The sequence below is a fragment of the Hordeum vulgare genome, chromosome 6H, assembly GCF_904849725.1.
Source record: "Hordeum vulgare subsp. vulgare chromosome 6H, MorexV3_pseudomolecules_assembly, whole genome shotgun sequence".
Classification (NCBI taxonomy): domain Eukaryota; kingdom Viridiplantae; phylum Streptophyta; class Magnoliopsida; order Poales; family Poaceae; genus Hordeum; species Hordeum vulgare.
Genome location: NC_058523.1, coordinates 458,500,058 through 458,572,146, shown reverse-complemented (window position 1 = coordinate 458,572,146; position 72,089 = coordinate 458,500,058). Strand labels below are relative to the sequence as shown.

The window sequence follows — 72,089 nt, the reverse complement described above, 5'->3', positions numbered from 1 at the left end:
AAGAGAAAAAAAAGAGGTCCAAGAGCCCAAATGAAAAAAATAAAAGAGAGAAAAAGAGAGAAGGGACAATGCTACTATCTTTTTTCCACACTTATGCTTCATGCTAGCACCATGTTCTTCATGATTGAGAGCTTCTTGCTTTGTCACTACCATATGCTAGTGGGAATCTTCATTTTATAACTTGGCTTGTATATTCCAATGATGGGCTTCCTCAAAATTGCCCTAGGTCTTTGTGAGCAAGCAAGTCGGATGCACACCCACTAGTTTTCCTTTTGAGCTTTCACATACTTATAGCTCTAGTGCATCTCTTGTATGGCAATCCCTACTCATTCACATTGATATCTATTAATGGGCATCTCCACAGCCTATTGATACACCGAGTCAGTGTGACCATCTCCTCCTTGTTTGTCTCACAACCGCCACCACACTCTATTCCACCTATAGTTCTATATCCATGGCTCCCGCTCATGTATTGCGTGTTAGTTATAAAAAGTTTGAGAAAGTAAGAGTGCGAAAACAATTACTTGGCCAATTCCGGGGTTGTGCATGATTTACATTAGTTGTGTGAGGATGATGGAGCATAGCCAGATTATATGCTTTTGTAGGGATAACTTTCTTTGGCCTTGTTATTTTGAAAGTTCGTGATTACTTTGCTAGTTTGCTTGAAGTATTACTGTTTTCATGTCAATAGCAAACTATTGTTTTGAATCATACGGATCTGAACATTCATGTCACGTGAAATAAGTTGCAAAGGACAACTATGCTAGGTAGCGTTCCACATCAAAAATTCATTCTTTATCACTTCCCTACTCGAGGACGAGCAGGAGTTAAGCTTGGGGATGCTTGATACGTCTCCAATGTATCTATAATTTTTGATGGTTTCATGCTATTATCTTGTCAAACTTTGGATGTTTTGCATGCCTTTTATTTATTTTTTGGGACTAACTTATTAACTCAGTGCCAAGTGCCAGTTCCTGTTTTTCCCATGTTTTTGACCCCTTTCAGAGGAGATTTTGAAACGGGGTCGAAATGGAAGAAAATCCCCGAAAAGATTTTTTCTGGAACGGAAGAAGATCGGGGAGCTTGGGAGCCAAGGCAGGGGAGCCCCAGGGGCGCCACAAGCCCCCACCCCGCTGTCAGGGGGGAGGCCGCGCCATCTAGGCTTGTGGGCCCCCTAAGCGTCCCCTGACCTAGGGGTTGCACCTATATATTCCCTAAGATTCCCAAAAAAATCAGGAGATCATCAAAAGTTCTTTTCCGCCGCCGCAAGCTTATGTCTCCGCAAGATCCCATCTGGGGCACGTTTTGGTGCCCTGCCCAAGGGGGAATTCGGACAAGGAGGGCTTCTTCATCAACACCAAGACTTCTCCGATGATGCGTGAGTAGTTCACCATAAACCTACGGGTCCATAGCTAGTAACTAGATGGCTTCTTCAATTTCTTGGATCTTCAATACAAAGTTCTCCATGATCTTCATGGAGATCTATCCGATGTAATCTTCTTTTGCGGTGTGTTTGTCGAGATCCGATGAATTGTGGATTTATGATCAAATTATCTATGAATCTTATTTGAGTTTCTTCTGATCTCTCTTATGCATGATCTCATATCCTTGTAATTCTCTTCGAGTTGTGGGTTTTGTCTGGCCAACTAGATCGATGATTCTTGCAATGGGAGAAGTGCTTGGTTTTGGGTTCATACCGTGCGGTGACCTCACCCAGTGACAGAAGGGGTAGCAAGGCACGCATCGTGTTGTTGCCATCAAGGGTAAAAAGATGGGGTTTTCATCATTGGTTTGAGATTTCCCTCTACATCATGTCATCTTGCTTAAAGTGTTACCATGTTCGTCATTAACTCAATACACTAGATGCATGCTGGATAGCGGTCGATGTGTGGAGTAATAGTAGTAGATGTAGAAAGTATCGGTCTACTTGTCTCAGACGTGATGCCTATATGTATGATCATTGCCTTAGATATCGTCATGACTTTGCGCGGTTCTATCAATTGCTCGACAATAATTTGTTCACCCACCGTAATACTTGCTATTTTGAGAGAAGCCTCTAGTGAACACTATGCCCCCAGGGTCTACTCCACACTATATTTTCAGCGTTACACTTTTTACTTCATTGCTCTTTGCGCCTTCAGATCTCACTTTGCAAACAATCTTGAAGGGATTGACAACCCCTTTGAAGCGTTGGGTGCAAGCTTGTTTGTGTTTGCGCAGGTACTTTGGACTTGACGAGGGCCTCCTTCTGGATCGATATCTTGGTTCTCAAACTGAGGGAAATACTTACTGCTCCTGTGCTGCATCACCCTTTCCTCTTCAAGGGAAAAACCGACGCAAACCAGAGAAGTAACAAGAAGAATTCCTAAGCGCCAGGGAAGGACTTTTGTTGCCACAACAGCGTCCTCGTCATGGAACCGGATGAAGACATGCCTACAAAAAAATAGGAACTTGTTAGCAAAATACAAAAACAATACTGAGGCCATTGTGATTGGTCTAAGAAAGGGTGAAACCGAGGCACCCATGTCAACCTAGTAGCTTCCACATGGAACTCTTGCATCCGCACAGTTTTTCCAGCGCAAACTGATATGTTTGCCGCCTTAGCCGTTGTTATAAAATGTGAACATGGCCAATGATACTTACTGGGCCTCTCGCACTGGCACCATCGTGTCTGGAGGTGCACCTCAAATGCGGCACAACCATATGAATGACCGTCTCATGTTGTGCCAACTGGCTCGTCGATTTGATATTTCATTTCATACTTGTCGAATGTGATAATTTGTTGTTGCAAAGACTTGGTTGCTTGTAACTGAAGCCATTCATCAACCTTCACCGGGTAATCCATTTTCCCACCTATCCAGGAGGCAGTCTCCTCTGAATGACTCTGAAAGTACTCATTAAGCTTGAAGAAGGTATACTCCACTATTGTTGTCACCGGTAATGAACGGGCACCCTTGAGCGCGTTGTTGAAACATTCAACCAAGTTGCTCGTCATGTCGCCATACCGCCTTCCTCCATCATCATGAGCACGTGCCCACTTGTGCTTCTCGCTGAAATTCCTGGTTAAGAATTCTTTCCCCCCGGCGTTCACCGCTGCAAAGAGTTTGTTGTACCGAGCATCGAAAGCTTTTGTGGTGAAGGCCACACATACATGGGTAAGGTCTTTACTGAACTCCTTGCTCTTACATTCCCGGTAAAAGTTGGCCACGAAGTGCCTCATGCACCATCTATGGTGAAGCTTTGGACAGCCTGGAATAACAATGTACACTGCCTTGAGTATGCCATGGTGCCGGTCCGATATGATGCATACCTCCCTATCAACAATCACCTTGTGGCTCACATGACCCATGAACCACTCCCAATTGTCTTGGTGCTCCGAAGGCACCAAAGCAAATGCAACTGGCAACACATTACCGTTCAATGAGTTGGCCATTGCTACCATTAGTGTGCCCTTGTATCTATCGGTCAAGAAGGTGCCATCTATAGACAAGACCGGATGACAATGCTTAAATTCTTGCACACATTGTCTATAACACCAGAAAGCACGGTGGAACACTCCGTGCTTATCTTCGACGACATGATACATGCCCGGGTTCCTATGTGCAATCGCTCCCAAAAATCTGGTGAGTCGGTTGTATGATTCTTCGTAACCACCATACAACATCCGAATAGCATTTTCCTTGGCCATCCATGCCTTCCCATACTTGACTGCATAACCATACAGTTTTTTCGCCGTCCTCGACAAACCTCACTTTGACAGTGGGATCAACATCTATGTCTCTCATAAATTTGTATCCCAGGTAATCAGACGTGAGCTGAGGGTGTGTCTTGCGATCATGTTTCTTTGGTCGTCTCCATAAATGAGTGGGAACACAACTTCTTAACACACATTCTCTGGTTTCTTCTAACTTTCTGGCACGAACCTTCCATATGCATCCTTTGTCTGCTTTCACACACTTCACAGTGAACCGCAAATTTATGTCGGAGTTCTCAACATAAAATGGCATGTGGTTACGAATGGCATAGTCAGACAACCAAACCTTCATGGCAGGCAAAAAGGGGAACTTCAATCCTTTCTTCAAATAAGCATTCTCGTCCTCATTCTCATCCCTTGGTTCACCTAGATCAGGTCAAGGTGTTGGCTGAATCGCCGTCTTCCTCATGCCACCATCAACTACGGTTTTATGGGCAAGGTTGAGATCTCGAAACAAGTGAGTTCTTTTTTCCAAGCCGGTCAACTCAAAGTGAATTTGGTTTTCCTCCTTCGTGAATCCATCCTCGTCCAATTCTTCCTAAGGACTTTCGTCATCTGAGTCATACCCATATGGATGCCTAAAAGGTAACTCACGATCCATCTCCTTTTGTGCTATGTATGCATCCAAGTCACCAATATCAATACCCTGAAACCCTTCCTCTACCTCATCGAAATCACCATCAACGTCAACATCCTTTAGAATTACTTCCTCATTAGCAATCACATCAACTTCATTTGCTTGTTTTGTTGGTGGTGGGCGAATAGCATTAGGAGCATGAAATTCAACCTCACTTTCTGGTTGGCTATAAGCATTGGAGGCACCAATCATAATACTTTGTTCAACAGAAGGCACACTTGTCCTATCGGTCATTGGGGAAGAGACAAGCATGTTCAAGTCAATTTCAGCCCAAGGTGGTTCAACCTTCATGGCAAACAATTCAATTGACTTGTCATCTGATTTTTCAACTTGTTCCTTGTACACGTCCCAATGCAAGTCAAAGGTGATAGGCATACTTTTCAAACGAGATTTGACTCCAACTCCAACATCATACCTTCCTATTAACTTAACACCATCATTGGGGTCCATCCAATTTAAGACATGTCTCACTTTTGCAACAAGTTCATCATAGCTAGGGCTTCTATCAAATACAATGGCTTCCTCATCCCCATCCGCATTGTTAGTCAAAAATGCCTCCTTGTCCATATAATGAACATTAACAAGTCTCCCCATCTAAAAACAACAATAATACATTAAGCACATCAATGACAAAATTTGGTTGCCTAAAATCAATCCATTATGCCCACATCATATGATACACTAAATTATTAAATAAAATCTACAACACATCATATTAGGCCAAAATAACATACCAACATATTGAAGAAACCTATCTAATCAAACAACCACAAAGAAATCCCTAAAACTAACAAGTAACCTATTTATCTAACATAACCTAATATTCAAAAATACTCTCAAAATAAGATGTTGAAACAAAAAAAATTGGAGGGACCGGGGGAGATTACCGCAAGGAAGCTTGGGGGGCTCGGATCTAAGGATTTTGATGGAGGAGGGAGTAGATCAAGGGGGTGGGGTGTGAGGGGGGAGAGGGGGCCGAGAGAGATGTGAGTTCTCTGTTAGGTGGTGGGGTGAGGAAGAAGATGGGTGGGTGGGTTGGGCCCGAGGCAGGTAAGTGACTCAAGGCACATGCTAGGGTGCCTGGCGTTTGGGGTCTGGGGCCCACACGCCATGGCATGTGGCGTATGGCCCCTTTGCCACGTCAGCCGGTCAACGGAGGGGGGTTGGGCGGGCCCGAGCCAGGCGCCGGGGAGCGTGGCGTCTCCTTTGCAAACCGAACGCCAGGGTTGATGACGTCACGCAAAAAGGTTCGTTTTGAACGTATTTTTAAACTAGGGTCAGATCTGCGTTTTCTTTGTGCTTTAGGTTAGAACAAAAAATTAGCCACCGCTAGATCATCCCACCCAATGTCAGATGTGAGACAGATCCTGCCTCGGGTGCTCCATAGCCGAGCGTGCAATGAGTCCCATCGTTTCCTTATGCTCCTTGTTAATTTGCAGGGCCATTGTAACAGGAGATTTTTCTTCAATGCAGGGTAATATTTTTCCTTTTTTTTCTTATACAAGAGGACTCATCTAACTTATTGGTGCTAAGTAAGTGGATTACAAAGGTATACCCCATGATTCGTGTTTAAATGTGGCTCAAGCCAAAATTATGTTCTTTGCAAATGTAGTTGGCTGTTAACATATATGGATTCTAGTGCAGCAGATTCCACTAGATTTTGCAGAAATATGCTAATACTGTCACTACTTCTTCACTTTATTATATCTTGCTATTCTAGTGAATTTTGGAGAAATATGCCAATTTTGCTCTTTAGATTTGTCTTCTGTGCCATCCTATTGAATCTTTTGGCTATACATGGTAACCCATGGCTTGTGACTTGATAGGTGGCGCACAGACGTAAAGTGAATTTAAAAAGAAGAAGTTGAGTGTTGAGGATGCTCTAATGCAATGGAGGTGAGTTAATCGATGTTGTGTTACTAATAAAACTAGTTGAGTGTCCGTGCGTTGCCACAGGTTAATAATAAATGTTAACGATCAAAGAATTATTTTGTTTCAAAAACATGTGTTAAACATGATAACATTTAGTTTGTATTCATATATGGCAGCAGTTGTCTCTCTCACACGTATCCTCCTTACACCTCCTTCCCCTCAATCTTCATTCTCATCGTCGTGTTTAATCTCTCCTCTCAAATTATTATTTTTCAATAGTGTATATTTTTCTACTCTTTTTTTTTGCAAACAATCAATTGAATAAATATAGAGGAATAACTTCCCCTCAACCTTGATTCTCATCATCGTGTTTAATGTTTCCCTTCAAATTCTTATTTTTCAACCGTGTATTTTTTTATCAACTCAAAAGATTCTTCTAATGTCTTTTTTCGCGAACAATCAATTGAATAAATAGAGAGGAACAATTTCATTGTCAGTATTTTCATTTTTAGTAATACACGTAAAGTTTAGAACTGACTTGGTACAAATTTGATCTAAACAATTTTACCAATAAGTATCAATAAGTTATGATTCAACTGCTGCCTTGAGTTCCTGTTTGAGCCCATCGATGAAATGAGTTAGAACGCTAGGTCTGCATGTTGATCTCATACCTGCTCAGTGATCGCCACCTTAGGTGAGCACCATGATGATGTGCATCAGCCACTCCCACATGCTTTCCATGGGTACAACAAGAATCCTATTATGAATAGTGGATTTGAATGGAGTTTGTCACAGCCTTCCTCCAAATCAAGCAAAAGTGGATCAGTGTCTTGCACCAAATCAACCCCAAAGAGGATTAGCTACCTTATCAATTTTCCATGTCTCTTCCTCATGTGAACAAGAGTAGTGAAAGTGCGATTCCAACCAAAATAAAGTTTTGATACCAACTTTTGAACCAACCTATTGTTTGGGAGGATCAGAACACGCATGTGAATGACAAGAAATTTGGAAGGGAAGAATGGAATTAGAGTTCATATATGTGGCGGGTGGGATTCAAAATTCTATTCATCATCAACGCCTCACCTTCCAATAGTAGCGCATCAAATAACCCACAGACTCCACAAGCACACATACAATGCTCACGCAAGCAAACATACAACGCTCACGCCAGTCTGATTCTAACATCGGAAACACATTGTGCTACCCCATCTGCTCCATTGAAGAAATGGCGCCGACAGTGTTGAGGTGGCCGAGGGCATCGGTCATCGACATGGTTGCTGCAGTCAGAAACAGCTGAGATGGTGAGCTAGAAGACTAATATAGACATACTTTAGAGTGTACATTCACTCATTTTGTCCGTATGTAGTCCCCTAATGAAATCTCTAAAAAGACTTATATTTAGGAACGGAGGGAGTAGTTGATACCTATGACTACTCTATCTATTCTTGATCTTTGATAGAAGGACAAGAGATACGGCCACAATCCTCTAGGATTATGCTATTCTTGTAACATACAACAACTTTGAAAATCTTAATGGTAAATCAAATGGTTCACATTTTTAGAGTTGAGTTTAGTATCCCAATATCATATGATAAGTAGAATAACATCTCCAATGCAAAAATAACCAAGAGATTTTGTTCTTACTAAATATATAAGGTGATAAGCTCTCCATCTAGCTCCAGAAGGTGACTGACTGTCTCTGCCCAAGCCAGCCTCATTCCCGGATCAAGTGCATAAAAGAACATGTGTGAATTAATAAAGATGATCTAAACTGCCTCCAGAACAACAAATAAGCAAGACAAGTTGACACATACATATAATCGAAAGATGTCAAATGGTTCACTTGATCTCCACTTGAAGAAATCAGCAACCAGTAAAGTAAAAAAAACTGCATTTGGCAAAGATGATGACCACTACAGCGCCTACGCCTGGAAATTTCGTCCTTATTCCAATAGTGAGCAACAACTGTGGAGATCTGTGTTGGCTCTTGATTCGTTCTCATCCTTATTCTGCTGGATGAATTACTGACAGCAACCAGGGTGGTATATATCTTCAGCAGCACCATCTACGCAGTGAGAAGAAAGAAGATGGTGAATTGGCTATTAGAACGAAACAAGGGACTGTTAAGCAGATGCATGTAAACACTTCCAAAGAATAAGACGACATGTGCATCGATGTAGAATCAAGACTATAGAAGTAATTGAAATGTAATTCCCCCTCGCAACTAATAAAAGTACAGTTGCAAAGATGTAGAATAAGATGTGCTGGTGTGGCGTGAATAAATGAAGAAATGTATTTTCATTTAGAAATCTTACTTTGATTGGCTTGGCAGCTGGGAACGTGCTCCTCTCTTTTTCTTACACTCGGCACTATTAACATGAGTCGTCAACAGCCCTGGCCCTTGTGCACCTTAGTATTGAACTCTCTTTTTACAGTGTCTACATTCTACCTGCATAGTCTTTCCATTATCATCTTTTATGTCTTCAAAACCATCCCACGCCTTGGACCCTTTTTTTGTCACGACTGCTTCTCGGCGGTATATTATTAACCCCACTCGATGTGCCATGATCTACTCCCTCTGCTTCATGCATGCCTTCATGCTCGTGCAAAGGAACTGCACCAAAAGAAGAACGCTATTAGTGTGGTGATCAGTCCTGATGGTAATACTATCGAAGGCGTAGCGATAGGACATGTTGGACAAAGAAGGTAGAGGGTGTTGGCCTGTTGGGAGATGGACATGTTGTGACTGAAACAGAGCTAATTTGATGCTTGATATGATCAACCATGTCAAGGACTTGTGTTCGACAACCCAATTTTTTTGAATTCTAAGGGCAACTCTAGTCGACATCAATAAGTTACTATACTAAAGGGGTAAGTGTTTGCTTTTTCTTGTTTATTTGACTTTTTTTTATCATCCTGTGAAATTTACCGCTTAAGACCACATAAATATTTCCAGCTGGGTACAGTACTCACCGCTGATATTTTCTCTTCTTCATCCCTTCTGGAAGAGATAACAAGAGAGAATCACAAGGAGAGTTGGCTGTTCGTCTGTGTCAATCCATCCCTACCATGCCACCCCCATTGTTGACCGCTGCGGTTCGTCACAGGCCATCGCCGATGCATCTCCCTGGCCGCGCTTCCACCGCCACCCACCATGCTATCTTTCCATTCTAGAGGGTCGCAGAAATCACTGTTGTTGATGGCATTCTATTTGGCTTTCTTCAGTAAATAAAGGTGATATTATCTAAGGCTTACGTCCCTTTTATCCTATTTAATTTATTAATTGATATCCGGATGTGTTGCCGGGAAGACTGCTCTAAATGGAATATATATTTTCAAAGCTTCAGTGCTCTGTCTTGACTTTCTTTCTTTTGGACAAGCCCCATTGCTTGGTGCTTGCTGCACAGATATACTATGTATGATATGCATGTCGTTAGAATGTAATTACTACCATCTCTTTGTTGATATGTCCAGTTTACAAGATATGTTATCTCTCTAATAAACTTTGGTTTTAGGTTCGTGACAGAGGTTTTGACTGAAGATTTTACAGTTTGGTCATCAAGTTAAGTCCATCAGTCACATTATTCACACAAAATTTTAGATAATGATCAGTTGCTCTACTACCTATGATGTCTTCATTAGTTCCTGTGTTTAGGTTTTTTATTCTAGTTAGATGTAAAAAAGATATATCAAACAATGGCTAGCGTGCACACTTTACCCAGTGATATTGGTCAGATGATTCATGCCTTCTCAACTGGAATTTCATGCTCCATCTCATTCTCACTTACTTTCTCAACTGGAAGCAAACCTAAGAAAATGAAAATACAGATCAACAAGAGAAATATTTGTACTTCGTTTCAACTAAAAAGAAGAAAATAAATTCATTATACAAAATAAATTAGACTTAAACCTTATATTGCAGTGTCCACAACGGGCTTACGCAAAGTACGAACGGCCTCCGCCACAGGCGTGGCATACCGTCGTGCTTCTTTGGCGCTAGTAAATGTCTAATTCCACAAAAAAAAATGTTGTTTCAAGGCTTTAACCCACTCTAATTGACCGACTGTCACGATGACTGGTGGCAATGAATGGTCACATCGAGGTGTTGTCATCAAGTAAGCATGTCGATCCCACCAGTGGGTCATGTCAATGAACAATGCTCTCCCGATCTGAACTAATTTATTCCCAGGTGGCCTCTGCAGAACCAACAGCTTAGAATCATTAATCAGACGGAATCCAGGAGAGGGGAGATGGAAATGGAAGAAGCAAGCAGAGAGGTGGGAGGTGGGTGTACCGAAGGCGAGTTGGGATGGCTTGGCCCTGACGGTGTTGCGGGCGAGGAGGCGGCAGAAGGTCAGGGTGCGGTCGCCCTCCAGCCATGTCCCCAGCAGCTTAACCCCTTCCTGTAAACCTGAAGAGCAAATGAAAAAAAGGAAATTAGCAATGATAGTAAAACATAAAGCAACAGCTAATAATGTGAGGGAAGATCAACCATACCAGTCTACGTAAACCACGGCCAGAATTTGGGACATAAGCATTCACCACGTAAAAGTTCTCAAACTCCAAAGTAATAACCCTGTCCTCCTGATCATGTTCAGCTATGCCAATTCCTTATTGGACAGAGATTGGTTTTACCTGTGAGGGCAATGCAAGGCACAAATCAAAACCAAATGATATGCTATGTCTATTAAGTATGCAGAGTGAAATGAGTCTTGAGCATTAACCAAAAGAAATACCATACCCTTGAAATTACTCCAGTCCCTGAATAGTCAAGCCTCGCGACACTGCATGGCCAATAGTTATACTCATACCCTGGTATCAGGTTCTTGAATTGAAATCTTTAACATCACCCTCCTGAAAACAGAACGAAAACACATTCATCACACTGGAATACCTGCAATCCACCATGTCAGGTGGCATAACCCAGGATCTACCAAAAGATGAAGCTAGGGAACGCTGTAAGCTAAAAGTGAACTGGTAGAAACAAGAAAACTTGCCTTCAAATGTGTCTCTTGAAGACACAACACATCAAAATTCTCCCTCTGAGCCAACGCAGTAGAGAAACCTCCTGACTGTACAATATTGCTCAGCCCATTGACATTCCAGGATAGAATCTTCATCTGCTTGGTGTCGCCGCTCAATGGTGGAGGCCTCATGGTCTTTGGATTGTACGCCACCCATCCTGGTAACTTCTTACTGTGGGAAAGTCGAGTCCAGGGCTCCTGCCTGCTCGTCATGTTTGCCTGATTCCAAAAACTGTGTATGCAGCCATCAGTACAAAGAAGGACTTCTGAACAACATAAGAATATTGTATTCGCTAAATTGCCATTCCAAGACTAAAGCAAATTCTGTTTGCAACGTTATGATTCTTGCAGAAGTTATGCAGGAACAAAGATGACATTTGATCACAAAAGCAATGTTTCGTCAGAAATCAAGCTACAGTCATGTGTAACAACTATATTTCCTTAAACAAGATCTTCTACCGTACAAGAATCTGAACCAAAAGCATTATCAGAGAATAAGCGAACTAATCCAGGGTAAATAAACTAAATAAGAAAACAAGAGAACTTATCAGAAACATGATTTCCTACCTAGTATACACCAAAAGTATTCAGCTGCTTTCAGTTCCAAATAAGAACACGGATTGATCGAAACTATCCCTTCGGGGGGTAGGCTTCGCGCGAGGACGTGCGGGCCAGCGCCGCCGAGACAAGCTCCTGCGGCAGGCGCGCGATCTTGCAGGCCACCCACATCGGTTCCTCCGCCCGTAGGCCGGCCGGAAGCGGAGAGAGAGATGGGATCGGGAGCGACGAGGTGGGGTGCAGGAGATGAGGAGGTCGGGTGCGTCGGGGACGTGTGTTCGTGGGTAGTTGATTCTTGGGTGGGATCGCGATTACGTGGGAGGTGGGATCGCTTGCCCATTTTTTCTTTAAGTGGGAGGTGGGATCTCTCGGAGGTCGAACCATCCAGCTGGTTGAACGATCATGATGTTTGATCCTGCTTTAATAATAGAGATGTCTGAGATCTTAGTTTTCTCTTACCTTGAATCAAACCAAAGAGGAGACACACATTATTTCAGTATCATCTTCTCTTGAAGAGTTTACGTTTCCTCTTCCTTTGAGATTAATCATTAGTTTAAGATAAATTTGAGATTATTCACATGACTTACCATGGGGGAGGTGCAGATTTGTTGGTACTCACAAGTGAAGAACTATAAAAGAACCTCCCCATGTCATGTGTTTCTTTTTCTCTCCCTAATAATAAAGCAAGGATCGCTTCTGTCTTCGGTCGTCGGCACTTTTGCATAAAAGTCTCTCCGGTCCTAGGTATTCAACCCGTAGTCCTGTTTGAAGTGGATACTTTGAGAAAAAACATTTCATTCTTACACAAAACCCTCTGTAGTTTTGCCTACTCAACCCGCGATCCTTTTTTTACCCGAATCTGGATCGGGTCAACGCGGCGGCTCGAGCGGCTGGGGCGATGCGGCGGCTCGAGCTCCCCCTCCCCTCCCGATCCCAGCCGTCACCGGGCGAACGACGCCGGCAACGCTCGATCCGGTACTGCCACGGCCGGCGCCCTCGCCTCCCGATCCCAGCCGCCAAGAGGCGAACGAACCAGATGACCCTGGATCCGGCATTACGCGGGCCGCCAGTCGACGTGACGGCAGGCGGTGGAGCAACCTCGGCAACGGAGGGCGGCGCTGGTCAGTCCATTATCCTCTCCATGCTCTCACTCCTCCCTATCCCCCCTCCATGGCTCCATGTGCGGCACCCCTCATCCTCATTCTCCGTTCATTACTTTCAGTCCTGTACTGACATCCAAAAATTTCTTAAGTGCAGTGAGGATTGTTTGCTTCCAAGAGAGAGAGAGAGAGCTATCCATCCATCCATCCATGGCGTCTCTTCTTCTTCCTCATCAGTTCGCCTGCTCCTTGCCTTATTACTGCATCAGGTAATCTCCCCCTCTTCCTTCCCCCAGTAGCCAGTAGCTTTCGATTCGACAGCGACGTATTATTCCATCAGGGAGCAGGGGAGACTATTATTTTTCCTTCTGATGAATCTGAATATGCGGTGGTTTCACTTTAATTCGGTCATCCATGGAAGTGGCGAATCGGAGAAACATTGATGTTACAAATTTCCGTTATTCTTGCTCTGCATCGATACTTGACTAAAAGCATTTCTTGCATATATGGTGCTTCACCGGGAGACTGGGATTACTGCCCAACTTGCCGTTGCATTTTCGGTGTATATCTTCTCCATTCCCATGGTCAGCCAGTTACTACTAGAAAAATTATCGACATGTGTGATATGTCAATCAGCACTCATATCCAACACTGCCTAATGTGAAAAGTCAAGTCATTCTCGACCATGTCCGTGTGACGACGTTATGTTTATACCATACCAACGTATTCATCCATTTCAACTGATAACTACTTACTCCCTTCAACCATGAACTTGCCTAATTTAACCGCTCATCACAGGGGTCAGTTACATTATAAGCCCACCATTTGGGGAAAAAACACGACAAAGACTAAAATGGGGTTGCTTCATCGAAATGTGAGTTTTGTGTCAAAGAAGAGTTCTCAAGATGTAGAAGAAGGCTCAAGTGGTGAAGACAGTGATGCTGGAACCCCAAAGACCAAGAAAAAACATGCGAAACGTGGAAGAAAGAAAGACACCATAGATACATCTGACGGGCACGGAAAAGAAGGCCAAAGTGACACTGAAGATGCGTCCCTTGAAGAACCTAAGATAGTTAAAATGAGAGGCCGGAAGAAAGGTAACTTGCAAATTTTGCATTCAAGAGTACTCTTCTTATTGTATATTGGACAATGGGCTTTACGATTTTGCTAGCTCACATCCCTTATCGATTCAACTTCTCTCCTGTGTCGCAGCTGCTACTACCGCATCCTGTGTTGAGGAGGCTGACAAACCAAAAGAACCAAAGAAGAGGGGCAGAAGAAAAGTTAAGACGGCTGAACAATTAAGTGACGATGAAGGAGAAGATCAGATCAAGGATGTGATGCCCTCTAACGAAATGGAACTTCACAGTTCAGCCAATGGTCTTGAAAGTAAAGTAGAGGCGTTATTATCACAAGATACTTGAGAGGTTGACAAATTAACACCTCTTGTCTGCTGCTTTGGACCAGCTAAGTACTCGTTTATTCATTCTGGAAGACCTGCTAATAGGATGGTAGATCGTGAGACTCATAGCAGAATGAAGGATATGTTTTGGTCTCCGGATGAATTTGTGAGGGCACCTGGAGGGTCATCATCCAATGTTGCCCTTGCTCTAGCAGCTCTTGGAGGCCGGATTGTGTTCATGGGAAAATTAGGTGATGATGAGTATGGCCAAAGTATGTTGTATCATTTAAATATGAACGGAGTTCAAAATCGAGCAGTTAGCTTGGATCGTTCAGCACCAACTGCCATGTTCTTGATGAAGGTGACCAGCAGAGGTAGCTTGAACACAAGCTATGTTAAATCATGTGCGGAGGATTATTTTCAGCAATCTGATATTAACCCAGATGTTCTAAAAGAGGTATAGAAAAGCCCATTAACTTATAGTTCCAATGACACCATATCCTACATTCTTGTTCATTACAGTAATTCCTGATTGATGCTTAGTTAATGATCTTAAGAATAGTTTGTGTCTACTTCCAGAGATACCATATCCTACAAGCTATATTAAACCATGTGCTCAGGATTGTTTTCAGCAATCTGATATCAACCCAGATGTTCTAAAAGAGGAAGTTTTCTTGCTTACTTTGTTTTTTAGACAGAGGATACAGAAATATTTGCAGTTTCCTGTTTTTCCACACAGACTTGTGCTATGACTTCTTTTTTTGACTTGATGAAATCACAATTGCATAAAGCCTACTCCCTCTGTACCTAAATACTTGTAGTTGGGGAGAACTAGACTCGTGTTTGCGATAGAGGTCGTTTGCTCCTTCCTTGGATGCCTAGGTACCCACACAAAACTCTCCACAATTTTGCGTTTTCCTTCCCCTTATTTAAATTACTATATGTGAAATACTACGGTTTAGTTAGATAGTTTAATTAGGGTGGACTAATTCCATCATATATCTCATGGGAATTATGTGATGGCATGATCCGCAAACACGAAATTTAGGTGATTCATCTGATCCTAAGACAAACGGTTTGTTTACTTGTTTCAGTTGCATCTACCATAGTTCCAGTTTTAGTCTCCTACCTCTTATTCGAGGTCCGCTTAAGATTCTAATCCGAATACTCTGGTGCATCCTTCTTTTAGGAAGGGGAGATGAAATGCTAAGGTGACTTAACTATTGAAATAGGCAAATATAGCTTGAGCTTTTTTTGCATGGATTCAGCTCCCTTGCTCAGTTCTAAGAGACTCTGGGAGTCTGATAACTCCCAGGATTCTCTACTGGTGTTCTTAACTGGAAGAACACCGATCAGTTACAATGGCCTGAGGAAAATAAATCCTTTGCTCAGGAATCATATTTAGGTTAGTAATGCCCAAGAGGAGTTTCTTCAGTGGTATGAAGAGACTGGAAAAGATAACCTTAACTTGCTTTATGCAACTGAGAGATGCGTTTCTGGCATCATGAAAGCTATCAGACACTTCAACCTCTGGTTCAGGTTCACTATTCATCAACTTTAGTGTTATGTATTGCTATTTGCATTTTAAAGTTAATGAATCGGAAAACTCCATTTTTTGTTAGGACAGAAGCCTCAGTTTGTTAGGAATCAGATACAATGATACATGATTATTCTTGGGCATCTTATTTCAAAATATATTTTTGGGGATTTTTTAAAGGTTTTGGATAACAAGCCGGTAAGAGCTGATGTTTCAGTTAGGAACTGCATTTTCTTGACCTATTACCCTGTTAGGTAAATTATCATGGTACTTTCCTGATGCAATTTAAAAAGTTTATCATTCTCGTGAGCCTATGAGACTGGAACAGTGGGTTCATGCTCAGGAATTAAATTGCTTGCTGATTAATTTGCCCATGCTATTCACCAGGGCCGTCTTCAGGAATTTGAGGGCCCGGGACGAAACACAGAATATGGTTCAGAATTTTTTTAAAATTCATATATGACTAAAAAAGTTTTCAAAGAATACCTCATATTGCGGGGGTCAAATAATACCCCATAGCTATCCATGAAAAACCTCATGCCAAAGCATACATAAATTTGCTGGACTCCACAATATATGTAGAACTGAAACTCAATGTTTAATGATCAAATCAAATAGATTAAAAATGAAAAAAGACAAATAATAATAAAAGATACAAAAGAAACCAAATCGAATAGTTTGATTCATCCACTCCTCCCATCTGTGTAGACATTATAAACTCCTGTGTTCCAGATCGCCAATGAAAAAATATATTTCTTCATCTTATTTTTCTGCAATAAGAAGTAAAATTGATATAAAAGTTAACTAATTCAGATTTAATCCATACATACACAGTTATTTTTCAGTTTAAAACCAGTTAACTGTTCAAATGCATCAATTTAGAAATCAACGCATACAACATGTGAGTTCAAAGTTAGAATACAACTCCTATTATTGTTTGCGTGTCCTTGTCTAAGTAATAAATAAATTACCTATATTGGCCGAGGAGACCAGAAGCATTTCTTGGCTTTGGGTGTTAATCATCGGTTTAGTGCCCAGTGGCCGGACGGAGGACGGGAATCACTTTCGGGCAAAATACGAGTGCTAGCAAGGAGCAACTACGAGGGGAGCTAGATTGGGGAGAGCGGCCGCTGGCGATGATCTGCAGAATACTAGCACTCACGGATTCACTCGGAGCATACCAGATAGCGAGAGGCGGCGCCCGCCTGCGAAGGCGAAGGACTGGGGAAAGCGGTCACGACGCTAGGGCTTACGCTGCAGATGGACAACACACACAATGTACCTTCACGATTTTTCTTCAACCGGGAGCCCCACGATTTTGGGGGCCCTGTGCGGTCGCCCACTTTGGCCTCCCTCGTCGATGGGCCTGCTATTCACATGAAACGGGATCAGTTATTTTATCAAATTCATTTGATTTTGTTGGAGGGCGGAGGTCAATAGCAAGATTTATGATTTCCCAAGTAAGATGACATACAACTGAGTGTTGTTCTGACTTTATGATACGAGTGTTCTGCACAAATATTTTTGATGTTCAACTGATAATGATCATCTGCTCTATTTTGATATTGCATTAATCAATGTTTTGAACTAATGTATCTGAGGGTTTGATACCCTAAGATAAAATATTGAAGTTATGGCATGTTGATAGTTGGTTATCAGGCAAAGAGATAGATTCATAAAATTATCGCAAGAAGTCAGTCCATTTACTGATGGAGTAAGAAAGTGGGACAGACTGATTTTGTACATATACTAAATTTTCTTGCATGTTTTTATAGTCGTTTCCTCCATACGGAGGGGTGTGCGTGATCTCTTTTCTAAGGTCATGCAATATTTTTAGGTAGCTGCTCTTGTTAAGATCCCCGGCTTGCGTACTGTACTTCTATAGATCCCTTTTTGCATAAGGGGCTATACGCATGCTCTCTTTCCTTAGGTCCAGATTTGGTCAAGGTAGCTACTCCGTACGTTTGTTCTAGCCTATATATACGCATGTCCCAGAAATTTGGAAATTTGTATAACATGACACTAAGGTTGTATCATGACTTATGAGTCTGCCACAAAATGATCTTATCATGAAAATAAAACCATTTTATGATTCATATACGATTTTACGAAACTTATTCTCCTATCAGATTTAGATTGTGTAACACTTTTCCAATGATTATCTTGGATGTCATGTCTTCATCTTGTTTAAGGATTTTTACATCTGAAAGTTACGGCAATATAGATAGGGGAGATAGCCATCTGCTCCGACTTTTTGAGATAACCGCAAACGCCATACCCATCATCGATGGCAACTCTTTCTTTGCCCCCTTGAGATGGACCATGCCTTCTTTACTTAACACTGTCATCAATTCCCCATGGGCTGTCGAGCGGCATAGCGTGGGTGCTTCTCCAGATCTTAGAAACCTAGCTTCTTTGGACCTGTCAGCAAATTCCTCTTCTCTTGGCCTCTTTCTAGGTATCTCTTATGCATAATACATATATTAGATTGACAAATTACGTTGGCATGACACTTATGCTGGTGCTTGGCTGCTAGCAGTATCAACTTTGCATGCGATTATCAGGGTTATAATTCTACTTTCTATGATATACTTGTCAGATTCAACACCATAAGTTCCTTCATTGATTATTTGTTGTAGCTCCCACTTCATATAGCTTTGCTGAAGTAATTTTAAATAAGTGGGTTAAGAAAAACCCTACCAATAAGGAAAATAATCAGGATGGACAAGGTGAGGGGAATGCACCCCTCCACTATTACATTGCAATGAACACTCACCCAATTAGATGCATGCTCAGCAGAATTCCACATTTTTAGATGGCATTGAGTAACCGTAGAATTATCTTTTTGTTAGTGATACTGTAAAAAAAAAGGTCAGCCCGATGCATGTAGCTCTTGCTTGCGCAGGGTTTGGGAAAAGGTCCGACCACTTTAAGTCTATTGTACGCAGCCTTTTCCTACATTTATGCAAACCTATACAAATTAAGATTGGGCTTGCTAATCTTCTGTGTGTATATATAATGTATATTTGTCTACATGAACAGTAACATCAAGTCAGCATATAACATAATTTTTCTTCTATTTATTTATTGTCTGTAATATTTTAATATTGATTCTAATTTTAGTTGATATAGAAAACAATATTTTCAATTCCAGCGAGACCGAGCGACCTATATTATAAACACAGCATCCCGATTTAAAATATTGAGCTACAACCATTAGCTAGCTGCCGATTTAAAAAACAAATGCTATTGATAGTGACACTGTTTCAGCTACATTGCTCACTTGGACTACACCATAAACTGCACTGGGTAGGAGTCCTCCATGCAACTCCATTCTAAGTTTTTGATTCCACGGTATATGATGCAACTACAACTGCAATCCACATCATCCGCCCTCAATTATTGTTTTTTTATGATAAGGTTTCTCTGTACTTTTGCATGCCTAATTTGGCTATTTCTATGTGCAGTCTATCTGGAGTAGTACCGCTGTCATTGTTGGCAAGAACAAAAAGGAGGACAAGCGACGACGTGGGCGGGGTACCGTGTCAAAAAAGAGGACACATATCTGTGGGTTTTTGGAGTTATGCTTATTGGCTAAGGATGTGGGATATTATTATTTTCTTCCGTTGCAACGCACGGGCTTTTTTACTATCCTTATAAAGAACTTATTTCTTTTCTAGATTATGGTTATTAATTAAGGTCACTAGTGGTTGGGTCCCGTCGTTGCTGGCTGCTTGAGAGGAAGTTGTGTGCACCATATTTTCATCTCAAAATTTTAAAAAAATCTTATATCATGTGAACGTTACATCCATCTAAAAAACAAAAACAAAATCTATTTTTTCTTAAAAAGAAAAATAGTCTAACTTTTATTTTGAAAAAAATATAAATAATCAAAAACTTCCTCACTGCGACCAGCCCGCATGCGCCATGTGGCGTAGATAATTGGCTTTTGAAAAGAACTCTAAAAAATCAAAAACTTTCTCACTGCGACCAACCAGCATACGCCACATGGCGTAGCTGGTTGGCCACCATTTTAGTGATGCTTAATGTGTTTGATTTTTCAAGCAGTGATCTTTAGCTAATATACATGTTGACACTTGCAACCATACTCAGATTAAATTATGAATAAGAAGTATTTATATTGAAGACATGGTACCGTATCGTAGTTGCAGCTCATGACTTCAAGCAAGGTTATACAGCGCTGTATTGGGGTTTGGGAGGAGGGGAGAGAGGAGGGGAGTTGCCATGTACTCCCTCCGTTCCAAAACAAGTGACGTGGATTTAGTACTAATTTTGTACTCCATCCGTTCTAAAAATTTTGTCTTACATTTGTATAGAAATGGATGTATCTAAAGATTAACACATGACTGGATACATTCATATCTAAACAAATCAAAGACAAAAATTTCAAAACGGAAAGAGTACAAGTTGTATACTAGATCAAGGACACTTATTTTGAGACAGAGGGAGTAGCTTTTTTGGTACGTAGTTCTGGGCATGCTATGCATTGAACTTGATTTTGGAATAATCATGGACTCATACATAATGGTCCTCGAGCCTTTACAGATGAACACGAAACATATTACTGATTTTGTATAAATTATTTTTTAAGGTTGACTGCTATCTATATCTGTTTCTACCATATAGTTATGCTGATTTATCCTGCTCATATTTATCAGTCACGACCTTTATTGCATTTCTACATTGTCTCTTTTCGGTTCCAAGTGAATCTTTTTAACAAACATTTGTTTTTGGAACCTTTTTGACTGTTCCAAACATCTATTTAGTTAGTTTACACTCTGCCGCTTTGGTTCCCAATGAATCTTTTCAATGGACATCTATCATGGAAGCGAGAGTGCAACAAGTGGATATTTTCATCTTGTTTCTTGAATTGGAGATTAGCCTGGTTCCTTGAGTGTGAGAGCAACTTCCATCGAACGACCATTTCATCCGAGACAGTCCGTTTAGGACGCCGTGGATAATAGTGGAAGCCCAACACGCGGACTCATTCCAAAACGCATCCGCCCCCCGTCCGCGCCGATCCAACTCATACCCAAATTTGGGGCTGAAATGCGTCGGCAGGGACGCGGAGCACGCCTTCTCATGTCCGCGTCCGTCCACACGTGATGTCCGATCAAAACTAGCGTCTTGTTTATTAGTGACTACCGTTCACCAGGGGTCCACGTGTCAGCGAATCCAAGGCGTCCTTTTTTAATCCAAGCCTGCGCGGTTGGGGGGCTCGCCCTCTTCCAGAAATCACCCCCATCCACATCTAGCCACATGTTGCTCCCTCGTCGGCGGCAAACTCTAGCCACCATAGGTTTTTTCTCCAGCAAAGACAAGGGCAAGTCCCCCACCTTGCTAGTGGTGGACCCAGCCTACTAGGCCTAGGTGGGCCAACAGTCCATACACTACTAAAAATATAGTTTTTATTCGATTTGTTTTGCTATAGTATAGGGCATGATTCTTAAATCCAAGGTGGGTCGTGGCCCACCCTATAGCTCTGTCACTGTTTGCCGCGTCTTATTGTCCGTCTCTGCAGTGGGTCAGCGTATGAGTGCATCAGGCGAGGTGGCACTGGGAGCACCACGTCTCCTCCCCTACCACAGTGTCACGCAGCCGCACAACACACATTTGGATGAACCGCCGCCTCGAGATGATCCAGTGCCGCGGACGGCACGGGCGCATGCGGATGAGGTGAGACGTTGGCAGCAGAAGCTCACACCAAAGCAGTGGCACAACCCCGTGAACGTTGCAGACTCTCCAAAATGGGAGGCCTGGTTTGCGTGAGAGCACGAGGAGCAGCTCCGGCGTTGCGTCCGTGACGTGGTGACTAAACCGCCGCCGCCCATCGTCGTGCACAAAGAAGACCAGGAGGATATACCAGAACACGTTGGCGGTCGTCCTGCGTGCAAGCAAAGAGGAGGCGCGCCTCAAGGAGGAGGAGGCGGCCTACCAAAAACAGATGGCGGAGGCCATGGTGCTCTCCGCTGTCGGCGACGCAGTCATGCTACCACTGGCTCGACCGCCTCCCACGAAGGCCGAGCCAGGGCCGCTGGTCCTCAGGCCCAAGCTGTATGCTCAGGACGGGGTGGTGCGCGAGTAGGTCAACGTGCCACCCGTCTGGTTGGGTGTGACGTCAGAGCAACATGCGGCCTACATGGAGCACTCATGGCAGCGACGGGTGACGGAGGAGGTGCAGAGGCCCCGCGGATCGAGCTGATGGAGCGCGAGGCGAAGCTGAGGAGGAGGAGCGACGTACTGTCCAGCAAGCGCCGGTGCAGCCACCAGGGAACGACGTCATCGCCACGTGGGAGATGGCCTTCCCCTGGCTGGCTTGGAGCCAATGCTCGTCGACCTCACCGGCCCCGGCGACGACGAAGAGGAGGACGCCTAGGGTAGCGCACCTCCTCGTTTTTTTGTTTATTAAATTTTCTATTTATTGTAACATGGACTCGTGTGGGACTATTGCCGGCCTTCCAGCATTAATGTTTAATTCATGGTTTTCATATTTCCAAAATATTCATTATGTTCTTTTCGTGCCGCCTAATAATGGGTCATGGTCCGTTTGGACGTAAGCACCGACTCAATTACAAAATTGGACACAGATGTCTACCGAACTGACCCAAACGGATAAGATGCAAACAAAATACCCATATGTTTGGGTCGCGCGGTTGAGTTGCTGTGACGGCAACAACTTAATCTTCCTAATGGATGAATGCATGAAAGGACTATACAATTGCTTACTTGTTCTTGCCATTCTTGCCCGTGTCTTTGAGGTTATGTATCTGCTTATTCTTGACCATGATTTGTGTGTTTATGCAGGGTATGGAGCAATGTACTGATCTATTTTGGCGTGCAAGGCTGAGCAATCAGAAAAGGTAACTGAAACTTACCTACTTCCCTTGAATGATTGTGCTACATGTCGTCCTACGCTAGATTAACATATAAGATTGCAATGCAAGGAAGGGGTTTCTTTTGTAATACACATTTTTGCACCCAGGTTGTCTTAATTTAGTAATGTATGTACTTTGTAATTTTGATTTAGAATATGTAAGCATCTTTCGTTGATGAAACACACTTGCACTCGCGAGTTGAATTATCAAATATCAAACCATACAGACTATCTATGATAAGATTTCCTCTCGATATAAATATTGTGCAAATTTGTTAGATCTAATTTTGCGGGCACATTCAAGAAATATCCTCTCAACGAGTACGTTGTTTCTTTTGTAAGATCCACCGCCACCAATTCTCAGAGAGGAGTTCATGTGTGTTATTAAGACAACATTTCTTTACAGAACCATGTAGTTATTTAGAATTTTGTGAGTAGTATAGACATATATATACATGCGATTTGTTAGTTATAGATATATTGTTCCGTTACCAATGCTGTAGCAACTCTGAATAGAAGTCATATAAATCTCTTTTGAATCAAAGGGCCCCGAGCGATATCTATGGAGTAATTTATTTGCAGTAACACACATCATCCCTTTGTTATTGTAAAACACACAACACTTTGGTAGGTCAATTAATTTTGTTGTAGCACGCCGCCCAAATATTATTTTTGAAATTTGTCTTCACATTCTTATATTTGATTGGGTCAGCATGCACATGCACCATTACTAGTTTAGATAAAAGGACGTTGACTGGCGTCCGCCACAGGCAGGAAAAAAAAGCAAGCGGTGCATGCATAGGAAACTAGCAATTTTTGTTTCCTTAGATAGATAAATGCATAGTTAAAAAATTGAACCGGAAATCGAATCGAAAAGGTTTTCGGTTCAGTCTTTTACCGTTCGAACCGACGGTTCACCCGTTCGATTTTCGGTTTTTAAGCAATAGAATAATAAATATTAAGTAATATATGTGCTAATATAGTGTAAAACAATGATTAAATAAAATTATTTTCATGTAATGAATAACAAAGTAGCTTAGCCAAGTTGGTTATTGTGTCGTGGGTAGGCCCTACGTACTGCTCACACGACCTGGGGTCCAACCCCACTTCTCCTAATTTTTATTAAAATATTTTCCTGGTTTTCACGGCTCAATGGCACGGGTCTTTCACCAGCTTACAAAAAACCGGTTGGTTTTGACTGGTTTTCTCCGATCTAATTGCGGAACGATCTTATTAGCTTAAAAACCCGATGAGGCCGCTAGTTCCATTTTTTCTGGTTCGACCGTTGGTCCGGTCCGATTTTTAAAACTAGGGATAAAAGTTGATTTAGCATATATGTAGGAGTTATCTTATATTTTTTTGAAACAAAGGCAAAAAATTTGCCTCATATATTAATTAAGAAGAGAAGAATTTGCATGAATTACAACATCTCTAAGCCAGGAAATCAACTACTCTCGCGGTATGATTGAACCCAACTTTTTTGCTCCGACAGCCACCCAAAGTGATGCATCCTTCTTTAGATTATATAGGAGAACCAAAGGCAATGCACTCTTTTGTGGAAAGCATTTCGCTCGTTCCAGATGGTCCAAGAGACAAATATGACAAGGAAAGTCATTGCTTTCCTATTAGGCACCGACATGTCGGATAGCCCAGTTGACCATTCCTCAATGGACCGAAAGTGGTGCCAAGAAGAGTGTTCATGTGATCCAGCTGCCGCCAAGCTTGGAGATTTCGAACAATTTTTGAAAAATTGTGAAACTTTTAAAGAAAAACATACAAAAGAAAATTTGGAAAAACGATAATTTGTTGAAAATTACGAACAATTTTTGAAACATGAATATTTTTTGAAATCATAAAAAATGGACATTCTTCGAACAATTGTTGAAACATGAACTTTTAAAAAACAGGAGACATTTCAGAACAATTTTTGAATAATAGAAACATTTTGTGAAACTCCCAAATTCTCCTTTAGAAACTTGAACATTTTTATGAATTTATGAACAGTTTTTTAAAATATGGCCATTTTCAAGAAAATGAGCATTTTTTGAAAGCACGAACTATTTTTTGAGTTTCCAAACAAATTTTAAAATATGACCGATTGTAAAAAAGAAAGTAAACTTGAAAAATAAAAAAAATGAACAAAGAAAAAACAGAAAAAAGGGGAAGAACAAAGAAAGAAGAAAACTAAAGAAATAAAAGAAACAGAAAATTCGGTTCAGGGAACCTTCTACAAGGTTCCGAAATGCAAAACAACAACTGGAAAACTCTGAAAGGTTCCCAAATTCGAAACACTGGAATACGTTGATGGGTCGGCTCACGTTACCGCTCAATCGCCAGGTATGTGCGAAGGAGGATATTTCCGGCGCTTGTTCCACTTCTGATTTGTGAAACAGATCAATCGAAGATCTTGCCTTGTGCCTTGGTCGCTCGTCTATTTGTCTTCGCGTGTCGTGACTTCGTCCTTTCGTCGACCTGCGCTCGGCCCCTCGGACGCCGCTGGTCATCGCCCCCACTTCGCGTGTCGTGCGGCCATCCGGCATCCGGCAAGGCGGGAATATGTGTACCTATTTGTGCAGTGAGGTACGTATCCACATATCCATTCATGTATCATGTTTCTGAGTCCTGATCCATCCCCGATCCCCCAAAGCACAATTTCAGTAGCTTATTCTTACAATGTATCCTAATTTTGTCCTTCGATGTACTACGCATCTAGATCCTTTTCAAAAAAACTACACGTCTAGATTCCAATTATTCACTGTATATATTTCTAATTCTTTGTATCATCCTTTCTTCATAATTTTAGAACACTAGCCTCTCATGGTTTCAAAGAAGAAGTTGTCGGGTGCTGAAAAAAGGAGAAAAAATAAGGAAGGAGATATGAAAATTCAACCATTGAAGTGTTCTTTGAACAAGTACTTTACATCTGAAAGAAGGATCTATAAACCGAAACTTGTGAAAAATATTTAAGGTCAACTATGTTACAAGATAGATTGAATGGCTGGCTATGTCTTGCATAAAGAAATGCCTAAAAAAAACTTTTTCTGAAGCACCTAAGTATTACCGTTGTCGATGGAGTTAGTCGAACTTGGTTCTTATTTAAGATAATCATATCATGTTAGTTTTATTTTTCTATGTTTTTTGTATTCAGTGCGTAATATGGCATTGTCCAAAAAATATTATAGTCAAATCTTAAACTAAAGATGTGAGGTTAAAAGTTTACTCTTAATATTATGCTAAATGTATATGTCGGTTTAGCAGGTCCGGCCTACGGATTTCGGTATGCAAGAGACAAACGTGAATGGCTTTGACAAGTTCGGACATGCACTTAATCAATCACATGCATGCTCCTTTCTCTTCTCACTCTACTCCTACGAGCATCTCTAGAAGACCCCGTAAAAAGGCCGAACCCGCAAAATAACCATCAAAATACAGGTCGTGGCGGGAAATGTTGCCACACCAGACCCCACAACCGCGTCCGCCCCGTAATTTTTTTTGCAGGGCGCGGCAAAATGCCCACCCCAATCCACGAAAATGCAGGTTTGCCCCCCCCCCCCGCTCCGCCCCGTCGGTGCCCTGTATATATTTAGAAGCAGTTGGTTGGTGGGACATTTCGCCCGCTCTTTCCCCCCACCCACCGCCGCCTTTGATTCCAGCCACACCAGCCGCCGGGATCACGTCAGTGGTCCGCCGCAGGCCCTACGACCTCCCGCATGCCCTCGTATCTCGGCTCATCGGAAAGCTACAGATCGACGGCTGTTTTGTCACGACCATCAGATTTGGTTTTTCCGGCCACCAGCGACTGCGTCAAAGCCATAGATTGATTGGGGAGCACCCCGCTCAGCCCCGGCAAAGCGCTAGCGCCGCTGTGACATCCCTCGATTATGCTATAGTAATCCATGTAGTAATGCTACAGTAACCTCACCCTAATGTGCCATGTCATCAAGTTAACTAAGCCAAATTTCCACATGGATAAAATTAAAGTGATTTTCAAATTTAAAAATAAAGTCAAATAAATATATTTTTTCCAACTATAAAAGAAAAACCTTGGTTGGGTTGCAAATATTCTAGAAGTATTTGTCAACGTGGAACCAACATTTTATGAATTATTTTGATGCCTCAAAACAATTATAACTCGGGCCAAAATAATTATTAAATGCCCCATTGCATTTTGCCATATTCAAAAAAATCTAGAAACCCCAAGAACATTGTGGTACTATAAAAAATATATTGGAAATTATGGACCCAGTCCCATTATTTTTATAATAATATTTTTGGCCAGGTTCATTAAAAAGAAAAAAAGAGAAAAAGGATAAACCCCCCCCCCTCACTAGGCCTCGGCCCAGCTCACCACTAGACCGGCCTGACCGGCCCACCCCAGGCCCTATAACACCCCTCTAATCGACACTCCACCCCTGTCGCCCCACTCTCCCACTCTCCTCTCGCTCCCTCATCCCCCGATTGGATCGGGATAGAGAGCCCCGTCCCCGCACCCCGCCGCTCGCCCCGCTAGCCGTCTCACCAACTTCGTCGGCCACCTCCCTCGTCTCCCTCACCGGCCACCATGCCTCCTCACCCGAGCCGCTCTGGCCGTCCCCAACTCCTCCCCATCGGCTCCCCCTCCTCAACACCGGCCACATCGAGCTGACCCACCATCGCCGACGCCGGCCCACCGCGCCTTCTCACCGCCGGCACCTCCCCGGGCGCCACCTCGCTGATATACCACCTCGCCATGCCGCCCCCCTTTTCTCACCAACGCGGGTGAACGGCCACCCCCATCCCCCTCACCTCCCTTCCCCCCTTGGCCGATACCGCGACGGTCGCTGTGCCCTGTCGACCGCATCGGTCGCACGCGCGCACACCCGCTCGAATCGCTCATGCGCACGCGCCGGCTACCGTCTGGCCTTCGTGCCGCTCGCACAAAGCCCTCCGGCCATCGCTTCTACATGATTTTTAGGACCGGCGTCCGGTCCGTTTTGCGGGGTCTGCTCGGGTGCCACCCACGCCGGCCCGCAAAAGAGTTTTTCCGCGAATTGCAAATGACTTTTGCGGGTTGGCTTTATACGAGGTGTGCTAGAGATGCTCTAACCGCACATGCATGGTCCCCTTCTCCTCTCTTTTCTTCCAAGTGAACACTAAATGACAAATATCCCATTACATGCATGGTACCCACCTAATTTTCTCATCTCAACCGGATACTTTGTGATTAGCATTGAATGGCTCCCTCCTGCATCATGTCCGCGGACTACGTCCGAACATAAAAATTGATATATACTAAAGACATTTGTAGGTCAGCTTTGGAAATGCCCCTATGAGCGCATGGGCGTGCACTCCTTCAAAAACATAGCGCCACATTTCCCCACATGAACGCAACAACATCGCATGTGAATCGTGACGTGAGTCTTTGACATTGTCAACCGAGACTTCAGAAAAAACCCTCCATAGGTGACTCATACCTAGAAATTCAGTTACTAAAAATAAAAACATGCTACACATGAACTCAACCGTCAAGATTTTGTGTGCGTTCGGTATGCAATCTCTCTATGTCCACAAACACCAAGGAAATGTGCCATTTAAAATCTCATGATTTCCCTTTTTACGGGATTTTGCACATTATGTCATTTCATCCTATGTTTACAAAAAATGCCCTTAATTAGCATTGTAAGTACATATTTGTATGTGGATGAAAACACCATTGGCTATAAAATTTATATGTTATGTTTAACGTGAAGCTTTTCCATTCTATTTGACGTATGAAATCTCACACATAATAATGTCACTAATTACACTATAACCCCCTAGGTTAGTCTAGCAGAACATCCTTCACTCTAAATAAGCCCCTTTTCAGGTCACCTTAAACATGCATTATAAGGCTCTTAACTAAATGCCATTAATTCACTACTTCAACCCATGTTTTAGTCAAGTTGAATACTCCTTTGGTCCCTCTATTTGGATGCAACCACCTTTATAATTTCCATTACACAAACAGTTTTAGGTTTGACCCAAAGTATTAAATGCTTACCAAAATGGACAACATGAGGCATATATTAGGGAATTTATACGAAATATATTTCCAAAACATCCAATAAGTTCTGTGGAAACAACATATTGCTTATGTTCGTATATCCATTGTGTAGACGAAATTTACAAACATTGACTTAGAATGTACATGAAATATCAAGAAGAATAGTTGAAAAGAATATTAATAAAAAGTGCCAATACTTTTTTTACATATTGATCAAATAAACTGCTTGAAAAAGCAATGGTCAAGCCTATGTCAAAGATGATGTTATTTCTAAAACATGGTGCATTTTCGAATGGAGCGAGTATTTTCAAACAGATAGAGTGATATTGATTGAAACATATGTGATTTATTTGTAGAAATAATGAAACTATATAAAATCACATCAACCATTTATTTAAAAAATTATAAATTTTGTGAAATACCTGATGAAAGTCTATGGAATAGAATGCAAACAAAGGCGATGACGTGATATGCCATGTGAAATTGACAAGTTTCTGGCAAAAAATAAAAAGAGATGATAGAACACAAAGCCATACCAATGAAAGAAAGTGATATGGTTCATATCTAAAGGTAGGTTGCATGATGGTTACATTTAAGCCATGATGGTTACGTGCAATTCATGTATGCACATTTTAAAAGAGTTTCCATATACCATTGATGATGCTAAGTGCTAGGAGGCGGCTTAATTTGGTTATGCCTCGCATCTCTTCGAGAGAGACATCCTTAGCCTATATATACAACTCTTTTATGTAGATTGATGTACTTTTCTATACCCTACTTATTATTTAATTTTAATAACATATTTTCCATTATTTTGGCCCCTCCTCAAATTATGATTTTTTTTATGTATTTTGATGTAATTCATTGGAGCAAAGAAATGAGTTTATATCGGTCTCATAAATTGTCCATGTAAATATTCAATCCATTGGAGTGTTGAATATATCTCAATTCAAAACATAGACCTACACACCATGTTTTGTCTTTCGTATGCACCTTGGTTGTGTCCGCAAAAATAACGTGAATAATATTTGTAGCATTCAAAGAGATTTTGAAAATGCTCATTGATGTAGGATTATGCACATTATGACACCTTATTTGTATGCTTTTCACATTTAACTTTGTTTAACATGAATTACCAATATGTCCTTAGTATTTTGAATATCAATTATTCAGTTGTGTATATCCATTCTATTTCTTATATAAAATCATTCTATAATTTATGCAAGTATGGATTGATTATCACAACCTAATTAAATCATACTCCCTCTATCAGGGTATATTGGGCTCTCTCGTATTTTGGGCCAAACCTTCGTCATCTATATGACTAATAAAATATAAAGTACATGCTACATACTTTTAAATTTGGAAGTGGCTTCCCACGGTATATTTTTTCTGACACATAGTTTACATTTTATTACTATCACTATCCTATAATAATTAACGCTCAAACAGATGTGCCCATATTATATCCGTTTGAGCATCACTTAATATGGGACATTCTGAGTTGTTAAATTTATTGATCCAAATTTAGCATGAAACAAGAGGGGGTCTAATAAAGCCAACTAGAGGGAGTATTGGTTTATGGAACACAATTGCCACATTGCTATATCATTCGTAATGTTGTCACTAATTACACTACAATACTTTTTTCACTAAAGGACATCTTCCTAGTACACTCCTAACAAGCCTTATATGCCAATGATTCAACATACTACTCCTTCCATTCCTAAATATAAGTCTTTTCAAATATTCCGCTATTGGACTATATACAGATGTATATAGACATATTTTAGAGTACAGATTCACTCATTTTGCTCTGTATATAGTCCCCTGCTGAAATGTCTAAAATGACTTATATTTAGAAACGGAGGGAGTAGAACATAATTTCCAAAAGACATAAGGTTGGATTATGAGTCATTGTGTTTGTTCAATGGTGTTTGACTCACACTCAGTGTAGTTTTAGCCATGTTTTTTGTGTGTGAAATTTCAACTTTTTTGTAAAGTGTGGGAGTCACTTATGTGAAGTTTCAGTCACTTTATCAAGTTTTGAATCACTTTTGTGTTTGTCACATATCTTTGTGTTATTTATTTTCTTATTTTTTGCATTTGCACCTTTTATTTTCGCAATTTTTTAATGAAAGTATACTTTAATGGTGGAGAATAAAAAACTGAAATTGATAAAAAAATGAATTGCACGTGCTTGGATACTCCAATACCTTATAGAAAGAAAATACTCGTACTGAAAAGTGAAGGAGGATCATATTCGCCCCTTGAGAAGATGTATGTGTAGCACTAAGAGGGTGTCCCTTTTTTTTATACGAAAGAATTTTACCCGGCATTGTATACAAGCCCTATGTAACGACTAAGATGCGGTCCTTTCCGATCTGGGGAACGAGGCCCCGAATTGGAAAGAAGCGCATCTAAGCGTTTCGCAAACATAGTAACATAGCACATACATAATGTCAACAGAATGACAATAAGGGATTCAATTGCCATATCATAAATATATCAGAGTACATCATGCATACAATCAAGGTAGTTCCGTTATGAACTACAAAACATGGGAAATGACTATGCTACCCTGTCTGCTGGCCCACGATCACGACCACGCCTCAATCTTCTGGATAGTTCACGTACAGGCGGTCGTTCTCCTCATCATACTGCCACGCCAGCTGCGTGCCGTCGAGGTCACCTGTCTCGGGGGTACCTGAACCTGTTGATCTTGTGAAGGAATCAGTGAGCCACGGGGACTCAGCAATCTATGACCTCGGTGCCAAAACTAGTCAAGTTATTAGGTTGGAAGGTGGAGTATATAGGCAACAACATCCTAAGCTTTTACATGGTGGCTAACTTACGTAGAACTTATATGAAGGTGGTCTATACTAGCGGTAGATGATAGATGATCACTAAGTGATCCTGAACACCTACCTACGTCAAACATAACCCCACCGTGTTCTCGATCGAAGAGAGATCTTCGAAGGGGACAGTCACGGTTAAGCACACAGTAGGCAATTTTATTAGCTTATGTTCAAGTTATCTAATACCGGATGTTAACAAAATATTCCAAGTTGCCACATAACCGCGGGCACGGCTTTCCGAAAGATTAAACCCTGCAGGGCTGCTCCAACTAGTCCATCACAAACGTACACGGGCCGCAAAGTAATCCTCTATCACGAATCTCGTGATCTCGTCGGATTCCTTAGAGGAAAACCTCAACTCTGGGGATAACCAAAGCTTCACCGGGATTTCTATACGCAAGATATATCGCTAAGGTAAGAAAAGACTAGCAGGACCTCCTGTCGTGTCGACGACCCCGATAAGAGCCGCGTATCTCAGTCTCAGGACACGACGGATGAGCGACGCGTATAGTGGCTTGATAGAAATCTCTCAAGTTGCCCTGAGTTGGCCCCGCACAGTGCTCTAGTTTGGACCAACACTCATGAGGAGCACTGGCCCGGGTTGTTGATTAAATTCCTCGGGGAGGCCATTCCCTATGCATATTATTATTAAGTGATTAGCAAATTAACACCAATGTTGGGTCCTGCGGGACAAGTCTTAACACTACGCGATTTATCGAGGGGATCCCCATAACAACCCCGAACGTGTTAGGAGCGATCAATATGGAATCAAACACCGGTAGCCGGTAACTATGGCGGCAGTAACAGAACAAAACACCCGGCAAAAGGTTAGGCCTTCCGTTATTTACCAAGTATATAGGTGCATTAATTAAATAACAGATTTAGCATAATGATATCAAACTCATGTTATCACATGAGACAAGGCACCTGCATCTAGCAATGCTAACATTAGTAGCTGAGCAAAGCCTACTTAGCCATTCAAGTTTTGCTAGGAAGGGATAAGTGTTTGGTTTCATGGCATATTAGGAGCAATTATTTCAGTGGTATTCAACGAGCATATGATGGAAGAAACGTAAACTAGCATAACAAGTCTAGAGATGGAATCAAGGTCACATCATCTTGCCTGTGATATCCGCAGCTTGGAATGGTTCTTGATCGTCCTGCACGTACTCTCCCGAATCCACGTACTCGTTCTCCGATCCCGGTGCTACCCAACATAAGAATAACATCCAATGAACAACAGCACCTCAATATGCAACAAGCACATGAAGCATGAGATGAATATGAGCATGCAACACTATTTCTATCACTAGCACAAGCATGAGAAGTAAATACATGTTCCTGGACAGAACTGCATCCTAATCTATATTGACATGCATGAGAATGACATGATCAGATGCGTCTCGTGAAAATGATGCAAAATCATATAAAGAACATTACAATCGGAGCTACGGATCAACGGGAAACAACGAAACAAGAAATGAAGCCCTACGTGTCAAATTCATCACCACACACTCCAATGGCTCAACTCTGGTATTTTCAGGTAGCCAAGACATAACACAATCCAACATGGATGGGGTGGAGCAAGGAAGAACACCACATCATCAACTATGCACTCACAATCATCAAAACATCAAAACTACACAATCTGCCATAAACTGCATCATAGCACTTTGGGAGCTACACGCAAAGCACCTACAGCCACCTAAACATGCCAAATAATATATGTGGCTGTAGCTATCCAAGAGTACTACAAGCACAAGCAAGAATATCACACAAAGGAGTTAAACACAGAAAGTTACATAGCTGCAAACTTGCCTAAACATATCAGATTTCAGGGACTTAGCGAAAATTCCAGATTCTCACTATCTGTCTTTGCTCTGAAGCATTTTGACAGAAGCCAAAACAATATCTACAGGACTCCAAATGGAATGACATTTTATAGGGAGCTATACAAACATATAATCTTCAACTTTCCAGTTGGAATCTAAGGCTGAATCACAACACATTGACCTGCACAACCTCATCTACAAGAGAAGAAAATATAAACAGATTCTCGGACTTAGTGAAAATCAATCTGGAATTTCAGCCACATGCCTAGTTTGATTGGGCACACTTGCACATATGGATTTCTAAACATGAAATGAAACCAACATGTGGTAGAGGGGGTCACCCTCTACTACCACAACCAAGAAGCAAACCCTTGGGCTCACCACATCACATGGAACCAAGCTCTAAACATGGAACAAAACTGAAATATGTCATCTCCAGAAAATGTTCCAAAGGAAAAAATGACTTCACCAATGGATTCCTGGAATCTTTCTACCCCAAAAGCATATAAAAACACATGCACTTGCTTGGAACAAAAGAGCACAAACTAGAGAAGAAAAACTACATAGAGTCATATGTAGTGAATAGTGCATCATCACATGAGCGAAAACACTAGAACAAATCCTACACAAGCTCTTGCACATGAACACAACATCAATGGGGGTACATGAGGGGTAGTCCTCATGCCTATGTGCATTGGCACATCACCACACCATCACTAGCAACAAGCACAACACAATACACCACCTACACAATCAAGAGAGTATGCACACACTCACATATGGACATGTGATGGTGCACACTGGCCTTAGTAGGTGGGGGTGACTCCACACACACCCACACTACTACACACTCACATGAAGCTACACATGCAAATCTACTAATATCATATCTACACGCACACTCACACAAGGTATGTGAGAAGGGGGGAAACTCATCCACACACACACCACACTTTGAGACCACAAGCATAAACCACATCCTTCACTAGATCTCATAAGATGTAGCTACACATGCTGCCCTAGTGCAAGCTCACACAACCTCATGCACACAATCTTACAAGTTAACAAAACAACCTACACATGCTCCTACCAAGTGTATATGCACACACACAAGTGCATCACCAAGGGTTTCACAAAGCTAGCAAAACACCACTCCCATGCTGGTTGAGAGGAGGGGAAAAAATATACTCCCATGTGCAAAACACACCACAATGCTACAATGGTCAGGGGTTGCAATATAACAAATCAGCAAAAGAAAAATAAAAGAAAAAGAAAGGAAAAGAAAAGGGGGAGGCACTCGGTTCAAACCCTGTACCCCCTGGAACAATACAATGCAGCCAACCACCGTGCTATCGAACTAGTGCTCGAGAGAACAGGGGCATAGAGCAGGGTAAGGTGCCCTGCTGCGCTACACTATTGCCAGAAAATTTAATGCAAAAAGGGGGGAGTGCATCCCCTGGGTCTCGAACCCACGAGCTCACGAGATCACATCATCATCTGTTACCAACCACTGCGCTACGAAACGTTGTCTGACAGAGGGGAGGACTACAACAGGGTAAAATGGCGTGAGCACCTGGTGCTCTGCTTGGCACGCAGAGGTCGCCGGCGACAGGAAGGACGCCGGGGGTGGACTACTTCTGGTGCTGCGCTACGAGGGGCAACACCCTACTGCTACTGCACGACTGCTACGCCACGCTAGCCTACACGCTTCCACGCCACTACACGAGCACGCACCCAAGTACACAGCAACACACATAACACGCACGATCTACTTCCTGACAGAGAAGAACTCCGGCGACACTAGCCGATCTGGTCGAAGAGAAGGAGGGAGGAAAGAAGTGTCCTCACATAAGGAAGGAATAGGGACGCCGCAGTGCTTGGAGGAGAGCCGAAGGGGAATTAGATGATCTGAAGGGGTTCTGCTGTAGGCGAAGTAGAGCCGAGGAAGAAGAAGAAGTTCACTAGAGCAGAGGCGTTGACGAGCTCCTGGCCGTTGCTGTAGATGTTCCCCGGCCTCACCGAGGTCGGGAATGGGGCGCGGGAACCTCCCCCGTGCCCCTAGACATGGTGGATGCGCCGCTCGACGGTGCATGCGGGGGTAGACGCCGGCGGGTCCTTCTCTTCCTCTCTGCAACTGGCTACAGACTTACCTCTGGGGAAGAAAGAGAGAGGAGGGAGATGGGGAATGGAGTGGCGGCGCCGGATGGGAGAGAGGGGGAACCCTAGGAGAGGGGAGGCACGGACGTCCACTTATATGAGGGGGGACCTCGACGTTGGTGCCTCACGGCGGCACCTCTCTCTCGGCAAAGCCTGCGGAAAGGAGCAGAGAGTGTGTAGATGGCGTCAGGTAGGAGAAGGGATGTCGTGGGACTGGGCTAGCGCGGGGAGAGAGGGGAACTGGGCCACGTTGTGCGGGAGTAAGCCCATCGGAGCGCCACTTAAGAGTAAACAATTCCTTGGTGCTTTTCTATTTACAGAAAGAACCACAGAAGAGATAAAGCACAGAAAAATATACTGGGGATAAAATCAAACAAAAATACCCCCTGGTCATGGAAAAATATGACCTATTTGAATAAAATGGAAAAGAGTTATTTGGGGCATGTAAATATTTACAAAACAACCATTGTAGGGTCTGTTTTGTAATTGTTTGCACCTTTTAAACACCCATTCAAAAACAGCAAATCACATCTCTCATAAGAACACAATGCCACATCACAAAGACATGGGCATGATATGATATGTTATGCATGCATGCAAGGGAGAAATACAAGGGACATCACATGAAATCATGAGCATGAACTCTCTCATAGCATTGACAAGGTCGACCCACATGAAGAAGGTTCCAAAAGGGGAAGGTTACACACTTGGGGCATTACACCCTAGCAGGCGCACATCAACCTATAGTCCTAGAAAAACACATACAAGCCCTAACAGACTATGTATGGTTGAGCTGCAGATTCTAAAAAACTAATGTGGAAAAGCTGAAAGCTGAAAAGTTGGGATAGCTCGAGCTTTAAATTTTACACTAGAAAGAAGCTACATATTTTTAGAAGTTATTTTGAACATTTACCCATTTGGTTAGCTTTTAGCTTTTCAAAGCAAAAGTTGATAAAAAAGTTAAACCAAAAACAACCTTAACGTCATCAGCTTAAAGTTACAACACAACCAAAATAAATTATCCTACCAAGACATGCAACAAAGCGGCTAATTAGAGGTTACTCTAGTTGACGAGTGAAGAGCCTCGAGCCTTGATTGTTGATAAGACATCTCTGAGTGGTGCTATGTCATTTCTCTTCACCGATGGCATCCAAATTGCAATAAAAACATTTTGAAATGACCATCAACCGAATGATTATGAATGACCACTATATGGTCAATATGTTTCCGATGTTAGTGCTAGACACTCAAAGCACATCTAAATAATCTTGTGGGACTTCTCCCAAGTACCCTGAAGCAAAGAAAGGAAAAATCACCAAGCCCCATCTTGCACAAGGACAAATCATAGGAATTTTAGGATACGATTCCTACGAAAAGGTTTCTTAGTACCATTTTTTTCAACAACACCCTTAAATACCATTGCAACAAGAAATGTTGGAGGAAACCAAGCATGAACTAGTACTTTATATTTTCTTCTCTTTTACTCTGCATTTTCTGCATTTCTCCCATGCGACATCACAGGCAACCCCTCCCTCCCTCGTTGCTCCCGTAGGCGACGGATAGAATACCTAGCCACCGCCGCCCATAGCTTCCTTCCCACCACTCCTCCTCCTCGCCTCCGCCAGGGGACGTGGCTGGGAGAAGCCCAACCAGCACCGGTGGCGGCGAGGCCTCTCGCCTCCTTGCGAAGAGGCTCCGGTGCGGGCCGACGCTGCTGGGTCGGGACTCCGTGTGGTTGCAGGGTGCGGTGGCACTACAGAGGCTCTCCGGCAGCGGCGCTCGAGGACTTTGGGCGGAGTGTCTGGCTGCAAAATGGAAGAGCGTGCCTACAACTATGGCAGCCGTATATATGGCGGTTGGCGGTGGCGGGGGGTTGCGGTACAGTGTGGGCCGGCCACGGTGACCGCGGGTAGGAGATGGGGTGGTGCGCGGTGCCTGCTGTAGATGGATCCCTCTAGCTGGTGTGGACAAGCGGCGGGAGGTGGAGGCAGCGACCCAGCGTGGTCGTTGCGTTGGTCGTGGGCTACGGTTGTGGCCTCACGATGCTTTGTCAGGTCGGCGTTGCTGCGAAGGCTGGAGTCGGGTCTGGTGTCCTGGTTCTGTGGCGGGTGCTATGGTGGAGGGTGCCAGATGTTGGATCTGGTGCCGGTGGCTATAGGGCGGTGGAGGTGGTGTGGTGTGGTTGGCGGAGCCGTGTGTGCGCGCGGGGGGTTACGCAGGGGAGGCGCGGGCTCTCGCCCTGCGCAGATCTGGCGTGCGAGGTGCGTGTCTGATCTACGGCACGAGCCGACGGCTGCGGGGGGTGGCAGGGCCTCGCTGGTGTCCTGCCTTCTTCGGCGGTTCCACCGGTCTCGACAGCGATGTGACTCTGCGGCAGGGTGGTGCGGGTGATGCTTCCAGTGAAAGCCGTGTGCTAATTTCGGTCGGCACGAGAGGCAGCGTCGCTTCCTAGCGTGGGATCCCTCCTTGGAGGTGCAGTTGTGCGATGCATTGGTTTCACGTCTACTCTGTTCATTCTATGGGTGAAAGCCTTGATCCAGCTTCTGGATCGAACGACGGCGACGTCCTTAACGTTGTTTTATCACAGTGGTGTCGCCTGTCTTGGGAGATGAAGTGACATTCTGCTTGCGTGAGGTTTGGGATGGTGGTTAGCTGGTTTGAGGTTGGTGGTCGGTGGTGGTGGTGCGGTCGGTCTCGGGTCGATAGTGGTGTGTGTCGTGCTCGAGTACTCTTGGTGCATCTTTGCTTGGCGGTCCCTGCGGTTATGTTGTTGGCACACAGGTGTCGTGGCGTCGTCTCGGCCTCACATTTCCATTTGAATGCACCCCTGACGCAGGTGGTGCGACAACTTCGTGTAGTCTTGGTTTGTGAGGTGCCGTTGGATTGCGTCGATGATGCAGTGCTTCAGCTTGGTTTGCTTGGCGATGCCCCTCGACTATGTCGATGGCACACACGTGTCATGGCGTTATCTCGGCCTTGTGTGGCCTTCGATTGCGCCTCGTGATGCAGGTCCTGTGTCATGGCGTTGTGCAGTCTTTGTTTGTGAGGTGTCATTGGATTGCGTCGACGATGCAGTGTCGTGGTTTGGTTTGGCTGGCCAATGTTGGTCTTCTCCTATGACGCTCTTTGTTGTGTTTTCCTTCCTTGTTGCCCTTGTTATGTGTGTTGTTGGCGTGCATTTTTTTGGTTTATCTCTTTTTCCTTGTGTCCCATGTACTTCTAGTTAGCTTAAACCTATCTTGCGAGGCCGCAAAGTCTTATAGGAAAATTCTTAATACAATTGAGGTGGAGGGCCCTGCCCTCCCCCGATGACCTTAAAAAACTGATAGTTTTAAAGTTTTTTCATGGTTTTGCTTCCTGTAGGAATCTAGGATATACCACAACTCAATCCATGTGTTTGTCCCATTCCTATGTTTTTAGTTCATTCATTTCAAATGGAGCTAAGAGCATCTACAACCGCAACCTATAAATCCGTCTCTTCAAACGTACGTGGACGTGACCATGCGCGTTTGCATATACTCACTGGTCAACTCTTAAATTTTCATTTTCACAACCATATTTTTTTATATGTCCGGTCACATGCATGTGATTGATGAACATAAAGTGAGAAAATATAAACAAAAAAATGTGGGCCAAATCCTATGTGACAGATGGAGGACCATTGATCGAACACACCCGAACGCATCTCATACTCATCTCATATATGAGAGCATGGTTAGTAGTACAGTCAGCTGCTGAAAGCCATTGTCATGTCATCTATAGCCCATCTTATAACCAACATGTATAATAATTGATTAGAAAAGTGTACTAGTTTTTATTATATAGTCCACCTTTCACTCTCACAGAGTGCCTAGGAACACGTGATAGAGCTGACTCTTAACTAAGAGCCCGCTTATCTTCTCTCTTCTTTTCTTTTTCCTCCAACTAAGAAAAAAATAATAGTTTATTTCTTATAGCCAGCTGGCTCAGCTCTATTGTACTTGCTGCGATGACAATACGAGGGGTGTTGGACAGTCTGGACATTTAAAAACGCTATGAAGGGTTCACCTTTTCCTTTTCTTTTTGTTCGATCATTGATCTCTGCTCCCGGTTGATCAATATCAAGAGTCCGGCTGTAGATGTCGTAAGAGCTATTTCTTTTTCTGTTGCCATGACAAGCTAAGAGTTCTTTGACGCAGCTCCAAACGAGCGGAAAATGCAGTAGTCCACTCCATGTTTCGTGTGAAAGCAAGTCCACTTTAATCAGCAATCTTTCCTTATCCGTTGAAATGGAACAATAATACCATACGTACATAAGTTTACAGAGTTTTACATACATATATATTTTAATTGAGATTAAGGGGATGAAGCCTCACTTTTCTTGAAAATCTAAAGAAGGCTAGTTAGAAAGAAAAAATCCTAATCAGCATGTAATTGTTATGTAAATCTTTGTATATTTAGCATTTTTGAACGAGAACACAAAGATTCTAGGCACGTCGACGCACGGCCACGGCCAAGTTCAGAGTCCACTGGTGGTCTTAGCAGCCAGCCACAGCACCACATAGCAGCCGCAACGATTTTGACACCCAATCCCGACTCCTGAAAAGCCGGGGCACATCCGAAATTACAAGTTTTACGGGCGAGCGCGCGCAGAAGCTGCCCACCAGTCGTCAACAGCGAGCTCCAAAATATCAGCCAAGCAGAGCCGCCATTCCTCTCACGCCTCACCTCACCCGCTCGTAGCGCCATGCCATCGTGGCGCGCGCTAGCTCGGCGACACCGACACGTCGTCCCGTCACCCTCTCAGAGCTCGGCACGTCTGCAGCTTCGCGAGGCTGCGACCACGAGTTTCGCGAGCAGAGCCGCAGCCCACGAAGCAGGCTCGTCATCTTCGGCGATGAGCTCTCGCGTCGCCGGATCCGTCCTCCTCCGCCACCTCGGCCCGCGCGTCTTCGGGCCGGCCGCCGCGGCTGCGCAGAGGCCCCTGCTTGCCGGAGGAGAAGGGGGCGCCGTGGCCGTGCGGGCGCGGCCGCTGTCCACCTCCGCCGCGGAGGCGGCGAGGGAGGAGGCGGCCGCGTCCAAGGACAACGTCGCGAGCACCGCCGCCGCGACGGCCGAGGCGATGCAGGCGGCGAAGGCCGAGGCGGTGCAGGCCGCGAAGGGGGGCAAGAGCCCCGCCGTGAGCAGCTACTGGGGCATCGTGCCTGCCAAGCTGGTGAACAAGGACGGCGCCGAGTGGAAGTGGTCTTGCTTCAGGGTAATGAAATCGTCTGCATACTCTTGTTGTTGGCAGTGCACGTAACCGTGGTGACCGTGTGATTTTGCAGCCGTGGGAGGCGTACACGTCGGACACGACGATCGATCTCACCAAGCACCACAAGCCCAAGGTGCTGCTCGACAAGATCGCCTACTGGACCGTCAAGTCGCTGCGCGTGCCCACCGACATCTTCTTCCAGGTATGGCACGGTGGCCGTCCGGTCAAGCAAATTAGATATCTGTTGGTGTCTAGGTACTGACCCTGACACGGCGAGCAGAGGAGGTACGGTTGCCGGGCGATGATGCTGGAGACGGTGGCGGCGGTGCCGGGGATGGTGGGCGGGATGCTGCTCCACCTGCGGTCGCTCCGGCGGTTCGAGCAGAGCGGCGGGTGGATCCGGGCGCTGCTGGAGGAGGCGGAGAACGAGCGGATGCACCTGATGACCTTCATGGAGGTGGCCAACCCCAAGTGGTACGAGCGGGCGCTGGTGCTGGCGGTGCAGGGCGTCTTCTTCAACGCCTACTTCGTGGGGTACATCCTGTCCCCCAAGTTCGCGCACCGCGTCGTCGGCTACCTCGAGGAGGAGGCCATCCACTCCTACACCGAGTTCCTCCGGGACCTCGAGGCCGGCAGGATCGACAACGTCCCCGCGCCGCGCATCGCCATCGACTACTGGCGCCTCCCCGCCGACGCCAGGCTCAAGGACGTCGTCACCGTCGTGCGCGCCGACGAGGCGCACCACCGCGACGTCAACCACTTCGCCGCGGTACGTCCATCTCCCATGCATAGTCCCCGATGTCTGGACTCTGAACTGTTCTGACTCTGATGAATGATGATGGGCATGCAGGACATCCATTTCCAGGGGCTGGAGCTCAACAAGACGCCTGCCCCGCTGGGATACCACTGACGAGTGACGAGTGAATGCCCAGACCGACCTCTGAACCGCCTACTTCTGCCATTTTGTTACTAGAGCTCCAAGATTTCTGCAGAACAAAAGTTGTTGTTAATATATGTGTCGGATAGGTAAGGTAGTGATGCTTGAGAAATAAAACGGCCGTTTGTCACTAGAGCTCCAAGATTTCTCTAGGAACTGCAGCTTTAATCATGAAGGTTTACATCAGCTTGCAAAATGTAACCGGTAATTTGGTGCCCAGGTTGCTTGCTCGGTTTAGCTGTATCTTCACGTTTAACAGTGATCTTGGAATGTGCAAGCGATTCATTTCAGCCACGGTACGGTTCTTCTGCTATTTCGTACGTTTTCCCCACATGTGAATTATACACAAGACTGGGGGTCACGTAATAATAGGCTGACATTCAGCTTCAGAATTCAGAAGTGCACTCTCACTTGCTGGCTCGAAAACTTGAATTTTCACTTGCTCCTCTTCTATTAGAACATCTCTAGTAGAGCCCTCAAACCCTTAAAAATAACCGACTTTTTACAGTTTTTATCGAAAAAACGACGTAGACTAGAACCCTTAAACCCGTAAAAAAAATTAGAGGTCCAATCCTCAAACCCCTTCCCAGCCTGTAGAAGTGAGGGTTGGGGGGAAAACTGCCCCCAAACCGCACTCCTCTTCCCACATCGCGCGGGAGGGAAAACTGCCCCGCCTCCCCAGCTCCTCCCGCGTCGTCGCCGCCATGGAGGCTTCCGCCCCGTCCGCCGCGGCCTCCATGGCGAACTATTGTAGGATCAAGCCGAAGAATAGTGGGTTCATCTCTCGCAGTTACCGGTCGCCTCAAGGGCGGTGGGATTTGATGAAGCCCGCTTGTGCTCGTTGGAGTGCGGCCATGGACCAAGTGAGGGATGCACCACCTAGTGGAACCGTGGAGAGTGACTATGTGAGTACATATCTCTTCATTATTTTGATTATGTGTGTGTACTATGCTATTGGTGGGTTCTTATGTGATCATGTGTGGTTGATAGGAGACAATTGCCGGCATGAGGTACAAGGAGATGGCCGCTTCCAAGGGCAAGCCATTCCCATTTAAGCATGCTTGGGCAATTCTTCAAACCTTTGACAAGTGGAAGTTCAGGGATCAAGAGACCGCACCCAAGAAGTCGGCAATGCTTAGGATGGATGATAGTGAAGATGAGGAGAAGGAGAGGAACTTGGGCAAGCCCGAGGGAACCAAGAAGGGCAAGCAAAGGGCGAAGATGGAAGGAGAGGCATCAAGCCTAAGGGAGAAGATGGAGCAAATGATGAAGGCAAGAGAGGAATTGACAAGGAAGACATTGGAGACGAAGATTCTTATCACCGAGAAGAAGAAAGAGGTCAAGCTTGCACAAGTTAAAGCAAAACGTGAAGAAGCAAAGCGCAAGGCCGACTTGGAGGAGAGGATGATCAAGGTGAAAGAGGCAAATGTATGGAAAGAACTCATGGTGGAAGAGCACATGATGATGTCCAAGAAGGACATGGATCAAGAACAATTGCAATGGTGGAAGGACTACAAGGAGGACATTGCAGAGAGGAAGAGGATATTCCGTGATGCGTCCTCTACTCTTCGGGGTGACACTTCGATGAGTGGTGGTGGCGATGGCGGTGTGGATGACTCCACCACCGGCGACAATGGAGGTGCTTGATGGACGTGGAAGTGGTCTAGGAAATGGCGCCAAGTGCAACTTTTTGGTGATGGTGCCGATGAGAGGGGGAAGATGATGATTGTGTGATGTAAAAACTATTAAACCATGCATCATTGATCTTTATTTCCGTGTTTGTTTGATGGTTTATTATGTTTTTCTAGTGAAAATTATGCAATGCCAAATGACAGTTTTAAGGGTTGGGTTGGGGCAAAGACTAGAACCCTCAAACCCAACCCTTATAACGGAATATTCCGTTATAAGGGTTGGGTTTGAGGGTTCTAGTCTTTGCCCCTGTTTTTCAACCCTTAAAAGTGTCAAAAATGGGCAATTCTCAACCCTTAAAACTGGTTTTAGATTTAAGGGTTTGAGGATTCTACTAGAGATGCTCTTAGTCAAGATATGTAAACCCCAGTATCCATCGTCGAATTCCATCTCCTCGCAATAAGGGTGTTGGGGAACGTCGCATGGGAAACAAAAATTTTCCTACGCGCACGAAGACCTATCATGGTGATGTCCATCTACGAGAGGGGATGAGTGATCTACGTACCCTTGTAGATCGTACAGCAGAAGCGTTAGAGAACGCGGTTGATGTAGTGGAACGTCCTCACGTCCCTCGATCCGCCCCGCGAACAATCCCGCGATCAGTCCCACGATCTAGTACCGAACGGACGGCACCTCCGCGTTCAGCACACGTACAGCTCGACGATGATCTCGGCCTTCTTGATCCAGCAAGAGAGACGAAGAGGTAGAAGAGTTCTCCGGCAGCGTGACGGCGCTCCGGAGGTTGGTGATGATCTTGTCTCAGCAGGGCTCCGCCCGAGCTCCGCAGAAACACGATCTAGAGGAAAAACTATGGAGGTATGTGGTCGGGCAGCCGTGAGAAAGTCGTCTCAAATCTGCCCTAAAAGCCCCATATATATAGGAGGAGGGAGGGGGACCTTGCCTTGGGGTCCAAGGGATCCCCAAGGGGTCGGCCGAGCCAAGGGGGGGAGGACTCCCACCCCAAACCGAGTTGGACTTGGTTTGGTGGGAGGAGTCCCCCTCCCTTCCCACTTCTTCCCTCTTTTTTTTTCTTTTCCTTTGATTTTCTTATCTTGGCGCATAGGCTCCCTTGGGGCTGTCCCACCAGCCCACTAAGGGCTGGTGTGTCCCCCAAAAGCCTATGGGCTTCCCCGGAGTGGGTTGCCCCCCTCCGGTGAACTCCCGGAACCCATTCGTCATTCCCGGTACATTCCCGGTAACTCCGAAAACCTTCCGGTAATCAAATGAGGTCATCCTATATATCAATCTTCGTTTCCGGACCATTCCGGAAACCCTCGTGACGTCCGTGATCTCATCCGGGACTCCGAACAACATTCGGTAACCAACCATATAACTCAAATACGCATAAAACAACGTCGAACCTTAAGTGTGCAGGCCCTGCGGGTTCGGGAACTATGTAGATATGACCCGAGAGACTCCTCGGTCAATATCCAATAGCGGGACCTGGATGCCCATATTGGATCCTACATATTCTACGAAGATCTTTATCGTTTGAACCTCAGTGCCAAGGATTCGTATAATCCCGTATGTCATTCCCTTTGTCCTTCGGTATGTTACTTGCCCGAGATTCGATCGTCAGTATCCGCATACCTATTTCAATCTCGTTTACCGGCAAGTCTCTTTACTCGTTCCGTAATACAAGATCCCGCAACTTACACTAAGTTACATTGCTTGCAAGGCTTGTGTGTGATGTTGTATTACCGAGTGGGCCCCGAGATACCTCTCCGTCACACGGAGTGACAAATCCCAGTCTTGATCCATACTAACTCAACTAACACCTTCGGAGATACCTGTAGAGCATCTTTATAGTCACCCAGTTACGTTGCGACGTTTGATACACACAAAGCATTCCTCCGGTGTCAGTGAGTTATATGATCTCATGGTCATAGGAATAAATACTTGACACGCAGAAAACAGTAGCAACAAAATGACACGATCAACATGCTACGTCCATTAGTTTGGGTCTAGTCCATCACGTGATTCTCCTAATGACGTGATCCAGTTATCAAGCAACAACACCTTGTTCATAATCAGAAGACACTGACTATCATCGATCAACTGGCTAGCCAACTAGAGGCATGCTAGGGACGGTGTTTTGTCTATGTATCCACACATGTAAATGAGTCTTCATTCAATACAATTATAGCATGGATAAGAAACTATTATCTTGATACAGGAATTATAATAATAACTATACATTTATTATTGCCTCTAGGGCATAATTCCAACAGTCTCCCACTTGCACTAGAGTCAATAATCTAGCCCTCACATCACCATGTGAATTACATTGTAATAAATCTAACACCCATACAGTTCTGGTGTCGATCATGTTTTGGCCGTGGAAGAGGTTTAGTCAGCGGGTCCGCTACATTCAGATCCGTGTGCACTTTGCATATATTTACGTCCTCCTCCTCGACGTAGTCGCGGATGAGGTTGAAGCGTCGTTTGATGTGTCTGGTCTTCTTGTGAAACCTTGGTTCCTTTGCTAAGGCAATGGCACCAGTGTTGTCACAGAACAAGGTTATTGGATCCAGTGCACTTGGCACCACTCCAAGATCCGTCATGAACTGCTTCATCCAGACACCCTCCTTAGCCGCCTCCGAGGCAGCCATGTACTCCGCTTCACATGTAGAATCTGCTACGACGCTTTGCTTGGAACTGCACCAGCTTACTGCACCCCCATTAAGAATAAATACGTATCCGGTTTGCGACTTAGAGTCGTCCGGATCTGTGTCAAAGCTTGCATCGACGTAACCTTTTACGGCGAGCTATTCGTCACCTCCATATACGAGAAACATCTCCTTAGTCCTTTTCAGGTACTTCAGGATATTCTTGACCGTCGTCCAGTGATCCACTCCTGGATTACTCTGGAACCTACCTGCCATACTTATGGCCAGGCTAACATCCGGTCTAGTGCACAGCATTGCATACATGATAGAGCCTACGGCTGAAGCATAGGGGACGGAGCGCATATGCTCTCTATCTTCATCAGTTGCTGGGCACTGAGTCTTACTCAATCTCGTACCTTGTAACACCGGCAAGAACCCTTTCTTGGACTGTTCCATTTTGAACCTCTTCAAAACTTTATCAAGGTATGTGCTTTGTGAAAGTCCTATCAGGCGTTTTGATCTATCCCTATAGATCTTAATGCCTAGAATGTAAGCAGCTTCTCCTAGGTCCTTCATAGAGAAACTTTTATTCAAGTAACCTTTTATGCTCTCCGAAAGCTCTACGTTGTTCCCAATCAGTAATATGTCATCCACATATAATATTAGAAACGCCACAGAGCTCCCACTCACTTTCTTGTAAATACAAGATTCTCCAACCACTTGTATAAACCCAAATGCTTTGATCACCTCATCAAAGCGCTTGTTCCAACTCCGAGATGCTTGCACCAGTCCATAAATGGATCGCTGGAGCTTGCACACCTTGTCAGCATTTTCAGGATCCACAAAACCTTCGGGTTGCATCATATACAACTCTTCCTTAAGGAAACCATTAAGGAATGCCGTTTTGACATCCATCTGCCAGATTTCATAATCGAAAAATGCAGCTATTGCTAACATGATTCTGACGGACTTAAGCATCGCTACGGGAGAGAAGGTCTCATCGTAGTCAACCCCTGGAACTTGTGAAAAACCCTTTGCCACAAGTCGAGCTTTATAAACGGTCACATTACCGTCAGCGTCCGTCTTCTTCTTAAAGATCCATTTGTTCTGAATAGCCTTGCGGCCTTCAGGTAGTATCTCCAAAGTCCACACTATGTTCTCATACATGGATCCTATCTCGGATTTCATGGCTTCTAGCCATTTGTTGGAATCTGGGCCTACCATTGCTTCTTCATAATTTACAGGTTCATTGTTGTCCAACAACATGATTGATAAGACGGGATTACCGTACCACTCTGGAGCAGCGCGTGATCTCGTCGACCTGCGTGGTTCAACAGAAACTTGAACTAGAGTTTCATGATCATCATCATTAACTTCCTCCTCAACCGGCGTCGCAACGACAGAGGTTTCCCCTTGCCCTGCGCCACCATCCAGAGGGATGAGAGGTTCGACAACCTCGTCAAGTTCTATCTTCCTCCCACTCAATTCTCTCGAGAGAAACTCCTTCTCGAGAAAAGTTCCGTTTTGAGCAACAAACACTTTGCCCTCGGATTTGAGATAGAAGGTGTACCCAACTGTCTCCTTTGGGTAACCTATGAGGACGCACTTTTCCGCTTTGGGTTCCAGCTTTTCAGGCTGAAGCTTTTTTGACATAAGCATCACATCCCCAAACTTTAAGAAACGACAACTTTGGTCTTTTGCCATACCACAGTTCGTATCGTGTTGTCTCAACGGATTTCGATGGTGCCCTATTTAAAGTGAATGCAGCTGTTTCTAATGCATAACCCCAAAATGATAACGGCAAATCAGTAAGAGACATCATAGATCGCACCATCTCTAACAAAGTACGATTACGACGTCCGGACACACCATTACGCTGTGGTGTTCCAGGCGGTGTTAACTGCGAAACAATTCCACATTGTCTTAAGTGAGTACCAAACTCGAAACTCAGATATTCACCCCCACGATCAGACCGTAGGAACTTGATCTTCTTTTTACGATGATTTTCCACTTCACTCTGAAATTGCTTGAACTTTTCAAATGTTTCAGACTTGTGCTTCATCAAGTAGACATAACCATATCTACTTAAATCGTCAGTGAAGGTGAGAAAATAACGATATCCGCCGCGTGCCTCCACGCTCATTGGACCACACACATCGGTATGTATGATTTCCAACAAGTCACTTGCACGCTCCATTGTTCCGGAGAACGGAGTCTTAGTCATCTTGCCCATGAGGCATGGTTCGCACGTGTCAAGTGAATCAAAGTCAAGTGACTCGAAAAGTCCATCAGCATGGAGTTTCTTCATGCGCTTTACACCAATATGACCCAAGCGGCAGTGCCACAAAAATATGGCGCTATCATTGTTTACTCTAACTCTTTTGGTCTCAATGTTATGTATATGCGTATCGCTATCAAGATTCAATATGAACAATCCTCTCACATTCGGTGCATGACCATAAAAGATGTTACTCATAGAAATAGAACAACCATTATTCTCAGACTTAAAAGAGTAACCGTCTCGCAATAAACAAGATCCAGATATAATGTTCATGCTCAACGCAGGCACTAAATAACAATGATTCAAGTTCATCACTAATCCCGATGGTAGTTGAAGTGACACTGTGCCGACGGCGATTGCATCAACCTTGGAACCGTTTCCTACGCGCATCGTCACTTCGTCTTTTGCCAGCCTTCGTCTATTCCGCAGTTCCTGCTTCGAGTTGCAAATATGAGCAACAGAACCGGTATCAAATACCCAGGCACTACTACGAGAGCCGGTTAAGTACACATCAATAACATGTATATCAAATATACCTGATTTTTCTTTGCCCGCCTTCTTATCTGCCAGATACTTGGGGCAATTGCGCTTCCAGTGACCCATACCCTTGCAATAGAAGCACTCCGTTTCAGGCTTAGGTCCAGCTTTGGGTTTCTTCGGCGGATTGGCAACAGGCTTGCCGCTCTTCTTCGAATTGCCCTTCTTGCCTTTGCCGTTTCTCTTGAAACTAGTGGTCTTGCTCACCATCAACACTTGATGCTCTTTACGGAGTTCAGACTCTGCGACTTTCAGCATCGCAAACAACTCGCCGGGAGACTTGTTCATCCCTTGCATGTTGTAGTTCAACACAAAGCCTTTATAGCTTGGCGGCAGTGATTGAAGGATTCTGTCAGTGATAGCTTCTTGCGGGAGTTCAATCCCCAGTTCAGCTAGACGGTTTGAGTACCCAGACATTTTGAGCACATGTTCACTGACAGACGAGTTTTCCTCCATCTTGCAAGCATAGAATTTATCGGAGGTCCCATACCTCTCGATCCGGGCGTTCTTCTGATAGATAAACTTCAAGTCCTGGAACATCTCAAATGCTCCATGACGCTCAAAGCAACGTTGAAGTCCCGGTTCCAAGCCATACAAGACTGCACATTGAACTATTGAGTAGTCCTCCTTACGTGCTAACCAAGCGTTCTTAACATCCTGATGAGCCGTAGCGGGTGGTTCATCTCCTAGCGCAGCATTAAGGACATAATCCTTCTTGCCAGCTTGTAAGATTAGCTTAAGATTATGAGCCCAGTCTACAAAGTTGCTTCCATCATCTTTCAACTTAGCTTTCTCTAGGAACGTATTAAAATTCAGGATGACACTTGCGTGAGCCATGATCTACAACACAAATATATTCAAAGTGGACTTAGACTATGTTCAAGATAATTAGAGTTCAACTTAATCAAATTATATGCTAAACTCCCACTCAAAAAGTACATCTCTCTAGTCATTTGAGTGGTTCATGATCCACTTACACTATCCCAAGTCCGATCATCACGTGAGTTGAGTATAGTTTCAGTGGTAAGCATCGCTATGCTAATCATATCAACTATATGATTCATGATCGACCTTTCGGTCTCATGTGTTCCGAGGCCATGTCTGCACATGCTAGGCTCGTCAAGCTTAACCCGAGTGTTCCGCTAGCGCAACTGTTTTGCACCCGTTGTATGTGAACGTTGAGTCTATCACACCCGATCATCACGTGGTGTCTCGAAATGACGAACTGTAGCAACGGTGCACAGTCGGGGAGAACACAATTTCGTCTTGAAATTTTAGTGAGAGATCACCTCATAATGCTACCGTCGTTTCTAAGCAAAATAAGGTGCATAAAAGGATTAACATCACATGCAATTCATAAGTGACATGATATGGCCATCATCACGTGCTTCTTGATCTCCATCACCAAAGCACCGGCACGATCTTCTTGTCACCGGCGCCACACCATGATCATCCATCAACGTGTTGCCATCGTGGTTGTCGTGCTACTTATGCTATTACTACTAAAGCTACATCCTAGCAAAATAGTAAACGCATCTGCAAGCACATATGTTAGTATAAAGACAACCCTATGGCTCCTGCCGGTTGCCGTACCATCGACGTGCAAGTCGATATTTCTATTACAACATGATCATCTCATACATCCAATATATCACATCACATCGTAGGCCATATCACATCACAATCATACCCTGCAAAAACAAGTTAGACGTCCTCTAATTTTGTTGTTGCATGTTTTACGTGGTGACCAAGGGTATCTAGTAGGATCGCATCTTACTTACGCAAACACCACAACGGAGATATATGAGTTGCTATTTAACCCCATCCAAGGACCTCCTCGGTCAAATCCGATTCAACTAAAGTTGGAGAAACCGTCACTTGCCAGTCATCTTTGAGCAAAGGGGGTTACTCGTAACGATGAAACCAGTCTCTCGTAAGCGTACGAGTAATGTCGGTCCAAGCCGCTTCAATCCAACAATACCGCGGAATCAAGAAAAGACTAAGGAGGGCAGAAAAACGCACATCACCGCCCAAAAAAACTTTTGTGTTCTACTCGAGAAGACATCTACGCATGAACCTAGCTCTGATACCACTGTTGGGGAACGTCGCATGGGAAACAAAAATTTTCCTACGCGCACGAAGACCTATCATGGTGATGTCCATCTACGAGAGGGGATGAGTGATCTACGTACCCTTGTAGATCGTACAGCAGAAGCGTTAGAGAACGCGGTTGATGTAGTGGAACGTCCTCACGTCCCTCGATCCGCCCCGCGAACAATCCCGCGATCAGTCCCACGATCTAGTACCGAACGGACGGCACCTCCGCGTTCAGCACACGTATAGCTCGACGATGATCTCGGCCGTCTTGATCCAGCAAGAGAGACGAAGAGGTAGAAGAGTTCTCCGGCAGCGTGATGGCGCTCCGGAGGTTGGTGATGATCTTGTCTCAGCAGGGCTCCGCCCGAGCTCCGCAGAAACACGATCTAGAGGAAAAACTATGGAGGTATGTGGTCGGGCAGCCGTGAGAAAGTCGTCTCAAATCTGCCCTAAAAGCCCCTTATATATAGGAGGAGGGAGGGGGACCTTGCCTTGGGGTCCAAGGGATCCCCAAGGGGTCGGCCGAGCCAAGGGGGGGAGGACTCCCCCCCCAAACCGAGTTGGACTTGGTTTGGTGGGAGGAATCCCCCTCCCTTCCCACTTCTTCCCTCTTTTTTTTTTCTTTTCCTTTGATTTTCTTATCTTGGCGCATAGGCTCCCTTGGGGCTGTCCCACCAGCCCACTAAGGGCTATTGTGTCCCCCAAAAGCCTATGGGCTTCCCCGGAGTGGGTTGCCCCCCTCCGGTGAACTCCCGGAACCCATTTGTCATTCCCGGTACATTCCCGGTAACTCCGAAAACCTTCCGGTAATCAAATGAGGTCATCCTATATATCAATCTTCGTTTCCGGACCATTCCGGAAACCCTCGTGACGTCCGTGATCTCATCCGGGACTCCGAACAACATTCGGTAACCAACCATATAACTCAAATACGCATAAAACAACGTCGAACCTTAAGTGTGCAGGCCCTGCGGGTTCGAGAACTATGTAGATATGACCCGAGAGACTCCTCGGTCAATATCCAATAGCGGGACCTGGATGCCCATATTGGATCCTACATATTCTACGAAGATCTTTATCGTTTGAACCTCAGTGCCAAGGATTCGTATAATCCCGTATGTCATTCCCTTTGTCCTTCGGTATGTTACTTGCCCGAGATTTGATCGTCAGTATCCGCATACCTATTTCAATCTCGTTTACCCGCAAGTCTCTTTACTCGTTCCGTAATACAAGATCCCGCAACTTACACTAAGTTACATTGCTTGCAAGGCTTGTGTGTGATGTTGTATTACCGAGTGGGCCCCGAGATACCTCTCCGTCACACGGAGTGACAAATCCCAGTCTTGATCCATACTAACTCAACTAACACCTTCGGAGATACCTGTAGAGCATCTTTATAGTCACCCAGTTACGTTGCGACGTTTGATACACACAAAGCATTCCTCCGGTGTCAGTGAGTTATATGATCACATGGTCATAGGAATAAATACTTGACACGCAGAAAACAGTAGCAACAAAATGACACGATCAACATGCTACGTCCATTAGTTTGGGTCTAGTCCATCACGTGATTCTCCTAATGACGTGATCCAGTTATCAAGCAACAACACCTTGTTCATAATCAGAAGACACTGACTATCATCGATCAACTGGCTAGCCAACTAGAGGCATGCTAGGGACGGTGTTTTGTCTATGTATCCACACATGTAAATGAGTCTTCATTCAATACAATTATAGCATGGATAAGAAACTATTATCTTGATACAGGAATTATAATAATAACTATACATTTATTATTGCCTCTAGGGCATAATTCCAACAAAGGGCATCTCGAAGATAGACTCGCAAATTCTTGCTTTCGAGCCGACCATCCAACGCTATCCATATACATTTCAAATCTGGCTTACTCTATCCATATACATTTCAAATCTGGCATACATTTCAAATCTAGTTTCAAGTAAGCGGACGAAATTCAAAATTCGTGCAACCAGTACGAAATTCAAAATTCATGCAACCCGGCTGATTTTCATATAAGAAGAATGAAATTTCATTATATTTTATACAATTTTTAATTAAAACCTACTCTAAACCTTAGCAAAATGATTGTCGGCGTCCGTTTTCCATGTCCGATTGTGAGCCACAAGAACTGAAACTCTCCGTTTCCCATGTCCAATCGTGACCCACAAGAACTGAAACTCTCGCTCCTGCCTTCACCTTCTCTGGTTTTGCCTCAACGCTCCGCACGTCCGCCTCCGCAGCCTGAGCGGCTAACCGGTCGACGATGATCAACCCGCCTGGCTTAGGTTCACTCGAAGGGAATGTGATTTCCCGCGACGCGGGTGGTGGCAACCTATCATGCCCTATTCTTCCTCGATGTAGACGGTGCCTACAGACGTGTCGTCTTCTGGTCTAATCGGCGGGGCCCGATGGTGGCACAGCTGGTGATGTCCTCCTCGTCGTCGTTCTTTTTAAACACCTCATCTATCGCCTCATCCATCTCCATGTATGCGGCTTCTAACTCCGTTTGAAATCGGCGATACTGCCAGCGGTCGCGGCAGAACTCGGGAGCGGAGCGGTAGCACTCGAGCAACGCCTCCAGCTTGGGCACGTCCACATTCGGCACAATGGATGTGACGATGGTGAGCATCTCCTCCGCGCGTCGGTGCTCATCGAGGGGATGGAGGTTGTGAGGCCTGGTCGGCCTGCGCCTACGGGGGCTCCCACAACATGTCCATGTAATGGCCACGGGCCTTGCCGATGGTCATGCCGGCATGCACCTACGAGGAGGGTGACGTCGTCTCATCATCGGCCGCATCTTCCATTGGGGCGACGATGACCTCCGTCTTCCCGTCAGCCTGCCAGCTGGCAGCAATGGCGGCCATCTCTCTTCTGCTCGGACAGAAGGTTGTCCGAGAGGGATTTAAAGAGTGAGGAGGCCATGACGAGTGTGGTGCGGAGAGGAGAAAACGCCTGGAGGGGCAAAATACCAAGGAATACATGACTATGTTGTTAGAGCAAATTTCTCTGTATGTGGTTTTGGTAATTGATGACAATTCCTATGGACTAATAGTTGCCTTAAGTTATATTAGAAGGATTTTTCCATAGGCACTTCTTGATGTCCATGTATTGCTTTCAAGGAGTTTATATGATGACCAAGGTGGTATTCAAGATATTATCCAAGAAATGGTCATAATGACACAAGGTTGATCAAGACTTAGACAAATAGTAAATCAAGTTGATCAACACACAAACCGTACAATATTTACCGAGAGGGATCAAGTGATCCCATGGTATGGTAAGCATTGTCCATTACGTTTTGTGTACTAACCCATGTTCTTCGTGAGAATTTTATGTGGGGTTAGGTGTGTTTCCATGGGCTTGCGTCAAGAGGAAGATCTCATACAACCCATGGAGGATGATGTCAAGTGGTGATCGTCATCAAAATTGCGGTCTGCAAGTTCAAGTGGAGCATCACGAAGATATCATGCTCGGAGCTTGCCGTCCATTGTGGTGGCAATGGGTTTGTGAAGATGTGCTGAAGAGTGGCTCACCCATAGTGGAGTATGGGGCAACAATTTACTAGTCTTCATCAGGCTAACACAATCAAGAAAGGTGGTCGATCTTGAGGAAGTCAAGATCATCATCATCTAGCTCATGTGGACTAGGTGCAAGTTATAGGTTTGCCCTTGATAGTTTTTTCTATTTTAGGATAGATTATCGTACTGTCAAGGGGGGCTCTCAAGTGAGTAGCTTGATCGTATCGTTCATTGAGAACTCAAACCTTGTGCATCCTTGCATCATATTTCTTGGTTCTTGTTTGGTGTTTCTCTTTATGGGTTTTAGAGCTTATGGTCATCTTTATGACAAGCTCGAGTTCATTGAAAACGGAGTGCATGTGCATCTTCTATAATGTTTTCGATGTTGGAGTTTTTTCGGTTCTTCATTCATAGAGGTTTCACATCTCTATATCATTGGAATTTTTCATTACTATCTCTTCTTAAGATTTCCAGTCACCGTTGGATAGCTATGATGGTTGAATGTTCGCTTATGATGGTTTTGATTTCTTGGTTGTGCGCTTCTAAATCTATTTGCTAGCCTTCACTTGTACTAAGCGGGAACGCTACATGTGCATCCAAATCCTAAACCCAATGTTTTGCCAAATGAGTCCACCATACCTACCTATATGGGGTATTTCAATGTCGTTCTAATTAAAATTTGTTGGGGAACGTTGCATGGGAAACAAAAAAATTCCTACGCACACTAAGACCTATCATGGTGATGATCATCTACGAGAGAGAGATCGGATCCACATACCCTTGTAGATCGCTAAGCGGAAGCGTTTAAACACATTTGATGTAGTGGTACGTCTTCACGATCCGTCCCACAAACCGTCCCACGATCCGTCCCACGAACCGTCTCGTGATCCGTCCCGATCAAGTGCCGAATGGACGGCACCTCCGCGTCCCGCACACGTACAGCTCGACGACGATCTGCACCTTCTTGATCCAGCAAGAGAGACGGGGATGTTGAAAGGATCGATATGGTTGACTAGAGGGGGGGGGGGGTGAATAGACAACGACCACTTTTTAATTAAACTTAGCAAGTTAAGGTAAACAGCATATGGGTTCACAAATATTACGACAATGAGGTGAACCCTAATGAAGCTAACAACGAGAGCTATTAAGACAAGTAAGATATAGACAACAACATAAGCATACACAAAGTAAAGGTTAGAGATAACCACAAGTGGAACCGATGGAGATGAGGATGTGTTACCGAAGTTCCTTCCCTTTGACAGGAAGTACGTCTCCGTTGGAGCGGTGTGGAGGCACAATGCTCCCCAATAAGCCACTAAGGCCACCGTATTCTCCTCACGCCCTCGCACGATGCAAGGTACCGTGATTCCACTATAGGTGCCCTTGAAGGCGGCGACCGAACCTTTACAAACAAGGTTGGGGCAAACTCCACACAAAGCTTGGAGGCTCCCAATAAGACCACGAAGCTTCACCACAATGGAATATGGCTTCGAGGTGACCTCAACCGTCTAGGATGCTCAAACACCCACGAGTAACAAGATCCGCAAGGGATTGGTGGGGGAATCAACTTTTCTCTTGGTGGAAGTGTGGATCTAGGCCTTCTCAACCAATCCCTAAAGAATCAACAAGTTTGACTGGCTAGGGAGAGAGATCGGGCACTTTTGAGCTTAGGGAGCAACAATGGGGCTTGGGAGGATAAGAGGTGAGGTTCCACAGCTAGAAGAACCCTTTATATAGTGGGGGGGGGAATCCAACCGTTTTCCCACTCACAGCCCGTGTCTAGCGGTACTACCGGTGGGTGCAGCGGTACTACCGCTCGCACTCCAGCGGTACTACCGCTGGCTGCACCGGTACTACCGCTGGCACTCCAGCGGTACTAGCGCTGGCTGCAGCGGTACTACCGCTGGCCCCCTGGTAGTGCAAGCACTACCACCGCCAAGAAAGTCTTCGCAAAAAGGTCCGTCCACGCACAACCGCTAGGCAGGCGGTACAAAGCTCCTGGAGCGGTACTACCGCTAACCAGGGGCGGTACTACCGCCAGCTAGCGGTACTACCGCTGGCTGCAACGGTACCACCGCTAGCACTCCAGCGGTACTACCGCTAGGGCTAGCGGTACTACCGCTGGGAACAACGGTACTACCGCTAGGCCCAACGGTACTACCGCTGGGGGACCATTTGCAAAGATGAAGGAAACACAAAGGCGGGAGCCACTCCAAAGTTGCCGGCCAGGGGAAAATATGTGACGTGTGCGCGTGCAAAGGTTGATTCCACCCAAACCTTTCCACTACGGTTACCCTCTTAATAGTAGGGCTTTCCTATGACTCAAATAAAGAGAATCGTAGAGAGCGCCGTGCTTTTGTTCCACGAACGAGGAGGCGAGTCGTCTTGTGCCGTTGACGTGTATTATCTGAAACCTTAAAACACACGGTTAGTCCTTTACGGTACTGTCATCAATCACCAAAATTACTTAGGCATAAACTATGCCCCAACAATCTCCCCCTTTTTGGTGGATTGATGACAATACCGGATTTGCACAGAGAATAATATGAGAACAAAAAGATTGAGATATATGACAATACGGGGCATATGACTCACAACATATGATGGAAATAAATCTCACATAAGTTCATGTCTCACAAACGATAGCAAACTAGAAGCAAACCAAGTTCGAAGCAAAACACGAAAGAAAGCAAAGCAAAGCAAAGTTCAACTCTGAAAGCCAATCCAGCTCCTAGACTCTCTCCCCCTTTGGCACAAGACACCAAAAAGGGGTACACCTAACACCACAGGTGGTTACTCCTCATCCTCAGCATCGCCAGACTCGTCGGTACCCTCCGGATCGTCCTGCTCCTCCTCTTCCTCCTCAGCGCCAGACCACTGGTAACCTTGGGCCTGCATCCAAGTAGCCTCTGGAGTGATGTCGTCCTCTGATCCGCTGGAGATGTCAACATCAAGAGTCCTTAGGACACGCTTGTGCCTCTGGCGGCTCTCCTTCTGAGCCACGTGCGTCTGGTACTGGCCCTTAGCCTGCATACAGAATAGAGTCTTCATCTTATCCTGCAGTTTGATGGCCCAAGATGTCATGGCAGAAGAGCGGGACTGAGAGGCAGTTCCTCCGTCAGCAGCAGTCTCTGTGTCAGTGTCCATGTGCTGAGAGGAAGTTGATGGGTTGGCCCATTTATCCTTGACGCGAAGCTTGACAGGATCGTGCACAATGTAGTCAGCCTGAATGTATAACTCCTCCTGCGGATAGGTGTCTTGCCACTTCTGACTGATATAAGTGAACAGATAGGGCCCGTAGATGGGAACCTTTCGCATCATGATGCAGTTCCAGAGCTCAGTGAACATCACATCAGAAATATCAAGAGGGACAGACTCCTTAGTCATAGCCTCCTCACAGAGCAGCAACATCTCAGCCAGAGAGCCATGAACCTCGTCGAAGTTGCCAATGCGAGGAAAGAGGGTGTTGCGGAAGATCCGATGCATGATGTCCAGATGCTTGGGGAGCACACCCTTCTTCACATAGAGTTGCTGCAATCTGTCCTTGGCGGGGGCCCTATCAGTGGGAGCTGCAGCATGAGGACGCGACCCAAGTGGAGTGTCAGCTCCGTGGAACTCAACCTTGAGGAATGTCATGAATTCACGCCAGGTACCGGTCATCTTCTGAGTCCCAGTCATCCACACCATGGAGCGCTCGTCATCAGGAGAGAAGTGAACCGTGACATAGAACTGGGCAACAACATTGGGGTCAAAGTCTATCTTGAAAGTGATGATGTCCTTGATGCCCAGTTTGTCAGTCAGAGAAAGAGCATCACCAAAGTAGTCCAGGTTCCGCTGAAGATGAGCCAGGTCAATCCACTGAACGGGGACAAAGTTCTTCTTGAAATCCATGACAATATCACGGTAGATCCTGCAGTGATCCCTTGCCCAAACATGCTCAACATTCTTGATCACAGCCCGCTCTTGGAGATAATGGTTTTGAGTGCGGAACCGCAGAAAGTCCTTAGGGGGCATTGTGCGGACATTGATCCCCTTGTCCTTGTGAGCGGTCTTCTTGAAGGCCTGCTTTTTGGGTTGCAGACCTGAAGTGGCGGAGTCCTCTGGAGCCTCTGGGTTGCGATAATGCTTTGACTGCGTGTCCCGTGAGGGGTTCGAGCAGCGAGCACCACCTGTGACACAAAACACACACCGAAAAGGAGCGACAAAAAGAATCAAGGCAATGAACTAGAAAAGGCAGAAAAGTAAACACTCATTGCCAAGCACATGAAAAGAGTACACAGTGAATCCTCCGGGCGGTAGTACCGCTACCCCTGACGGTAGTACCGCTGGGGGTCCTAGCGGTAGTACCGCTGGGGTTTGATTTTCAGATCTGACAGATAAAATAGACCCCATAGATATGGCTACCCGAATTTTACGAGGGGCATGGGTTGTGTATGAACACTAAAACTCCACCACAGCCCTACTCACATGAGGATCACAAGTACCACCGAAATAAGTACATGCCTAGGCAAGAGAGAGCAAGATTTAGATCTAATCCAAACAAAGTTCAAGTGCTTGATCTAAAACATGTAAATCCTAGGGCATGGCAAAATAAACAACAAAGATTCATAGGACCTACACTCCCCTCAAATATCTCCTTCATGCCATCCAAGAACAAGGCACAAGATCAAAGACATGGATCCAAACCACCAATGCTCCTAACCCTTGAACAAGAACATCAACCAAGAGAAGAAGGGGAGGAGCTTTACCGGGATTCATGGCCCTTGGAGGAGGAAAGAGAAGTGGAGCAAACCCTCCAATCCAACGGAGAGAAGGAGCTCCACGAATAGAGATCAAAATAGGGGGATTTCGGGGTTGGGGAGGGAGGAGCCGCGAGGAAGAAGAAAGAGCCAGCGAAAAACGGGCTCCCCTCCTTTATATAGCCCAAGGGGTACGGGCCAGCGGTAGTACCGCTGTGGACCTGACAGTAGTACCGCTACCTGGCGGTAGTACCGCTGGATGCAGCGGTAGTACCGCTGGGGTCCTAGCGGTAGTACCGCTCCCCCTGGCGGTAGTACCGCTCCCCCTTGAGACAGCCCTAAAAATTTCCTAGTTAGGTCGTGTTAGATTGGGATCCTGGCGGTAGTACCGCTATCCCTAGCGGTAGTACCGCCGGGGTCCTGGCGGTAGTACCGCTGGGGTCCTGGCGGTACTACCGCTACCCCTGGCGGTAGTACCGCTGCAAATGTCACAACGGGACCTAGGATAAGATAAGAACGTGGGAAAATGACAAGTAAGTGGAAAAGGAAGATAGCACCAGAAATATATACTGACTTGTCATTTTATACCCTTTCTTCTATATGAGAGAAAGGTGGGGGGGCGGCGGTGGCCGAGGCCACCTATGTTTGAGACAAAGGTATGACACCGCGAAGAATTATCCTTGGGTTCATGACCAATGCTCGTCTTTGAAGCACAAGTGCCATTTGACAATGGCTAAAGTGAAAGACTAGATTGATTTATGCATAATGGGGGGAGGAAAAGTTCATTGAGAGAACAACACTCCCCCTATGTCCATGCCTACATCTAGATCAAGATAGAATGCATAGTGAGGTGTAACATGCCTAGTTTCAATCCACATTACTTGAATCAATGATATTTAGCTCATGCCTTAACTCCTGGAACCTTGCTTCATCTAGAGGCTTAGTGAAAATATCTGCAAGTTGCTCTTCAGTGTGGATGAAGTGAACCTCAATATCACCTAGCTTGATATGTTCACGAATGAAGTGATGACGAATATCAATATGTTTGGTTTTGCTATGTTGCACTGGGTTGAGGGAAATCTTGATAGCACTTTGATTGTCACATAGAAGAGGCACTTTGTCACAAGTGACACCATAATCCTTTAAAGTTTGCCTCATCCATAGCAATTGTGCACAACAACTTGCAGCTGCCACATACTCAGCTTCGGTGGATGATAAAGAGACGCAATTCTCCTTCTTTGACGACCAACTTACCAATGAACGACCAAGGAATTGGCATCCTCCAGACGTTGACTTCCTCTCCACACAATCTCCTGCCCAATCTGAGTCAGAATAGCCAACTAGATTGAAGTTTGCTCCTTTGGGATACCAAAGGCCAAAGTTTGGGGTATGAGCCAAATATCGAAAGATTCGCTTAACAGCCATGTAATGACTTTCTTTTGGTGCGGATTGAAACCGTGCACATATACCTACACTCAACATAATATCCGGTCTAGATGCACAAAGGTAAAGGTGGGATCCAATCATGGAGCGATATACCTTTTGATCCACTGCTTTACCATTTGGATCACTGTCAAGCTTGCATCTTGTTGGCATGGGGAACTTGACCGGTTTGACATCTTCTAGCTCGAACCGTTTGAGCATGTCTTGAGTGTACTTGGCTTGTTTGATGAATGTCCCTTCTAGCCCTTGTTTAATCTCGAACCCGAGGAAGAACTTCAACTCTCCCATTATGGACATCTCAAACTTCTCAGTCATTAGTGCAGCATATTCTTCATTGAAGGAAATGTTAGGAGAGCCAAAGATAATATCATCAACATATAGTTGGCATATGAACAAATCCCCTTTAACCCTCTTAGTAAAAAGAGTGGGATCTATCTTCCCAATTTCAAACCCACGATCTTGTAACAACTCAGTAAGATACTCATACCACGCACGTGGGGCTTGTTTAAGGCCATAGAGTGCCTTATTAAGTTTGTACACATGATTGGGGAGCTTGGGATGTTCGAATCCCGGGGGTTGTTTGACATAGACCAACTCATTTAAAGGACCATTAAGAATGGCACTTTTCACATCCATTTGTTGTAATTTGAAGTTATGATGAGAAGCAAATGCAAGCAACATGCGAATAGATTCTAGACGAGCAACAGGGGCAAAGGTTTCACCGTAGTCGATACCCTCGACTTGGGAGTAGCCTTGAGCCACCAATCTTGCCTTGTTTCGAATCACAATCCCATTGACATCTTGCTTGTTCTTGAATATCCATTTGGTCCCGATGACATTATGTTCCTCCGTTGGCCTAGGCACTAAATCCCAGACTTGGTTGCGCTCGAAGTTGTTAAGTTCTTCATGCATGGCCATAAGCCAATCCTCATCATCGAGCGCTTCGTGTACCTGTTGAGGTTCACAATACGAAACAAACGCGTGATGCTCACAATAATTCCAAATATGTTGACGGGTGGATACTCCCCTTTTCAAACTGCCAAGTACATTCTTCATAAGATGTGATTTGACTCTCAGCTTGTTCGCAATCTTGGCTGCTCGACGCTCCAAGAGTTCTTCATTACATAACGGGGGAGCATCGACTTGTTTACTTTGCTTGCCCTTGCGTCTTGAGCCGGCTGTTGGTGCCGCAGAAGGGAATTGTGAGACAGTCTCCTGATCATCTTGTCCTTCGACTTGAGCAGGTTCACTAGTTTGTTCTTGTATTTGTGGTTGCTCTTGATCTTGATCTTGTGCTTCTACTTGGACTGGATCTCGTGGTTGCACTTGATCTTGATCATGAGCAGGTTCGGAGTCTTGGGAGAGTGCTTGAATATCCTGAGACACATCACTAGTAGAAAACAGGGCATTGAGCCAACCACATTGGACCCGGATTGGATATAAACCGGTTCTAAAGGGTCTGTCCGCTGGGCCCCCTCCCTGCAGCAAATGGCCGCAAGGCCTTTAGGACCGGTTTGTAACACAAACCGGTCCTAAAGAGTTTTGGACCGTTTGCTGCAGGGAGGGGGGGGCCAGTGGACAGACCCTTTAGAACCGGTTTGTATCACAAACCGGTGCTAAAGTTTTTCTCATTTTTGCAGCAACTGCGGGGCCCCGCTGTCAGACCCTTTAGCATCGGTTTTTAACACAAACCGGTCCTAAAGCCCTCCCCTATATTCCACTCCGAGCTCAGCTCCATTTTTTCCAGCTCGAGCTCAACTCCATTTTTGCTCCCTCCTTCCTCTTGGGAGCTCTAATCCATCCCCATTTTTCTCCACCATTTGTCAAGATTGTTGGCACCCATCGGTCCTACGGTTAGCATCAACATTCCCTCTTCCGACATTGCAAGTTTTGCTCGTTTTCTTGCTCATTTCATTTTTGTTGTGCTAGCTAGGTGTTTGATGAAATGCCTAAGCTAGAGAGAGTTCATCATTTGTTATGTATACATATGCAATTTGAGCTCAAATTTAATTATGATTTGTGGTTTTTTTAGTGTCGCGCGCCTTGTCCCCTTCCTCACCGCCGTCGATCGCCCCGTCACCGACACAATCTTGGTGAGCCTATTGTTTTTATTTACCAAAACAAATTTTGATTTGTATGATTTACATATTTACTTGTATATAATTTTCTTATTGTGTAAGATTTTTTAATATGTATAGCGCCATGGTTTTGATATCCGTCCCCGTTGGCCCTCGTCCAGTCTATGATTCGGATGTGGTATATTATCTTTTATAACTACATATTTTCATTTCCTGATTATATATATGACAATTAATTACGCCGACCAACTTGACATAGATATTTTTATCTAGGAGGTAGTGGAACCGGAAATGTCAATCGACCCTATTGTTGAGAAGTTACACTTAGTTGAACAAGAAAATGTTGGCCTGAAAGAAAGATTGAAAAAAACTGAAGAAAGGTTGGAAAAAACTGAAAGAGAGAAGATGACCTTGGAAAAGGTTCTTGCCGGTGTCGTCGATGGTCACAAGAGTGAGATGGACGCAATGCGCCTGAACATTAGAAAGATTAGAAAATATGCAATTAGTAAAGAGGCTTGGTATCATTATGCCGTCGGGTCAATTGTTACCTTTGTTGCGATTTTGATCGCATTTGTTGTTGTTTTTAAATGCATTAATTAGAGAGAGTTTTTATGGTTGGTTTCAGTGTGTATTTTTATGAGAACTATATATGTATGGTCACTACGCTACTTTGGTTTTACGTGTGATGAACTTTTTGTATTAATTAATTAATTTAGTCATGATGATTTAGCATAATGGTTTTTGATAAATTTATATAATGCAGATGAACCGGCAATGGATGTACAATGATCGACGTCGTCCCGAATTCCTTAATGGCATGCATAGTTTTCTCAATGTGGCTGAGAAAAACAGGCAGAATGGATTTATTTTTTGTCCATGTAAAAAATGCTAGAATAAGAGGAATTTCCCTAACTCAAGAACCATACACACCCACCTGTTGCAAGAAGGCTTCATGCCCAGTTATTTTTGTTGGACTAAGCACGGAGAAAGAGGGGTTGTAATGGAAGACAATGAAGAAGAATAGGATAATGATAACTATCCTATGTTCGGTGAACACGGTGATACTGAAATGGGGGAAGACGAGCCTGAACTTGAGGACATTGTTGATGAGTCTGATGATGATCTTCGTCAGGTCATTCGTGAAGAACAGATAAACTGCGGAAGTGAAAACGAGAGGTTGAAGCTGGAGCCCGTGTTAGAAGATCACAAAAAATTGTTGTACCCAAATTGCGAAGATGGCCAGAAAAAGCTGGGCACCACCCTGGAATTGCTGCAATGGAAGGCAGAGAATGGAATATCTGACAAGGGATTTGAAAAGCTGCTGAAAATAATGAAGAAGATGCTTCCAAAAGATAACGTGCTGCCCTGCAGTACGTACGAAGCAAAGAAGGTTGTCTGCCCTCTAGGATTGGAAGTGCATAAGATACATGCATGCATCAATGACTGCATCCTCTACCGCGGTCAGCACGAGAATTTAAATGCCTGCCCGGTATGCGGTGCATTTCGGTATAAGATCAGGCGAGATGACCCTGGTGATGTTGAGGGCGACGATCGCCCCAGGAAGAGGGTTCCTGCCAAGGTGATGTGGCATGCTCCTATAATACCACGGTTGAAACGTTTGTTCCGAAACAAAGAGCATGCCAACCCGCTGATGGATCGCAGTGGAGAAACATCGACGATAAGTACGAGGACTTTGCACGTGACCCAAGAAACTTAAGGTTTGGTCTAAGTACAGATGGCCTGAATCCGTTTGGGGAGCAGAGTAGCAGTCATAGCACCTGGCCCGTGACTCTATGTATCTATAACCTTCCTCCTTGGTTATGCATGAAGCGTAAGTTCATTATGATGCCAGTGCTTATCCCAGGCCCGTCGCAACCCGGCAACAACATTGATGTGTACCTGAGGCCACTGGTTGATGAACTTTTAGAGTTGTGGGCTAACGAAGGTGTACGTGTGTGGGACGAGTACAAACAGGAGGAATTTGACCTACAAGGGTTGCTGTTTGTAACCATCAATGATTGGCCCGCTCTTAGTAACATCTCAGGACAGTCAAACAAGGGATACATCGCATGCACACACTGTTTAGGAGAGACTAAAAGTATACATATAGGCAAGAATGTGTACCCGGGGCATCGTCGATTTCTTCCAGACAGGCATCCCGTAAGAAAGAAAGGAAAGCATTTCAAAGGCGAGGCAGATACACGGAGGAAGCCAACCCTCCCTAAAGGTACTGATATATATGACATGGTCAAAGATATAAAAGTAATCTTTGGTAAAGGTCCTGGCGCACAATCTGTTCCGAATGACGCCGACAACCACGTAGCCATGTGGAAGAAGAAATCTATATTCTGGGAACTACCCTATTGGAAATTCCTAGAGGTTTGCTCTGCGATCGACGTGATGCACGTGAGGAAAAATATTTGCGTGAACCTGCTAAACTTATTGGGCGTGCATGGGAAGAAGTCGAGAGATACACCAAAAGCACGGCTGCACCACCAACGTTTGCACGAACGAGACGACCTGATGAATCCAGAGAATTTCAAAGGTCTTGCCAGCTACGCTCTTACCAAGGAAGAGAAGGAGATCTTTTTCCAAGTCCTGAGCAGTATCAAGGTCCCGTCTGGCTACTCGTCGAACATAAAAGGAATACTAAACCTGGAAGAGAAAAAGTTCCAAAACATAAAGTCTCATGACTGCCACGTGATCATGACCCAGTTACTTCCGATTGCATTGAGGGGCTTCTGCCAGAAAACGTGCGAGTACCCATTGTGAAGCTATGTGCATTCCTCAACGCAATTTCTCAGAAGGCAATCGATCCAGCAACTCTACCAAGTTTACAGAAGGACGTGGTCCAATGTCTTGTCAGCTTCGAGTTGGTGTTCCCACCAACCTTCTTCAATATTATGACGCACCTCATAGTTCACCTAGTCCAAGAGATTTCCATTCTCGGTCCTGTATTCTTACACAATATGTTCCCCTTTGAGAGGTTCACGGGAGTCTTGAAGAATTATGTTAAAAACCGTGCTAGGCCAGAAGGAAGCATGGTCAAGGGCTATGGAACAGAGGAGGTCATTGAGTTTTGTGTTGACTTTATTCCTGACCTGAACCCGATCGGTGTTCCTCAGTCGCGCCATGAGGGGAGACTGCGTGGAAAAGGCACGCTAGGAAAGAAATCAACAACATGTATGGACAAGCAATCTTTCACTCAAGCACACTACACAGTTCTAGTTAATTCCAGCTTGGCGGCTCCATATATCCAGGAACACAAGGATATTTTACGCTCGGAATACCCGGAGCAACCTGAAGATTTCATTGCTAAAGAACATGCGAAGACTTTCGGCGGTTGGTTGCAAAGACGTCTCATTAATGACAACATTGTTGAAGATGAGCTATACTTGTTGGCCAAGCAACCATCTTCGACTGTATTGACCTTTAAAGGGTATGAGATAAATGGTAACACATTTTACACGGCAGACCAAGATAAAAAGAGCACCAACCAAAACAGTGGCGTCCGGTTTGATGCAAAAGACGACAACGGGCAAAGGGTCACATACTATGGTTACATAGAGCAGATATGGGAACTTGACTACGGACCTTCCTTTAAGGTCCCTTTGTTCTGGTGCAAATGGTTCAACCTATCAGGCGTGAAGGTAGACCCGACGTACGGAATGACAACAGTGGATCAGAAAAATCTTGGGTACGACAATGATCAATTCGTCCTAGCCAATGATGTGGCTCAGGTTTTCTATGTGAAGGACATGTCTAGTAGACCGAGAAAAAGAAAAGATAAGGAAGCGAATACATCAGACGATGAGCCAAGGCGCCACATAGTTCTTTCAGGGAAAAGAAACATCGTGGGAGTCGAGGACAAGACAAACATGTCAGAAGATTACAACAAATTTGATGAAATTCCTCCCTTCAAAGTCAAAGATGATCCAAGCATCCCGTTAAATGATGAAGATACTCCATGGTTACGGCGCAATCAGAAGAAAGGCAAGAAGAAAAATAGATAGGGGGTGTTGTTGGTGATGTGTAATAATGTATTAAACCTTTTATGTAATTGTGTTGACCATTTTGATAAATATAAAAAATTTGACGAGTTTCCACTAAATTTGACCATTTTGATAAATATCATTTCTATTTTTTAAGTGTTAAAATGATATTTAGACAATTTGTAAACAAAATATCAGAAAATATAAATATGTTGTTATAATATTTGATTTTACAAAAGCTTTTGTTTATACAAAATTTTTGAGTCTATTTTGGACAATTAAATGACATTTAGACAATTTTTACACAAAATATGAGAAAATATAAATATGTTTTTATAAATATTTGATTTTACAATTTTTTGAGTCTAATTTGATTTTATAAATAAATGTAAAAGAAAACAGAATGGGAAATAAAAAAGAAAATAAAAGAAGAAACAGGAAAAAGAAAAAGGAAACAAAAAAATATCTTTATATTTTCAAATTAGTTTGATAAATATCTTATTTTTTATTTTTTTATTGTTTTAAATGACATTTAGACAACTTTTACACAAAATATCAGAAAATATAAATATGTTTTTATAAATATTTGATTTTACAAAAGCTTTTTGAGTCTACTTTGATTTTATAAATAAATATAAAAGAAAACAGAAAAGGGAAACAAAAAAGAAAAATAAAAGAAGAAACAGGAAAAAGAAAAAGAAAACAAAAAGAAAAAGAAAACAGGAAACAGAAAAAAGAAAAAAAGAAAAAGGAAAAAAAACCTTTAGGACCGGTTTTAACAACAACCGGTCCTAAAGGTGGGTTCGCTCGCGCGCCCAATTTTTGGACCTTTAGTACCGGTTTGTGTTAACAACCGGTGCTAAAGGGTCTTTAGGACCGGTTGTCAACACCAACCGGTGCTAAAGGCTTGTACAGCCTAGACCTCTCCGGTGCCACCATCTTCTCGCCTTCCCGCGCGTCTTCTCTCCTTCTCTCCTCGCCGAGTCGACCTCCTCGCCGCCCCACGCCGTCGCCTCCTCGCCGGCGTCGCCTCCTCGCCGCCCCACGCCGTCGCCTCCTCGCCGTCCCACGCCGTCCCACGCCGTCGCCTCCTCGCCGCCGTCGCCGTCCCACACCGTCGCCTCCTCGCCGCCCCGCGCCGTCGCCTCCTCGCCGCCCCACGCCGTCGCCTCCTCGCCGTCCCACGCCGTCGCCTCCTCGCCGCCCCACGCCGTCCCACGCCGTCGCCTCCTCGCCGCCCGTGGCCTTGGGAGCAGCAGCAGCGACAGGAACCGGCTCGACTCCGGCACCGGCAGCAGCGACTTCATCTTCTTCTCCCACGGGAACGTCTCGTACGCCGACGCGATCTTGGTATTTGGTATGCGATGTTACATCAATAGTTTACTGGAGCAGATGCGATGTTGGTATTTGGTTCTTTGGCCTTCACAAGTGATCTGTCAAACAACAATAATATGCTTGCAAGTGGCATTTTAATTTGAATTCTGAGCTGCGAACGTTGCAGCAAGCATAGGAAATCGTGCTGACGTGTTGGAGATCTACAAGCATTCGTAAACAAAATCATGTTGACACAAATATAACTGTGTTGGCCAAGGGACCCTTTCGTCATGTCCCCCCAACCTCTCACTAGTTTTGCTGGGGAAAGTTTCCGATGATTCCGTAAAACTTTCTGACGATTCCGTAAAACTTTCCGACGATTACGACTCCGACGATTTCGTAAAACTTTTCCGTAAACTTTCCGGTTCCGTAAAACTTTTCCCTAAATAATTTTGCTAAGTTAAATTCTTGTTACTAGCAGGTGTTGAGCTATGGATCCCCAAGAACCACATGATCAGCACGCCGATCAGCTCGCGGGAATGGGTGAGGCGGAGAAGGAAAGATACATGTGCCAGATGATTTTTGAAGATGCAACGGCCATATATCATGATGACGACGGTGGACAGGCGTTTAGCAATCAATTTTTGAACGACTCCAGTGACGGAGCTGAGAATATAGAAGATGTAGTAGATGCAGAAGTGCCCTCTGGAACAAACTCTGCCAATGTATATCTCAAGTCACTGTTGACGCAACAATTAATTTGTATTGCACTTACTAATGAATCATTATTTTCCCGTTTAGGCGCCCTCCGGAACAGCTAGCGCAAGTACTGAGACAAAGTGGAAACGAGGCCCGGCCGCAAGGTTGAAAGATACTGCAAGGTACTCGATCGATAAAGTTGCTGCTGATGGCAAACCACTAGAACCCCCAGAAACTTATCGCAAATTTGTAAATCAGTGCGGAGTTGTTGTAAGAGACCTGGTCCCGATCAACTTAATAGAATGGAATAAGCCGAAGACCGGCGCCAACGTTGGAGCTACTTATGTCGATGACAGATTGAAAATAGTGCTTTGCGACACGGTCTGGCTAAATTTCAGCGTAGCGGAAGATAAGAAGAAGAAAGTCGAGGAGTGGGCTTTGAAGAAGATGGCCACACAATTCCAGAGGTGGAAGAAAGACTTGTGGAAGAAATATAAGGACGAAGATCCAGTTTTCACTGGGCACCTAGTGAAGATAAGAGACGCTTGGCCTGATTTTAGGGCGTACAAGAAATCGGGTGTCTTTACATCCCGATCAACCACAAATACGGAGAATGCGAAGAAGAAGAAATATCACCATATTTTGGGGTCAGGTGGCTACATGACTGCCCTGCCTAGGTGGCGACGCTATGAAGATGCGCATCTGAAAAGAAATATCATTCCACAGACACATGACTGGCCCGATAGGTCCAAGTTCTGATTGTTCGCACATGGGGCAACGTTGGACGCTGAGACTGGGATGATTGTTGCGGAGGGACCATGGTCGGAAAAAATAACACAAGTCGTATCAGATCTAGAGAAGGCAATAGAAGCTGTTCGAAAAGGAACTTTTGTTCCCGATAGAGAGAACGACGAGTTGACGAAGGCACTCGGGAACCCCGAAAAGTGGGGACGAACACGAGGCTTTGGAGCCACTACCCCGTGGAACCAAGGGTTTCCGGCGGACCTTGGCACTTACAGAAGCCGTGGTAGAAGCAAGAGGAAGGCGCTGGAACGGATATCGACATTAGAAGAAAAGGTGGCGTTTCTCTTGAAGAAAGGGGGTACCTGACACTGAAGAGGAGGAAGAAGATCCTGCACCTGACGCTGATCAGCAGCAATTAGAAGACAATCCTGTAGCAGATGCCGTCCCATCTCAGCATAGAAGCAGCGTGGGTTCCACGCAACTGCAGCTAGAAGACGGTCCTGCAGTCGAACCGTCGGCGCCTCACTACCCCGTGGATGATGTCACGGAGAAGACAAACTGTGAGATACATATGCCAATGGGGAACATATCCTTCATGGTGGCGTCAGGCTATGCTTTACCGAATCAACCTGGAGCAACCTACCATGGTGGTCAGATTCCAGCATCCCATGCTCGTGTCGGGTTGTCAACAATTACGCCGGGATGCCAGTCAATTGAGCTTGATATTCCTGGAGGTGAAGGCGAGAAGACACTGGGAGAAATGGAGCTTGGTATCATCTTGTGGAAGAAGAAACACATCGTGTTTCCTAACGCGGCGCCAAGGCCACCGACTCCTCCAGGTACAAATGCACCACCTCCAACAATGTAACATCCCAAAATTATAAATTTTGGAATGTTAATATAATTATTAGATTGAATTGTTTGTTTGTTTGAGTGATTGAAACTTGAGTGGAATTTGAAACTTCTCAAAAAAAAATGAGAGGGAATAAAATGACTTTCCCAAAATTTTCTATTTTGAATCCCTTTTCAATTTTGAGTTTGAATATTTTCAAAACCCTTTGATTAAAAAAAATCGAACAGAGGAGGAAAATGACCCTCCAAAATCAGAGGCTATGTCTTGATTCAAATTTTAAGTATTTGCAATTTATTCGAAATTCAAATTCCTTTTCATTTTAAAGTTATTGCAAAAAAATAATTTTTTTTAAAAAGTATTTTTTTGGTTTTTAAAATATGTTCATGTTTTAGAAAATTTTATTCTAAAAATTTTGATATATAATATGTCTATATAAAATGTTCTCTCTTTTTTATTTATACGTTTTCTTCTTTGTTTAAAAAAAAAAATTGTTCGTTCGAAAAAAAAAAACAAAGGCCATGGCCGGCCGTGTGCATGCATACTGGCCGTTCACCCCATGCGACACTTATTCTTTTTCTTTTCTATTTCCTCCTCTTTACGTATATGTTTAGTCCCACATTGCCTATCTATGGATCATTAGACCTCCCTTCCACCTATAAATATAGACCCATAGGAGCATCCAAAAATCATCTATTTCGGGTTAAATCAATATTTTGGTTTAACTAGATTTATTAAATAAAAATATTCTTTTCTCTTTGGCGGGATTTCTCGAAGTCGTCTCCTCATTGGAATTAATTCTTACTCTGCATTCTAAAGGTATTTCTCTTCGTATTTTTTTTATACTTTCGTAGTTTATTATTTCTAGACTAGTATTCCTACACCACTATACGGTAGAGTAATTAGATTTATCAATTAGTCTGTGTATTTACACATTAGTACTAGAATTCTTTTAGACATAGCACTTTTCTTTCGTAAAACAGCTTGGTCCTGATTTTTCAAATAGCCATAACTTTTTACTCGTTTATCCGAATTAGACGAAACCAACGCCTAGAGTTTCGTCTTGATCCCACCTATCCGATGAACCTATCATATCAGCTTTTTTTTGAAATTTTCAAATTTCGAAATTTTGTTCATGTTCATATTCAAACTTCTTTTGATCATATCTTTTTATCCGTAGCTCCGTTTTAGATGAATTCAATTGCGTCGGGTCCGTATCAAAGTAATCTTTCCGTTTGTATCATTAGTTTTAACTTTTCAACTTATGATTTTGATCAAATCAGATTTATCTATTAGTGCCCAAAAGTGTTCACATCGTTTTAAGCCGATTCAATGTTATATTGACGTATTTGTATCTTTTGATCCGCTAGTTCAAATCTAGTAGTTCTTTTTTCTACACGCTCATATTGATCTCCTATATCTAGTAGCATCATTAGTTTCGACCTTTGAACCTTACAAATTTGAGCGATTCAAATTTGTATTCGAACATTCATTTGATTTTATCTTGCAAATCGTACCACCTTTTCAATTGATTCCTTTTACCCCTAAACACTCATGTCATATATTTTTGTACGTAACCATCGTACTTCAGTTCAACTTCTCTTGACCTTTTGAATGCAAATTCAATTCATACTTCAATTCGCTATAACTTGCGTTGTAGTGC

General features: G+C 44.4%; 1 protein-coding gene and 2 pseudogenes across 2 annotated transcripts; 2 read left to right on the top strand and 1 right to left on the bottom strand.

The window, feature by feature from the left end:
• Nucleotides 1–7,304: 7,304 nt before the first annotated feature.
• Nucleotides 7,305–12,170, bottom strand: LOC123403892 (annotated as a pseudogene). The gene is made up of 10 exons (XR_006611586.1): nt 11,855–12,170; nt 11,261–11,519; nt 11,005–11,117; nt 10,761–10,898; nt 10,558–10,674; nt 10,174–10,459; nt 9,982–10,071; nt 8,579–8,877; nt 7,908–8,328; nt 7,305–7,540 (listed from the first exon to the last, which is right to left on the bottom strand). The product of XR_006611586.1 is annotated as a DNA-(apurinic or apyrimidinic site) endonuclease, chloroplastic-like (transcript).
• A 1,569-nt stretch (nt 12,171–13,739) lies between these two features.
• Nucleotides 13,740–14,810, top strand: LOC123405598 (annotated as a pseudogene).
• A 25,427-nt stretch (nt 14,811–40,237) lies between these two features.
• On the top strand, nt 40,238–42,112 carry LOC123402398 (ubiquinol oxidase 1c, mitochondrial-like). The gene is made up of 4 exons (XM_045096315.1): nt 40,238–40,884; nt 40,955–41,083; nt 41,162–41,650; nt 41,732–42,112. The coding sequence occupies exons 1-4, from the start codon at nt 40,375–40,377 to the stop codon at nt 41,789–41,791; spliced, it is 1,188 nt and encodes a 395-aa protein (XP_044952250.1). The 5' UTR covers nt 40,238–40,374; the 3' UTR covers nt 41,792–42,112.
• Nucleotides 42,113–72,089: the final 29,977 nt, after the last annotated feature.

Bases quoted from the DNA above. Each gene is read 5' to 3' on its own strand.
- LOC123402398 (XM_045096315.1), top strand. From the start codon at position 40,375: ATGCCATCGTGGCGCGCGCTAGCTCGGCGACACCGACACGTCGTCCCG. The intron at 41,084-41,161 runs GTATGGCACGGT...CACGGCGAGCAG, and splicing joins CCACCGACATCTTCTTCCAG to AGGAGGTACGGTTGCCGGGC. The intron at 41,651-41,731 runs GTACGTCCATCT...ATGGGCATGCAG, and splicing joins ACGTCAACCACTTCGCCGCG to GACATCCATTTCCAGGGGCT.